Raw genomic sequence first — 59,895 nt, 5'->3', positions numbered from 1 at the left:
ATCCTACTTTGACTTTGGCCTCCTTGCCTGTAAAATGAGAACACTATTGTGAAGATCCATTGTGAGAATGTGTGAGAACCATGGTTTGTGCTGCTTGATAAATGCTGGTTTCTCTTATCCCATTGCTTCCTAAAACTCAGTGTCACCAAGCTAGGCTCTTCTAACCATCCAGAAGGAGCAGGCCTGGGCAGCTCCCTCTCCTTGTTCACCCCACTCCCCTACTCCCCGCTCCCACTCCTGCTACCACTGCCATGTTCCACCCCAGAAATTTGGGCCCCAAAACCTAGCCTGGAGGAAGCCCAACCAAACTGGTCAGCCTGGCCTGGCCTCTGCTAGAAACTTACAGGTCCTTATCTCCAGCGGACTAAATTTGGATCTTAAACTCACAGACAATCAGCCTGGGAATTCCTGACAAATTCCAGCAAGGGCCAGCTGTTCTCTTTGGCTTTTGCAGAGTAGGGAGATCATTTTTTCCAAGTAACAAGTTTAAATGAAAAGTCATACTTGCTCATTATAGAAAATTTGGGAAATTTGGGAAATTTTCTATAATGATCAAGTATGAGAAAAAGGCACCAATAAGGCCATCACTCAGACACAGCCCTCATGGACATTTCACCCCTTTCTTTCTGGTCTTTCCAATGCATGGGTAGGTTTTTGGGTTGTCGGTGTTTTTTTTTTTTTTTTCATCTATGAGATCACGGTGTATGTGCAATTTTATATCTTGATTTTTTTTTTAACCACACTTTAACATAAACCCGTTCCTGTGTTACAAACTAACAATTGTTGCTTGGTGCTGGGTGCCAGATGCTGTGCCTGGCACATCACTGGTATGATCTCAATAACATTTACACCCATCCTAAAATCCGGAACTATTATTGTTCTTGCTTTGAAGATGAGGAAGCTGAAGCACAAGGACGTTAAGCATCTTCCCCAATGTCTTGGTGAGGCCTTGGCAGTCTGGCTTCATGCTCATGCCATTAACCCCATATGTGTCGGTATCATGGTTTCCCGTTCCCTACACAGAGGCCTGTTGTTTTTGCCCACGCTGCATTCTTCTTCTTTTTTTTTTTTTTAGACAGAGTCTCGCCCTGTCACCCAGGCTAGAGTACAATGGTGCGATTTCGGCTCACTGCAACCTCCACCTCTCAGGTTCAAGTGACTCTCCTGCCTCAGCCTCCTGAGTAGCTGGGATTACAGGTGCACGCCACCATGCCCAGCTAATTTTTTGTATCTTGAGTAGATGGGGTTTCATCATGTTGGCCAGGATGGTCTTGAACTCTTGACCTCATGATCTGCCCACCTTGGGCATGCATTCTTTAGGACTCATTTTCTCTGGAGATTGCGATTCCCCACTTTCAGCCCACAGAGTTCAGACGGGGCAGCTATTGGGTGCAGGTGAGCACCCATCCTGGGTCTGACCAATCAGAGCCCCGTATCTCCCTGTCCTGCGACTAGTTCAGGAGTGGACACGTGATCTGAGCTGGTCCATGCAGGGACTGCTCAAAGGCAGGATGCTGGTGGCCCTGCAGGAGGCATCTTGAGAACCTGCCTGGGAATGGGGCCAGATCACAGGGCTGAGCGAGAGGGGAGAGGCTAGTCCTGATGCAGCATTTCAGACCCTGGTTCTACCTGCACGTAGAGTGAGTTCTGCTACTGGACTTTTCAGTTCCCTAGTTCTTTATCCCCCTAAAACCTATCCGAGTTGAGTTTCTGTCACTTGTAACCAAGTCTTGGTGAATACACCCTGGTTGTTGAACATGAGGGTTGCTCACAGATTTTTACCACTCTAGAAAATGCTGCAGTGAGTATCTTTACACATAGATCTCATCCTTGATTAGAATGATTTCCTTGTGATTTTCACAGAAGTGAGTTATTTGGCAAAGGCATCAAATATTGTCGGGGTTCTATAGCCATTTTGCAACTTATTTCCTCAAGACTGGCAATGATTTGGATCCTCACCTTCACTCCCCATCAGTGTATGTAAGTGGGATTTTAAAAATTGAGTTCTGAAGACTTTTTTTTTTTTTAACAAGCCAAAGTTGTATTTTCTTAAACAGGAAAATTATGTCAATATAAAACAGATAAAAACAGACAAAAATCAAAACACACAACACAGAAAAGCACAACACGCAAGACCAGTGCAAACCCTTCCCAACCCACTTCCCAGGTTTTAAAACCTTGATTACAGATCCCCAAGGATTAGACTGTATTGGAGAGGTCACAGTATTGAATCAGAAAAAGAAGACATGTTTTAAAAGGTCTGTACACAGGTAGTGGTGTGTGGGGTGGGGGATGTACACTTCATCACTCCAACATCAAAAAACATGATGCAAAAAGGATTTCAGCGATGACCACAGATTTCTAGAACCCCACCACGTATGCTAGCCCCCCTCCCCATCCACTTTTAAAAGTTGCTTTTAAAAAGGATAAAAAGTGCACAGACACTTTCGTAAGGCACAGACAGATTGTCACACAAGTCGTTTCATTAGGGACTCGGATAAGACAGCGAGACAGTTAAATACCGAGAAATGCCAGGAGGCCACGTGTTCCTGAGCCGGTGCCCCCTGCCAGGACTGGGGCAGGCGCAGGGCCGAGCAATGGGAGGTTATTGCCTCTCTGCCTCAACTGGACGGACTCACCGGGGTTCTCCTGGGCCTTGGCGACTGATTTCCACGGCCTGAAAGCAGCAATTAGCCAACTTCCTCACTGTGTCTCCCTGGCAGGACCTGAGGGTGATCACCAACCGGTGGGGCCTCTGGGGGTTCTACTTAACGCCGTTTTGGCAGCAGCTCACTGACTGCAATGTGCCCAGCATTTCCAATGAAGAGGAGGTTCTGTGAAGCGCACAGCAGGTTCTGGTCAACAAGGCAGCCTTTGGGCACCCACCTCAACGGACCCAAGGCAGCGGATGGCCAAGAGAGCCCAGTGGATTCTGCCCCAGATCTCTCATTTCCCTCTTAGTGTCACCTCTGCCGGCATCACAGCTGGGGCACAGTCCTCTCTGCTCTATCCTCACAGCACCTCACACATACTAGGTACTCAGCAAATGTTTCTGGAGTATCTTTGTGTGCGTTACGTGGTGCTGTCTTATCAAACCCCTGAACACTCATAATCTGATTTCTGGTTTACTCAGCAAACCTCTACTGAGTAACTACTACGTGCTGGCACAGGACCAGCACCGGGGGTCAGAGAAGAGTTCACCCTGTGTCCTGAACACAGCCCATGCTGATTAGTGGCATCGAGGGACTGGAAACGTGGTGCTGCCGTGAGGGGAGCAGCTCCATCCCCGGGGACTCCCCGTTCTGAGAACCTGCTAGGACAAGGAGCCCGATTTGCCTTGGAAACAGCCCAGTTTTTCACTAGGCTCCGAATGAACGGGCACAAGACCATGAACAATGGGGTGTTTTCAGGTCTCCCCTGTCCTCGCCCTGGAGCCCTGGCTGCTGTGGCCCAGAAGAGCACACCATGGGCAGTGAGCCTGGAACAGCCGAGGGCTGGGTCACGTGAGGGGGTGCTCAGGGGGCTGGGGCCCCGCTTGAGGGGGTGGTGATCACGGGGCCTAGGAAGGTGGTGGGACAAGGCCCCAGATCCCTCCCCAACTGTGGACACCCCTGCATAACAAGAGAGGGCCCTTGGTTTGGAGTCCAGATCTCTCAGAGGTCAGCTCTGCCAGGAGAAGGCGGGCAGTGAGCAGATGAGCCTGGAAGGGAGGCTGCTTCTCCTCCCAGGGTGTGGGCAGCGGAGGGGCCTGGCTGGGGCTGGAACCCTCCACATAGGCACAGGTGCCCGGACTCTCTCCAGGTGAGTTTCAAGGGAGAAAACTCACAGTCTCGAGCTTCCTGGGACTTGGAGCCAGGCAGTGGGAGTGTGGGATGTGGCAGCAGACACTCCCAGGTTTGAATCCCAGCCCTGCCACCTCCTGTTGTGTGATCATGAGGTCACTTCACTCACAGGACCTCAGTTTCCTTACCTGCCAAGTGGGATAATACAAGCTTTCACAGACTGTAAGTAGCACAGTTTTTTTTTTTCACACGTGAACATCTGATTGGAAGGAACTGTACAGTTGTAGCATCTTAGTTAAGATTGGCAGCGTTTTTCCCTGTGGTATGTAAAACAGTGTTTTATGACCGGCAGTGTCTTTGATGTGACTTATTATAGCAATAAGACCTGCCGCACAGGATTCACGCAGGAAGGTGCCTCTCTAGCCCAGTGCCAAGGCACGCTGTAGGTGCAAAATAAAATACAGTGGCTCCTTTTCCTCTTTCTCTTGTCCCCTTCTCAAGACAGAACATAGTGGGGATGTGTGCATCTCCTCTGTAGCACTGAGTAACACTCAGAGCATCAGGAAACGTCTGGTTTTTAGAAGATAAACACCTCCTTACCTCCTCTTGGAAACAGGGAGGCTATTTATAGCAGCTGCAGAGCAGGTTGAACGGGCCACTGGCTCGCTTCTTCCCAGGTCACAGGTGGCCAGGAGATGCCTGGTCCACCTCTGGGTCCAGGCCTCAGTCACTGGTTTCCCAGTGGAGGCTGGACGTGACTCCGGCTGGAACCCAAAGGGGCAGCCAGGAAGGGCAGGAGAGTGGAGCTGCTTTCCCCCAGGCCACTGAGACCCCACAGCTTGTGGCTGGGTCGCAGTGTAGACAGGAGACGGTTGTCTGCAGCACCACAGGCCTGGGGTGAGGAGTCCTCCCATGCAGGGCCTGTGCGTGGCCCCGCCCACACCCAGCACATGCAGGAAACCAAATTCAGCCAGGCACCCAGGGCTGCTGGATTCTCAAACTCTTATCTTGGCAAACACTGTGGTTCCAAAAGCTGCTCAAAAGATTCTGCTGCAAAATTAAAATGTGGGAATTTCCCCAGATTTTCTAGGGAAAAGTAAATAATTAGGGATTCTTGATGGGGCAAGAGAGTGGGGGCCTTACGTTGGAATCAGGTCAGACAACCGTGATTACTCCCAGCTAGAGGAGGAACAGGAGGCCCCAAACCGCCAGCATCGCATGGGCACCAGCTGGTCTATGGGGCTTGATCTGGTGAGGGCCTGGCCCAGCTTTGCTCTGGGCACCCAGACACCCAGCAAGTGTTTGTTATATGAATGCATCAACTCCCCTGCCTTCCTCTCCCTCCTTCCCTCCTTCAGCAGGACATGAACAGATTAGGAATTGTACTACAAATGATACTTGCTTTTTGTAAGGCGTCTCAGGCTTTTTAGAACGTTGTACTGGTCCTCCCAAGAACTCCTGGAGTTGTCAGGTTCTAGACTTCTAATTGGGAACTGAAAAATAGACAGGCCAAGGGACTTCCCTAATGGGACAGCACAGAAGAGGGCAGAGGTGGAGCCCAGAACTGGGGGCAAGAAGGGAGGGACAGGCCTGGGCCAGCCCATCAGCCCAGATGTGATCTGGGAGTCTGCAGAGATAGGCATGGCTGAGGGGGTGGGGCAGGGTCAGGGTCCCAGGAAATACCAGCAGGTAGGTCTGGGAAGGGAGAGAATCCCAATGCCAGCATTTTTAGTTACTGTCTCGATCATTAGTTAACATACTTATCAGTGAACACTTTAGTAACCAGTGGAGGAAGATACACTGAGAATCAGAACAAAGACCAAAAGTTATAACCAAAGTTATAAAGCCCTCGTTCCTCCTCCTGCCAGCAGGTCCCCTGGGAATGCCAGGCCCAGGGGACACCGCAGGAAGGTAGAGAGCTGTCTGCATCGTGGAGTGGGCTTTCCAGCTCCAGGTGGGTCACCTGCCTCTAGGATTCTTTCTCTCCCACAGAAAAACAGAACTTACTGCTGGTCTTCTCCTTGGAGACGGGGAAGGGCATTACAGAGACTTGCCTCCAGAGACGGAGACAAGGTATGATGTGTGTATTATTAGACAGGCTGGGGGTGAAGGGGTGAAAAGATGACACAACCCAGAGGGGTTGGCCTCGGTGCCCATCACACCCAGCTCTAAGACCCAGTAAGGAATGAAGAAGTGAATTGTTCTTCGCCCACCTTCCCCTCAAGGAGTTCATGCTTTGGAGCTGTAAACAATGAGTTATTTTTGCCTCCCCTTAGAAAATCTGAGCATCTCTTTTCTACACCACCCCAGGGAGTTCTGTTAGGGTCAGCTTCATACATTCAAAACCAGCTTATGTCCCATCCCCAGAAAGTGAACAACTTCTAGTCATGCCAATGTCGGGGCTCCGGATTGCACGTCTCCTCCCGGAGCCGGGACCCCTGGTAAAATCGCTGCACATTCATTCTCTCTCTCTCTCACACACACACTCTCTCTGTTCTCCCTCCCTCCCCTTCTCCCACACTCAACCCAACCCCAGCAAGAAGCATTGCACAGACAGAGGACGCTGTTTCCCAGTTGAAAGGTCACCAAGGGACAGGGTGATCTGCCAGGCAGTTCCTGAGCTTGCTCTTGGGACGGCCTTTTGGGGGCAAAGCACTTTGGAGCCAGAAGCAACCCCTGCCTGGGCTGAGACCCTGTGGGCCTCGCTCCACGACTGTCACACCTTGCCCACCACTGGAGAGATGGCCGCTGCCTGTGGACTCCCTGGCAGCCATGTGGTTGCCCAGCCCAGGGCGGCTTCAGAAAGGTGACCTTGCTCCGGCCAAGGCCCGTGGGCGGGCTAGGCTATGGCCTGTAGATCTTAATGACGTCCTTGATGGGCCGCCGGCAGATGGGGCAGCAGGCCCGGGCCTGCCGCTTGAGCCGCAGGCCGCAGCTGTGGCACAGGCACATGTGTCCACACGTGTAGATGACCGTGTCCACCTCGCCATCGAAGCACACCGTGCACTCGCCATTCTTGATGCCTGCCGGCTCCGGTGGGGAGAACACGGGGGACACCGGGGGGCTCAGCGGGGAGCTGGGGGCCGTCACTGCCGAAAGGGAGAAGAGGACATATGTTAACAATGTCTCTCTCAGGTGGGCTCTGTTGGGGCAACCCCGAGAATGCAGGGCTTCTTGGTGGGACCGGTGGGAGAACACTTTTGGGAGATACTAATTTGAGTTTACCTTGCAGGTTTTGCACCTTTCTCTACTCTTCTACTCCCAAACACCAAGATAAAATGCCACCATCGTCACCCTTTGGAATGCCCTATCTAGACACTTCTCCTCCCTCCAGCTGAGCATACAGCTGAGGGAAGGAGAGGATGCGGGGGAAAGGCGGCCACCCTGCTCAGCCCCTGGAAGGCCACTGGCACAGCCGGAAGAGCCAGGCCAGCCGCCAGCCCCTGCCCCTGCCAGGGTTTGCATTTCCTTACCCAGGGATGACTCAGATGCCGAGGAGGACTGGTTGACACTGAAGGTCATATCTGAATCACTATCGTCCTGGGAGCCGCTGAGGGACCCTGATGGAGTCGTGGTCGCAGGGCTGGACTGCAGGGTACCTGAGGCCCAAAGAGATTCCATCAGGGGCAGTGGGAGGTTGGACCTGCCCTGCTAGTCCATGGTTCTTCACTGCTTTGCACCTTAGCTTTCCCATCTAACGAGAGGACCAGAGGTATCTCCCAGGGTTCTGCTGAGGAGTGAAGACTGCATCCAAGTGTGGTGCCTCTGTTCTTTGTCTACCAGGCCTCTATTCTCTTCTCTTTCAGAAACAGCCCTGGGATGTTCTTTTGGGATACTAATGTGCCCTCCCTCATAGGATAAGGGCCAGGCCAACAGGAACTTCCACTCTCTGGTCTCAATAGTGGTGGTTCAGGAAAGGGCACATAACCCCCGTAAGGCCTGAGACCCAATTCTGCAACTTTTACTGGAACTACTAGGAAAGAAGGAACTCATTCCATTCATTGGGAGGGGAGCCTGGAGCTGGAAGAGCCAACCTGTGGCAAAGGCCTGCCTGAGAGTGATGCCAACACAGAGGCAAGCAGAGCTTTGAGTTGGAAAGAGAGGTGGGATCCTGCTGATATCCTTCCAGTACCTAGATCCAGCTATTCCTGAACTCACCCAATATACTCCCAGACATTTCCTTTTTTGCTTAGGGCACTTTGAGTGGGGTTTTGCACCTTGCAAGAAGATCCCTGACTACTAGTGCTCAACATGGATGAGTTTTCTTCCCCAAGCTTGCTGTTGGTTCAGACAATAACAGCTTGTTTCTTAGGATGAAGAGATGCCCCTTCCCTTGCCCTACCTGAGGATGAATGGACAGATAATGGGCACTTCGTCTCGGGCTGAAATGATGACTATGTCTGATGGTTCCTCAAAAACACAAAACAACACAACTTCCCCCTCCCCAAAAAACACTCTGACCAAATAACCACTCTGCCACCTGGCTCCTCCTCTGCCCTCATGAAGACAGCAACAGCTGCTGTTACTGTTACCACTGATTAAAACAGTGTCAGGCCCCACTCAAGGCATTATATGCACATGATTTCATCCTCATGACAACCCCATGAAGCAAGTATCACTCTCTTTCTACAGAAGGAAACAGGCTCAGGAGAATCTGTGACTCGTCCAGCATCTTCAAAGCTGACCAGCGATGTGACCCTGGGATAGTCATTTAATCTCTCTGTGCTCATTGTCTTATCTGTAGGTGGGGATAATGATACTGATTTCAATAGGGTCAAAGGGAGGATAAAATTCAATGAGGGAACATATGAGCTGTTGACTGCTTCTTATTGCTTGGACTTTACTTTTTGAGCCATGAAATTGGAGCCAGGCTCTCTGGGAAGCCTTCTCTGAACATCTCCTTCACTCCACCAAGCTGGGAGAGGAGCCCCCGGCTGTAGCAAATGTCACACCGTGCAACTCTCCTTTAGGGTGTCTGTGAGCTCCTAACCGGCATGGAGTGTGTCCTGTCCTCTGCTGGCCCTATCCTGGTGCCCAGGGCCTGGCCCACAGCTGGTGGCTGCTCCTGCCTATTTGTGGCATGAATGAAGGCAAAAATTATCTCAAAATAGGATGGTTCAAGCCTCCATTCCACTTTCTGTGGACGATACTATTCTTATTTCCTCTTTCATGTGTAGTCGAATTTATTTTTTCTCTACACTTACTGTGCATTACATGTTAAAAACACCCTAATGTAACAAATCATAACAACGGAACTAAAAATCGCACCGACCATTTACCGAGGGGATATAGCCTGCCAAGCTCGGAGATCAGCCGGTTACCTATCTAGGTCGGTGGTTTACAAAATGTGGTCCAGAGAGCCGCAACGTCAGCATCTCCGGGCACTTGTCGCAAATGCACGTTCTCGGGGCGCACCGTGGACCCACTGAATCCGGAACTCTGGGGTGGAGTCCGGCAATTTTGGGCGGGGTGGATCGTGCCGGGCGCTTAAAGGTGGGAACCGCGGGCTGGCCTCGGGCGGCGCAGCGCCTAGCGAGCGGGGCGGGGCCGGGGAAGAGCGCAGCAGGGTGAGACGGCATGGGACTGGGGAGAGGCGGGGCCTCGTGCACGCCGGGCCGGGGACTCACCGAGGAGACGCAGCTGGCCCGCGACGCCGCCGCGCACGGCGAAGAAGGCCCAGAGCGCCTGCGTGGTGTCAACGCACAGCAGGCGGCCGCGCGGACGCCCGTTGACGCCCAGGAGCACGTCGCCGCCGGGCCGCAGCGTGAAGCTGAGCGCGTCGCCGCCGCTCGGCACGGGCCCGGCGCGCGCCACCACCCAGTACTCTTTGCGGTCGAGCAGCGCGTCTGGGTCGGCGGGCAGGTCGTTGGGCCGTAGCACGCCCGGGTCGCACGACGTGATGCCGAAGGCCAACGCGCCGGGCGCCGCCAGCCCCGGACGGCCCACCTCCACGAAGAGGCTCTCGCCGGGCCGCAGCGGGCGCTCGGAGAAGACCAGCGTGCGGCCGCCGTCGGGCCGCGGCGCGCAGGCCACTTTGCGGTCGGCCGACAGGCTCACGTCGGGCCCGCGTGTTGCGTGGAAGCGCAGGTCGGCCTCCAGTAGCGCCGGCGACGACGCGGGCCGCGGGCGCTCACGGGGCCCGCACGGGATGGCGGCGGCCGCGGCGTCGGCTGGCGGTGGGCCCGGGGCGCGGCCCAGCGCCAGGTGGCCTAGCTTGGCCACCACCTGGTTGTTCTCGAGCTCGTTGTTGTCGAAGTTGGCCGCGTCGTGGCTGCTGGGCGGCAGGCAGGCGCTGAAGCGGGCCTGGCTGAGGCGCGCGGGCGTCAGCGTGTCAGCGAAGGCGCTCTCTGTGCGGACAAATGGAGGGACATGGAGGGGGAGAGGCCGCGCGTCAGGCTGGTCGCGAGCCCCTCCTCGCCCGCTGCCCCCCCTGCAGGCCTCCACGACCGACCCGGGCCTCGAGCAGCCCCCCCCCCCACCCCGGCTTCGAACTCTCCTTTTGTCCATCTGTGTTATTTAGTGAGTCACAGGAGCACAGAATTGCATTAAGCACCATTCTCGGTTTCCTTGACATGCTCTTACCTTTGGGACAGGCAGATAAGGCCCTTTTTCCCCTGCCTCCTCCTTTCTCTTCTTCCATCCCTCCTTCTCTCTCCACCCTTTCCCCTTCTCTCCCTCTTTCCGAGGTTTCCATACTTTGTTCATTAAAAGGACATCTAAAAATCGTTCATTGTCCGTCTCCCCAACTAGAACATAAGCTCCAAGAAAAAGAGCAAACCTGTACTCGTGGCCTTATGCAACAGGCACTTCTAAGCTTTCGCACGCTACCTCATTTAATTTACACAACCACTCTGTGAGGCATATACGGTTACTGCCTGCTATTGAGCTCACAAGGAAACTGAGGCACAGAGGGGTTGGGGAACATGACCAAGGGCACATGGCTACTAAGTGGCAAAGCCCCGACTTGAACCCATGAGTTGAACCCAGTCTGTCTGGCTCTAGTCTGGGCTCTTCAACACATGCTGCCTCTGAAAGAAGGGAGGACCTGGGTGTGTCCTCACTGCTGTGTTCACAGCACAGAGCACAGTGCCTGGCCCTGGATAGGTGTTTAAGCATTGACAGAAAAAAGTCTACGGGAGATTGAGTCAGTTGATAAAACAAAATGAAAGGAAAAAAATTTTTTTTTTTTTTTTTGAGATGGAGTTTCGCTCTTGTCACCCAGGCTGGAGTGCAATGGCGTGATCTCGGCTCACTGCAACCTCTGCCTCCTGGGTTCAAGTGATTCTCCTGCCTCAGCCTCCCGAGTAGCTGGGATTACAGGTGACTGCCACCACTCCCGGCTTAATTTTTGTATTTTTAGTGGAGATGGAGTTTCGCCATGTTGGCCAGGCTGGTCCTGAACTCCTGACTTCAAGTGATCTGCCCACCTTGGCCTCCCAAAGTGCTGGGATTATAGGCGTGAGTCAGCACGCCCGGCCGAAGGGAAAGTTCTTTAAAAGTTACAGTTATGAAAATATTTTAAAGTACTTTTTAGTGATTTGAAAAAATGTTCTTCATATGACATAGGTAAAAAAGCAAAAATAGTGTTTATCATTTGGGTAATACAGGTATTCGTACTTTAGTAGATTACCTGTTTATTTTCTGCCTCCCTAGCTGGAATATGAGTCTCTTGAGGGCAGGGTCTGTGTCAGTCTGGTCACCACCATGTTCTCAGGGCTTGGCAAATAGCCTTCACTATTAATAGTTTATTGGATGAATGAAGGAACGACTAAGGTCTAGAAGAGACTGCTATGCTAAATAACATCAGGAAAGAGTCATTAAAATATTGTGAAGGTGTTTTTTAGTGATACAAACATTTTTGTTTACCATAATAGGAAAATAAGTGTTTTAGACTTTTTAAACAGACCACTTTGAGCCAAGATTTTGTCAAATGTTACCATTCTATAGTGTCTTGAAAAATATTTCCTCTTTAGTTTTCCAAATATGAAATAAAATCATAAGAATGCACATGCTTTTTCAAACTATGCCCCAGGCCCCGGTGGGTCCAAATGCACCCCCTCAGACACCTTTCACTTAAACTGGATTTATAGCACTTGGGAAACCAGTAAATCTGGCAGTAGGACCTGAATTCTGGCCTGGCCACAACGGGCTAAAGCTTGCCCTTGTATTGAGGTGGTTTGGTCTCTCTTGATGCGCCTGAGGTGGCCCTCTTCAAGGTCTCAGCAAAAGGGGTCAGCTACTTGTTTGGCCTCTGGGCATCTGAGTGTGTATGCTTTGCCTTAGCGAGGGTGCTTCCCATAGCTCGAGGGAAGAAGTGGGGTTTCAATTTGTTTCTTTAAAAAAGTACATATGTGTGCATTTGTTTACATCTGTCTGTATCATTTTATTTATGTGCATAGGAAATCAAGTGATGGAGAGACAAAATATTAATAGTAATTATCTCGGGGTGAGATCATGAAGGACTTTTCTTTAGATTTTTCTGTATTATCTAGTTTTCCTTCAATAAACTTGTATGCTACTGATATGGTTTGGATTTGTGTCCGCCCAAATCTCATGTCAAATTGTAATCCCTAGTGTTGGAGGTGATTGGATCATAGGGGTGGACTTCCCCCTTGCTCTTCTCATGATAGCGAGTTCTCACGAGATCTGGTTGTTGAGAAGTGTAGCACCTCCCCCACTTCACACTCTTCCTCCCTCTCTGGCCGAGTAAGCTGTGCCTACTTCCCCTTCGCCTTCTGCCATGATTGTAAGTTTCCTAAGGCTTCCCCAGCCGTGCTTCCTGTACAGCCTGCGGAACCAAGAGCTAATTAAACCTCTTTCTTTTACAAATTATCCAGTCTCAGGTGGTTCTTTATAGCAGTGTAAGAACAGACTAATACAGCTACAAATTTTTATGGGAAAAAATATTCTAAAAAATTGAGTTTTCAATTAATATTTAATAATATGGGAAAATACCTATGATATAACATTAAATGAACAAAACATTCAAAACTGAACACATGGTTTGATTCTACTTTTGTGGAAAATGTGTGCATAGGATTCATAGGAAAAATATAGAAATACATTAAAATGTGAGTGGTTATCTCTGGGTAGAAATTTGCTTCTTATAGTTTTCTAGTTTTTTTCTCTAATGAACATAAATTGATTTTTATAATCAGAAAAAAGGCATATAAATAAAGGTAGAATAAAACAAGCACTTTTTTTGAAAAGGCATTTTAGACAAGTACGTGTTTCTGGAAGTGTCGGTGCAATGCACTTTTCCCAGGCTCCCTGCCCCACTCACAGTCGCCCGCCCCTAAAGGCGCTGGCCTTACTTGCCCTGCTCCTTCCCCCCCGCCAACTCTCCTCCTCCTGTCCCCCAGTGGCTCCACACTGGAGCCCATCAGTGCAGCATCTTTATTAAGAGCATGGCCTATGGAGACAGGCGGACTTAGGTTCAAGTCCTGGCTTTGGCTCTTCCTGGCTATGTGACCTCAGGTATGCCATTTCACCTCCCAGAGCCTCAGCTCCCTCAGCATAACCTAGAGTGATAGAGTGATAGTGGTAAACACCCCCGTGTTATGGAAATTACTGTCATGAAGAGTAATACAGAGCATGGCACTAAGTGCTCAAAACATTAATTATGATCATAAAAATGTATAGAGCACTCATTGTGGGCCTAGCGCTGCTGTGTGCTGGGTGAACAGAGGTGAACACACAGGCGTGGCTCCTGTGCTTATGGAATTCCCCTTCAAGTGGGAGATAAAGGCTCTACGAAGCCATCTTACAGAAAACTGTGCCAAGTGCCACCAAGAGCCTCTGTCCTATGTGGGGAAGTGTCAATGGGGAAACTCTGAGGCTCCAAGAGGTCACACAGCTGGGGAGTGACAGAGCTGGGATTCTCTGAGGGTGTATAAAGGGGGACAAAGGCCAGAAAAGGCCTCCCTGACTGATCAACAGGCTGCGACCTGGAGATAAGAGATGGGTGGCCGGGCAGGTTCTCCAGGCACAGAGAACAGCACATGTGAAGGCGCTGAGGTGCTGGAAGCTTGGCGTGTCCACAAGGCTGGGTTATAATGAATGTGACATTGTGCTGGGTACCTGGCACACGGCAGCCCCTCAGAAAAGGTTGCATGGCCTCACTTATTCTCTGTGGAAGGAGCTTTGTTCCTCTTGGGCATGGGCCCTGATTGAGACAGGCCCAAGACAGCGCAGCGCCAGCCTAGGCCAGACACTTCAGAATCCATTGCTCAAAGGGGCATTTCTTCTAAGGAGAACCAGTCGGCTATAGGCAGAAATCCAGCAACATCAAGAGGCACCGAGGGAGCGTGTCGAGACTGCCCAGCTTCTACCGGTGGCTGAAACAAGTACACACATAACCACGTTCTCAAGCGCCTACTAGATGCAGCTCCATACCCTGATGGTCCCCTTTGGTCCTCACCACTATCTTATGTGGCTCTGTAAAATGGGCACATTTCACAGTGGGAGAACACTGAGGCGCTGAGAGGTGGAGTGAGTTACTGAAGGTCACATAGCCTGGGGGTGACAGACAGGATTCCAGCCCAGGCTTTGACTCCAGAGCAAGGCCCCTGGCTAGCAATACTGCCTCCCAATGCTGCTGTTCTCGTTCAGCTCTGAGAGCAGCCCAGCACCTGGACTTGGCCTTGGGCCAAAGTTGGAGTTTCAGTCTCCATGGGCCTAATGTCCCCGCCTCCCTGCCATGAATAGCCACTGAGTACCAACACACAGCAGCAGTCCCCAGTCAGGTACGAGGAGGCTGGGACAGGCCCCTGACCTCCCACTCTCCCAAGCCACTTCCAGGGCCTAGCTCTTCCCTTTTTCCCCTCCCCTTTCTCTCTTAGGTCCAATATATCTGGGCTGGAAGTAAAGCAGAATGTATGTCTCAAATGAAACCATCTTGGTGTAGACACGAAAATGAAGGCAGGGACAGCTGGGGACAGAGAAACACATCCATCAATCACCACTCTGTCTCTGTGGGACTGACTCGGGCCATGTACTAGAGGCAGAAATGACAGGACTTGCTGACAGAATGGATCCAAGGCAAGGAAAAGAGGAATTGAGAATGACACCGGGTTACTGGCCAACCAAGTGGGTGGTGCCACTTACTGCCAATGGCCAACCAAGGGGGTGGTGTCACTTACTGCCAATGGCCAACCAAGGGGGTGGTGTCACTTACTGCCAATGGCCAACCAAGGGGGTGGTGTCACTTACTGCCAATGGCCAACCAAGGGGGTGGTGCTACTTACTGCCAATGGGGCTGGCTGAGGAGCAGGAGGTGGGGGATTCAAGAGTTGTGTCCGAACATGTTCAGTGTGGGATGCCCCTCAGATGTAGGAGGAGAGGCTGGATAGGTGGTGGGAGGCCTGGGGTTCAAGGGAGGTGTCAGGGCTGGGAAGATGGGTTTGGGAGTCAACAGCCTAGATGTGAAGCCCAATGATGTGCTCAGATGACTTGGAGAAAGAGGGCAGACAGACACAGGCTTGTTTTATGACAATCTGTTGAATGCTACAGTTGTTCTTAGATGCCTTCCTATATGCATATTGTATTACACAATTTAAGAAAGTAAAAAGGAAAGAGTGGGCCCAGGATAGAACCCTGGGGCTTTCAACATAGGGAGGACAGGCAGGGCGAGGGGTGGCCAGGAAAGCAGGAGGAACGGCGGGAGCTCGGGAAGGCCCAGGAGCCACAAGCAGCAACATTCACACAGCGGGGAGAGGTCACCTGAGCTGAAAGCGAGGGGCCCGGTAGTGGGCCCAGGATGTAGGCTCAGGGTCTGACAGGCTGAAGGTCAGTGATGGGCAGGGACTCACGCCTCAGGGCACAGCTTAAGAGGGAAAAGGAGAGGGTGGCATAACCAGCACTTAAGAAAGACCTGCCCTGAGGGAGGGAGGGCAGAGACACAGGACTGTGGCTGGGGAGGGGCTGATGGAGGGTATTTTAGAAAGATGGACGCCACCAGGGCTCTTCTGTGTGCTCATGGGGATGATTCAGTGGAGGCGGAGGAAGGAGACAAATGACAGGAACCACGTCTATGAGCAGGCAGGAGGGGACAGGAGCAGAGCTCCTTATCCACAGCCACGGGGGGAAGCCCGACGGGGTGGGCACCAAGGGAGAGGGCTTGGGGTTCTAGGAAAGAAGATGGCAAACGTTGGCCTTGGTGTGCTGGGGCATGACCTGGGTCTGTGGACCACTGACCTGGTGCTTTTCCAGATGCCCTTCTGCCAACCAGAGAAGGCTGGACTGCAGACACAGGCCTCGGTTGGACCCTGGCCAATTCTGGCTGTGACCTCAGTTTCCCCACTTGCAAAGTGGGGACCCTCATCCCATCTTAGTGGCCTGTGGGGAAGATTAAAGAGGGCAGAACAGTGGGATCACGATGCACCCAGCTCCGTGCCTGCATAGAACAGGCCTTCAGAAGCCCTTGGTGGGACAGGCTGGCGGCCATGCAGCGGCGGTCTCGCTTCAGACTGAGAAAGGACAACCCTTCAGGACACCCTGCCATGCAAATGATTTACGCTGGGGTGAGGAGGTGGGTGCTGGCCTGGTCTGTTTGGAAAAAACAACATTAACTGCAAAGCTAATGACTCCGCATGGCTCCCATTGGGGCTCTGCCTGAAGCCAGCAGCACAGCAGCGTTCCTCCCGGCCCAAGGCGTGCTTACAGGCCCCTCACCGAGACAGCCCCTGGGTCCACACCTCCCTCCCCCACCGTGGCCACTGACTGGCTGGGAGACCTTGGGCGAGTCCCTGCCTTTCTCTGGGCCTCAGTTTCCCCTCCTGCAGCCTGGAATGGTGCGCTCAGACCTCCGAACCCTGCATTTAACTCCATAAGTTCAGGTCTTTATCACACACTTTGTTTATAACAATAATGAACAAACTCTGACTTTAGGACCACCAACAGTTATGCAACCTTGGCCAAGCTCTCTATCCACGTGGAGTTTGCAAATGAGTTTCCTGCCTCACAGGATTCTTGTAAGGAACAGAAGACATGACCCACGTCAAGCTCTCAGCATTGTGCCTGGCAGAGTAAGTGCCTAGTAACTATCTTTAACAAGGGATCTCAGTGCTTCCAAGCTGGGCAAATGACACCTTTCCAAGGCCCATGCAGGACTGTTGTTTCTGGCTGCCTGGCATCCACTCCCCTTCTCCTGGTAACAGCACCCAGCTTTTCTTTGGAGGCAACTGCCCCACCCCCACCTCCCATTGCCTCAGGGGTCGGGAGGGGGGCCTTAACCTGGCCAATCACTTCATCCTATCCCCCTGGCCATGGAGATGGGTTCAAGGATAGGCGTGTGACCCAGGCCAGATCCATGAGGCTACATCTAGAGACGACAGGCAGACTTCTAGGAAAGCAGCTCTTCTGTTGGATTTGTTAAGTTCGTGGGATGCAAGACTGGAAATGCTGGTGGCCTTTCCTCCACCCCAAAGGGACAGTCCAGCTGAGGACGAGGCCACCAAAGAAGATGGCAAAATGAGAAATGAAGACAGACAAGTATTCCAGGTGCAGTTCTTTGGGTCCCTGCACTGAGCCAGGCTTAAAGGCAACCATTCCCAGGAATTTTCAGCCACATGAGACATTAATGCTTCCTCTTTTTTTTTTTTTTTTTCCTTAAGTGAGACTGAACTGAGTTTCTGTCCCTTGCAACCAAAGATTTCTGACAATATGGTCTGCTATGCCATGACCCCTGACTGGCATTGCTTTTTCAATCTGACCAGCTTCCCACGACTGGGCAAAGGAAGGATGGCAGGGCTGACACTGACCACCCTGGAGCTGCCTAGGAAGAAAGGCAGGGCTGCCTCAAAAAAGCACAGGGCCTGGCCTGAACTCGAGGACCTCCAGAAAGGGCTTCCATAGAAAAGAGACATAAGTTGAGTATCCCCGATCTGAAAATCTGAAATGTGAAATGCTACAAACTCTGAAGTTTTGGGGCACAAAACATGAAAAAACACTAATCTAGAATCATCAACAGTGATTTTCGGATATCAGATTAGTGATGCTGAAATGTTAACTATAATACAAATATTCCAAAATCCAAAAACATCTAAAATCTGAAATGCTTCTGGTCATAAGCATTCCCAACAAGGGATATTCCACCTGTGATAAATGCTTCCTGGAGCCAAAGGGAGAAGGGAGGGAAGGGAGCGCATGGCCTGGCAGAAGCTTCCTCTCCTGGCTCCAGGAACTGCAAAATTCAGCGAAAAGTAATTTTCCTGCACTCAGTCCCTTCTCTTTGGCCCTGAGGAGCATCTCGAGAAATCTAAGCCTCTCAGGATGGACCCACTCCAGGACCCGCAAGCCCCTCCTGATCTGTACCCCAGAGACCATTAAACAAGCATAGAGCAGCCCTGAGACAATGCACCCTACAGTACTGTCTGTTTGTGTGGCTTGTGGGATTGGTCGTAATCCAGGTGTCCATCAATGGGCAGGGGCCACGAGGGAGAAAGGAACCAGATAGGCATACAACAGTACAGATAGATCCTAAAGAAGGGTGAGTGGAAAAAGAAAAACAGAACAAGGTCCTTAGCACAATACCATTCACATAAGCCAATAAAACAAATCTACCTATTTTTAAAAGATACCTTCGGCCGGGCACGGTGGCTCATGCCTGTAATCCCAGCACTTTTGGAGGCCGAGGCGGGCGGATCACCTGAGGTCAGGAGTTCGAGACCAACCTGACCAACAGGTACCCAGTAGAAACTCCATCTTTACTAAAAATACAAAAATTAGCCGGGCGTGGTGGCGCATGCCTGTAATCCCAGCTACTTGGGAGGCTGAGGCAGAAGAATAGCTTAAACCTGGGAGGCAGAGGTTGCAGTGAGCCAACATTGCACCACAGCTATCCAGCCTGGGAAACAGAACGAGACTCCAAAAGATACATTCATGGGATTATGAATCAGAGTGGTGCCTATCTGGTCAGGAGAAGGCATGAAAAGAAGTGGGGATTGGGGATGAAGCGAAAAAGTCAAAGCAAGAGACAGGGTCTACATGGCCCAATGATTGTATCCCCTGGACGGAGGAGTCCGAAGAACTTGACACCCAAGATTCCCAAGCAGGGAGGGAGGAAGGAAGGTGCAATGTACACCTATGCAAAGGGGATCGTTAGCACAACCCTGGCAGCATCTAGGGGCCCTTAAGAAATCCTAACACCTGGGTGCCACCCCCAGAGGTTCTGATTTAATTGGTCTGGGTGCAGCCTGGGAAGTGGGACTGTCAAAGCTCCCCAGGTGAGCACAATGCGAACTAAATACTGCCGCAGCAGTCTTCCAGTCCAGGCTCTGCCACTGACCGTCTTGGTGGTTCTAGGCTAGTCACTTTCCTTCTCGGACTCTGGATTCTTTACCTAGAAAGGGCACCCCACGGTCTGGCCCCATAGATGCAGCACTCGCTGCTGCAGCTGGACTCTGTGCAGGAGGATACTGGGCTGGGCTCAAAGTTCCACCAGGCAAAAAAAATATGTGAGGCCTACGAGCCCTTTTTTATTTCTGAGACTTTGGCTCGAGGGCAAATAAAACACACCCCAGCCCCACAAGATGGGGTGGATGCTTCTTAGACAAGGATTGCCAGATGAAATGCAGGATGCTCAGTTACATGTTTTTATTTTATTTAATTTTTTTTTTTGAGATGGAGTTTTGCTCTGGCACCCAGGCTGGAGTGCAATGGTGCCATCTCGGCTCACTGCAACCTCTGCCTCCTGGGTTCAAGCGATTCTTCTGCTTCAGCCTCCCAAGTAGCTGGGATTACAGGTGCCTGCCACCATGGCTGGCTAATTTTTTGTATTTTTAGTAGAGACAGGGTTTCACCATGTTGGCCAGGCTGGTCTCGAACTCCTGACCTCAGGTGATCTGCCTGCCTCGGCCTCCCAAAGTGCTGGGATTACAGATGTGAGCCACTGCGCCTAGCCACATTTGAATTTCTGATAAATACACTTTTTTTTTTTTTTTTGCGTAAGTATGTCCCAAACATTGCATGGGATACGCTTGTACTAAAATTTTTTCCTAATTAGCCAGGCATGAGCCTGTGGTCCTGGCTACTCGGGAGGCTGAGGCAGGCGGATTCCTTAGGCCCAGGAGGTCGAGGCTGCAGTGAGCTGTGTTCATGCCGCTGCACTCCAGCCTGAGCAACAAGAGTGAAACCCTGTGTCAAAAAAAACTTTTTTCCTTGTTTATCTGAAATTCAAATGTAACTGCGTGTCCTATATTTTTATTTGCTTGATTTGACAACCCTACCCAGATGCCACTTTCGTTTGTTGGTTTTCAGGTTTTATCCGGTGGGACCTGATTGTGGTGAGGGAGGAATGAAGAGGTCTCAGGGGTTTTCAATTCTAGAATTTACAACTGAGAAGCTCTAAAGGAACCATGTCAGCCCCTTGTTCCTTGTTATGGAAAGGAGTTCAGAGTGCTCAGGATAGCACAGAAACTGGCTGTCTCTTTATGTATCCATTGGGTACCTTGGACACCACGTTCAGGAAGCCAAATTCTCCCAGGTATTGGGAGATTTCAGGTGGGATTTTTGATGTTCTCATGGTGCCTCATCCTGTCCTGGAAACAGCAGGGTATTTGTCTCCTGTACTTAAACCATACAAAATCATGACTGCTTAGCTTATTTTTATTACAACATTTTTCCTGATTATAAATCACTGTTATTTTGGAAAAAAAAAAAGTCACTCATAATCCCTTTACCCAGATGTATCCAATGACAACTTGCTTTTCCTCTGGGAAGAAAATAAACATTCATTGAGCCTCAATCATGTGTCAGAAACTTCCCCTCTGTTATCTCATATAACCTTCAGAAAGGACAATAACCTTATTGCTCTTTCTGACTGTAAAAGCAATACAAGCTGTTTACATATATGTATTTTTTAAAGGTGACTCAGAGATATAAGGAAGTAAAATTCACCCATTATTTCATCACCCATGGATGAAATTCCTTCTAATACCATTTTCTTCTTTTATATATGTTTGTGTTTCCTGCAGATCATATGAGGCAGATAAAAAAAAAAAGGACAGAATAATTTTGTGATCATTGTCCTGTGGCACCTGTGCCAGGTAGTTTCCATCAATGAGCACAGCTCAGGGATGACTTGTAGATAAGGGAAGCTGAGGCTCATGTCTGCCATGTCACAGTGACGTTCCAGCAGACTCTATCTCTCCCTTCCTAGAATGTTGTAAGGAGTTCAATAAGGGTTTGCTGAATAAGGAAATAGAGTGGGGCGGAGAGTTCACCTCACAGATTTATGCAGTCTCATTAAGTCATCAAAGGCTGCTTCCAATTTGTATTTTTAAAAATCCGAATCCACTTGAGCTGATTATGGAGTGGCTGTGATTTCTTGGCTGTTACTCAAAGACATGGGCTGCAAATGAGCAGGTGAGTGAGGTGGGATTGCTTCCCTGCTGGATAGGAAAAAAGAGCTCCAAAAAAGATGATGGGCAATCTAGGAGGTTTCAGAAACCTGCATCTCCTGGAGGTGAAATACCAAAGCCTTTCATGGAAAAGAGCATGAGGGGACATAGTTAAAATGCCCAAGTAGGCTCCAGCTTGGAGGGTGGGTAGCTCTTCAAAATCTGGTCTAAGCCTGGAATTTGGACACGTGCTCCGGCTCACTTGCAAATAGGCAGAGCTTCTTATTTCTTAGCTGTTATTTCTTGAGTGCCTTCTCTGTGTCAGGAACTGTGCTGCATCCCTTTCAGACATCATCTCATGTAACCTTATCAACAATCCCATGAGGTGGGTGCTATCTTGTGCCCATTTTGCAGATGAAAAAAAATCTGAGGCACAGAAAGTTTCAGTTACCTGGCCAAGGCCACACAGCTGGCAAGTGGAGAGTCAGTTCTAGAACAGAGGTCTATGTGATCCAACATCCTGCTCTTGACCACTCAGATGTTCCACTGTCTTCCTACTTCTGTGGGTTGGGGCATAGCTTGGATGCATGAATCTTTCCCCCTTGCCCAATGGTGGGGTAATGAAGGGGATGAGGCAGAGGATCAAGAATCCCAGGCCAGGGTTTTCCCACAAGATGCAGGGCTGAAAAGCCAGAAACAGCCCAAACATGCAGGTATACAAACTCTGGTAATCCAGTTCATGGGCTACTACTTAGCATACGTAGCAATAAAAAGGAACAAACTACCGATACAGGAACAATGTGGATGAATCTGAAAAATACGATGCTGAGATAAAGAAGCCAGATACCAATGGATAAATACTGTGCGATTCCATTCACATGAAGTTCAAAAACAGGCAAAACTAACCTATGGTGAAAAATCAGAACAGTGGCTACCTCTGGAGAAGAGAAGGCTTGACTCAGAAGGATCACCTCTGGGGTTACGGACAGGTGCATCAGTCTGTCAACACCTGCAAACCTTTAGATCCATGCATTTCAACAATGCACATAAGCTACACCAAGAGCTGTGTCCAGATTCCCTGACAAACCTGCTCTCCCTTTACTCCCCTAGAGGTCGAGGCTGGGCTGGTTCCGGTGCAACCTGTAGGTTCAAGAGCTAAGGTCTCAAACAGAAAGCAGATGAGTGGTTGCCGGGGCTGGAGCGAGGGGAGAATAGGGAGTGGCTTCTTAATGGGTAGGGTTTCCCTTTGGGGTGATGACATGTTTTAGAACTGGATAGAGGTGATGGCTGACAACTATATGCCACTCAGCTGTACACTTTAAAATGGTTGCTGTTTTATTATGTGAATTTTACCTTAATTTTTTAAAAAAGGTCTTGAGATACAGGTAGCAAACCTCTACTCCCATGAATTCTCACCATCAGGATTTGGGCATTAGCCGCTGCCTCCTCCGTGAGAATTGGGCTCACACCTGTCAGCCTCCCCAGCACCTCGAGCCCCTTAATGTGGGCCAGGGTTCGCCACACCTAACTCCTCTCTGCACATGCCATGGAGGTACTCCATGGGTGCTTGTGATTAGAGCCTAAGTTTGACGCTGAATGAGTGAATGAACGACCAAATGAGCAAATGGAAGTGTGTGAATGAATGGGTGAAGGAGTGAGCAAATGAATACATGTGCGAATGAGTAAATGAATGAGTGAATGAATGAATGAGCAAATAAACTAGGAAGTGAAGGAATGAGTGAGTGAATGAACCTGGGCCAGAGCATGGGTTCAAGCCATGTGGGTTCCAATCCTGGCTTTGCAGCACAAATAATTTAACCTCTCTATGCCTCAGTTTTCGCATCTGTAAAACCGGAGGGTAGGTTGTTGTGAGAAATAAATTAGTTAAACGGCGTAAAGCGCTTAGTGCCACGCCTGGCAAAAGGAGCTCTCCATAAGTGACTGTGGCTACTAATGAAACACACACCCACGCGCAAAGGCACCGCTGCCAGGTTCCCAGGGGGCGCCGCGCCCGCGACCTACCCAGAAGCTGCACCTCGTCGGTGATGCCGTAGACATCAATGAGCGCCCAGAGCGGGCCGCCCACGGCCACGCCGCAGTGGAAGAGCACCGGCTCGCCGTCGTTCACGCTGTAGAACACGCGGCCGTGGCGGTCCGCCCAGTAGGCCAGCACCGTGTCGCGCAGCGCCAGGTTCTCGGGCAGTGCCTTGGCCCAGTAGCCCGGCCGCGTGACCAGGTCCGGGCAGGCGTACTTGGGGATGTCCTGGGCGCTCATGAGCGACGGATCGTGCGCAGTGAAGCCGAAGCGCAGCGCGCCGCTCCAGCCAGGGCGCACGGCCACCAGGCGCAGCCGCACCTGCTCGTACAGCCGGATGGGCCGCTGCGTGAACGTGACGCCATTGCAGAAGCTGTTGCGCCGTGTGGCCCGGCGCGACTGGCCGTCCAGCCGCACGTTCTTGCCTTTGGCCTGCGCGTGGAAGCGCGGCGCCTCGCCCAGGACCGGGCGTCGCTCGGGGCCGGGGCCGCAGCACGGCCGGGTGGCCAGGAGGCGCGCCGGTGGGCTCGGGTCTGCGGAAAGACACAGGCAGCACGGTTAGGCCTCCTCCGAACTCCTGCGGGCCCCGATTGGTCTTTACTTAACAATCATTTTCATTTGAAATTCCATTTTAACAGGACTGGTTATTGATAAACTTAAGAACGTTCCAGGCTAGATCAAAGGGAGACCGGCCCTAACCGGCCCTAATCTCTTTGCCACAGCAGTCAGCATACCCATGCCACAGATAAGCGAACCAAGGTTTAGTGTGTGTGGTGAAGCACTAGAGCTGTTTCCCTGTCAGAGGCGCCAACACCAAGAGCTTACCACGACAGCCAGCCAGGGGCCAAATAACTTCTCCATCCCCATCAAATCCCTCCACATCTACAAGGACCTCGCGGGGCCACCTCTGGGCCACAGAGTCCCTCCAAAAGCAACAGAGCCCTGGATTCTTGGGGTGAGTAGTGGAGATATTTGGCTGCTTTTCTCTGTGCAAATCATCCAAATACCTCCCCTACTTTTATTCAAAAGCTAAGGCAGGTCAGGCAATAGAAACGGCCAAGGCAGCCTGAATCCCAGCTCTGGCACTTCCTAGGTGGGAGGTATGGGGCAGATTTGTCACTTCTCTAGCTTGTCTTTTTGCCTGACATGACTCCACTCACACAGCTGCTGAAAGAGAATGTGGATGAAATCCCTGGAGTACTACCTGGCACAGCGTGTGTGTGTAACAAGTCATTAATAATATGATATTATTACTGATGATATATATTACTGAGGTTCCAAAGCACATCCAAGCCAGGATTCAGGGATTCCCCTCCCCTCAGCCACAGAAAATGAAGGCATTGCTTATGAGCAACGTTGGCTTTTCCGGAACAGACACCTTTGGGGTTCATTTCTAAAGACATTCTGCTCTGAAGGACCTGGGGAATCCCGGCGTGGTCTTTCAAAGGATCTGGTCACAAAGCCAGGTGGCTCAATATCAAGTGGGAGTCTTCCTCTCCCCCTACCTTTCCTCCTCCCATCCTAGGGGCGGTTCCTGGGGGGCTCTGGGATCCTGGGAGGTGGCAGGGCGGGAGATTACTACATGAATCTCTGCTGCTCTTCGCACAGCAGCTGAGTACAATTTTCATGGCAAATTCTCACAAACCACAGGCGGCCCAAGGCACACAATGAGAAGAATGGCGACCCCAGGAATGAAAGACCACTCCTCCCACGCCCAGCCACGGGGTGCACTGTGCTCTGGGCAGACCACAGAGTGGAGGTGGGGGGGTTCGATGAATCCTGAGCCTGATGGGAGCTAGGGCAGGGGAAAATGAAGAGGGAGAGGCAATGATGAGGCAAACAAGACATGGCTCCCCTTCCCAGGCCCTGGGAGAAGGAAGGCCCAGTCACGGGGGGAGGAAACCATGCCTGGAAGCTGGGAGGCTCCTCTCTAAACAGAAGCCGCTGGCCCACAGAAGACAAAATATAAGGAATAAAAAAGCCAAGTTTCCACATTAGAAAGGAACATAAGGGGCTTCAGTCATTCTTTCACTTAACACATTTGAAGGGAGTGTCTAGTATGTGCCAGGCACCATGCCAGGCACTGGGAATACAGCAATCACCAAGACAGACAAGGCTGTTGCTCTGATGGAGCTGACGTTCCAGTGGGCAAAGTCAGACAATGAAAAACGTACTCTTCCTGGAGGGAAGCATTACAGAGTAAAATTCAGCCAACAAGGCAGGGCAGAGAGAGAGGTGTTTTCTTAGGACTTTGAGGAAGGGCCTCCCTGATGAGTGGCTTTGGAGCAGAGACCTGAAGGAGGTAAGCATATGAGCTGGGAGGGTGGTTGGGGGAAGACCATTCCAGGTAGGAGGTACAGCAAGTGCAAAGGCCCTGAGGTGTCACTGAGAAATGACAAGGAAGCCAGTTAGCCAGAATGGTGGGAGCAAGGAGGGAAGTGGGTAGAAATGAGATCAGAGCTGGGGTGGGGGGTGGGGAGATCCTACTGTTTGATTTTTCTTTAACCATTTTACTCTGAATGCAATGAGACCTTATTGAAGGTTTAGAGCAGAGACATGGTAGGAGTGCTCAGGCCACTGTGTGCCGAGTGGACGGCTGGGAGGCGGTGGCAAGGATGCTGGGGCCGGCAAAGCTACTGGATTATTCCACGGCAGAGATCATGATGGCTCCTATTGGGGGTAGGTACCAGTAAAGCTGGTGGGAAGGGGTCAGATTCTGGATATGTCTTGAAGGGAGTAGAGATTTGAAGGTTTTCATTCATTTTTATGTAGGAAAATAGAAAACATTCAGTCTACTTGCTTTGGACATTTCAACTATATTCAATAGATAAAACAAATTGAAAAAGGCCTTTTGGATCTTTTTTTTTTTTTTTTTTGAAATGGAGTCTTTCTCTGTTGCCCAGGCTGGAGTGCAATGGCATGATCTCAGCTCACTGCAACCTCCACCTCTTGGGTTTAAGTACTTCTTCTGCCTCAGCCTCCCGAGTAGCTGGGATTGCAGGTGTGCACCACCATGCTTGGCTAATTTTTTTTTTTTTTTTTTTTTTTTTTTTTTTAGTAGAGACAGGGTTTCACCATGTTGGCCAGGCTGGTCTTGAACTCCTGACCTCAAGTGATCTGCCCACCTTGGCCTCCCAAAGTGCTGGGATTACAGGAATGAGCCACCATGCCCAGCTGGCCTTTTGGTTCTACAACAGACACTTGAATGGGAAGCAGAGTGGTGGTAAGGACAGGGTAGGGAGATACCAGTAGTAGATCCTGGAGGGCAGGGGCTTGTCCATGCCGTCTTTGGTTTCCCTGGGCTCAGCACACACCAGGCTTGATAAACACCAGTTGCTGCCTGTGTTACAGTTAGAGCTTGAGCAGACCTCAGGGATCATCTCCTCCAACAAGCCCATTTTACAGATGGGAAAATGGGCCAACAGAGGGAGAGGGGTCTGCCCAAGCTCAAGGTCAGTCAGGGTCAGGGCAGAAAACCCTTTCTTGGGCTCTTCTGGCCAGGCCTCCCCTGATGCAGGGAGGCAGAATATGGAGGTCATTTTCATGGAAGAAGGGTAAGGCCCACGAGGGGTGGCTGAGCACCACCTCCCTCAGCGTTGGGCCATGGTGAAGGCCTCTGCCTTTCTACACCTCCCACCTACAGTTAGTCATGGGGGCACCTGCTGTTTCTGCCTGCCCAGTATCCATCCCTCTTTTTCTGGCTACTATGCTCCAGTTTTCCTTGGGAGATCTCGCTTTCCGCCAGCTAGTGGATCGACCTCACTCCAACTCTGGAGACTAGGGTGGCCAATCAGATGACTGCAGACTTTTTGGCTAGGGGTGTCCTCTTCTGCTGTAAGCCAGGTTGAGCTGGGTTTCTGATACTAGCAACCAACAATGTCCTGACTGATAGAATCACCGCACATTCAGACACTTACTCTAGGCTGGTCATGTGCCATGCATTTCATCATTTAATCCTCGTAGTGTCTCTGTGAGGTAAGGACTACTGTTAGCCAACCCCAGCATGCATGAAGAAATGGAGTTTCAGAGAGGTTCAGTCACTTGCCCAAAGTCACACAGCTGGTTTAGTTAAGGGCAGAGATGAAACCAGGGATTGAAGCCAGGTGTGTGTGATCCCAGCTCTGTTTTTGTTGTTGTTGTTGTTGTTGTTGTTTGTTTTTTACCATAGTCTCTCTGCCTTTTAAAAACCAACACAAGATGGATAGAAGGGCTGGGCCATAGACCCCTAAGGTAGGAGAGGGAGGCAAGAGGCTGCCTGTTGACCTCCTTCACCCCTGGGCAGACTTGCCAGGCACTGGACTGGCACAGGCAGCAGACAAAATGTTCATTCCACTGCTCATTCATTTCTTCATCCAGTTATTCTTTCTGCAGATCACACACATCCTGCCTTCGTGGAGATCTGAGTCTCTCCAGGTCAAGCAGACACACAGCTGAATGCCCAATGACAACGGGCGTGATAAAGACCATCTCAGGCGATGGCACCGGGGGGACTAGGGGCCTGGAGGAGGCCCTGGACTCAGTTAGGGGCTGGGAATAGTGGGATGCCCACTGAGCCAGGTCTCGAGGGAGGAGAGGGAGCAGAGGGGAACGGTAGGGGCAGAGGCAGGGGGAGGCTGGAATTTGGGGGGAGGGTAAAGTGATACGGTAGGTGTGGCAGGGGGTGTGCCAGGTTGGGCAGTCACTGCCTTGCAGAGGTGAGGGCGAGGGTGCTGCAGACGCTGCAGGAACCAGGTGGGAAGGCCCTGAATGCCAGCCCAAGAGGCTCAGAACGCACTGCATGGACAAGAGGGAGCCGCTACAGGGCTTTTGGCAAAGCAGGGCCACGGCGACACCCGCACTGCCTCTCAGGGAGGGGCCTCCAGGGCAGCAAGGAGGGTGGACGCAGAGTCAGGCTGTGGGCCATCTCTAGAACCACGAGGTTAAGAGGAATGGACAAATCCCAAATGAGCAGGGGAAGCAGCACCCGGGTGCAGACCATCGGCAGAGATAGCTCAGGGACGGCAGAAGCCTGTGCTGTCCACACTCACGGTGGCCTTGTGCACGACACTCAGCTCCTGGTGCAGCTTCCCCCAGTGCCCAGCAGGCCAAGGCCCCCTCCAGCTGGCAAATCCTCCAGGAAACATTAAATATGACCACATATCAAAAGCCCTTCTGAGCACCAGCGTCCATGGCCACCCTTATTTGATTATTTTTATCTCCCCTCCCCATCACTGTTGTTTTCCGACCTCATCTCTCAGTCACAGAGTTTCTTTACAGAAGGGCTTGGGAATCCCAAGAGATGTTCTTTAAGAGCGGCCTGCAATTTAAATGAATACTGGGGTGGAGAGAAGTACTGCCTTGTTTCTATAGGGGAAGCTTCCTGCAAAACCAACTATATGTTAGGATAAAATGCAGCCAAGTAATCAGCGAAATTTACATATTTGTTTAATCTTGATTATATGATCTGACTTCCTTCAGGGAATAAGAGATAAACAGTCTTTATTTTTTTCCTCCTCAAGACCAGAGCTCTGACGTGAGATAAAGAAAACTAGAGTTAAAAAGTTTCTAAGAGGATGTGTTATTTACACAAATGGAAGATGCTTAAAATAAAAGAAAAACAAGAAGCAATCTCAAATAGTACACCAGCATCTGCTTTGAGCTGGGTTCAGGGAAAGTGGTTCCTATAAGAAACAGAAAAATGTGGAGGGTGGACTCCAAGGGCCCTGTGGATCATCCTAGTTTGGAGATGTCAGTGGCAAACCTGAACTTTATCATTGAAATTGCTGCAACAAAACACAAAAGCCACATCATAGAAAGTTCAGAAAAGAGGAGAAAAATCTACCCGTCCCCCCGACCCGCTGCCTCTCCCAACTTTTGCACCCTGTCTCTGCATTTTTCATTGTCCCAGTCCTGATCCCACATGTGAACTGTGGGCTGTGCCCTCACGATGTACCATGGCTGTGCTGGATTTTTTTTGACACAGGATACCAGCTAATTCTTAAAACAAAGCTTCACCTACAGGATTGGTGTCTCCATTTTTCCAGGAGAAAACAAGGCTCTAGGCAGCAAAGACACTTCCCTGAAGCTGCAAGGGGGCAGCGTTGAGATATGACCCCAGCCTGTCTGACCTCAAGCCCGTGCTTTTTCCCCGTCCTAACTTTCTTCCATAAGTACCACTGAAGTACTCAGTAATATAAGTAGTTTCCTAACTTTCTTACCATCAGAGTGCACAGCCAATTTTGTATCCTGCTTTTTGTTTTCTAACTCAACATTACATCGAAAGCATTTCCCCACATCGCTCCCAAGCCTTCTCTGCTTGTTTCATGGCTGCGGAATATTCCATCGAGGGCCAAATGTCCCCCACCCTTCGCCTCCTGGCAGTCACTACAGCCATTCCCCCAAAATGGCCAAGTCTGCGGGCGCAGAGATCCTTAGCTTCTGGCACCAGGACCAGACTCAAACAGATACCCTGTCACTGGTAAATAATAATAATAATAATAATAATAATAATAATAATAATAATAAACAAATAAAACCTCTTCTGCCAGTAAGAGGCCCCCAAACCACGCCAGCGACTAAATCCCCTGGGCCATCCTCCCATGAAAGACCGAGGCCCTGCTGGCCTTGGGTGGGTGCTGGCCCTGGCCAGTGAGCCGCGCCCCCTACTTCTGACCAAGAATTGAGGCCAGGGACTCTAAGAAGAAGTGGGGGAGGTGCGGTTTCTGTGAGGTGGGGACTCAGTGGAGACCTTTGCAGTTGCCCTTCTCGTTCACAGAAGGGAGAAGGGACAGCCCTGGCCCAAATCCCATGGCTTTTTTTTTTTTTTTTTTTTTTTGAGATAGAGTCTTGCTCTGTCCCCCAGGCTGGAGTGCAGTGGTGTGATCTTGGCTCACTGCAACATCCGCCTCCCGGGTTCGAGCGATTCTCCTGCCTCAGCCTCCTGAGTAGCTGGGACTAGAGGTGCCCGCCACCACACCTGGCTAATTTTTGTATTTTTAGTAGAGACAGCGTTTCACCATATTGGCCAGGCTGGTTTCAAACTCCTGACCTTGTGATCCACCGACCTCAGCCTCCCAAAGTGCTGGGATTACAGGCGTGAGCCACCGCACCTGGTCAATCCCAAGACTTTTTAAGTTTTTTCTTGAGGCAGGGTCTTGCTCTGTCTCCCAGGCTGAGTACAGTGGCATGATCACAGCTCACTGCAGCCTCAAACTCCCAGGCTCAAGTGATTCTCCCACCTCAGCCTCCCAAGTAGCTAGGACGACAGGTGTGTGCCACCTCACCCGGCTATTATTATTATTATTATTATTATTTTATTTTTTATTTTTTGTAGAGTCAGTGTTGCTGGGGCTGGTCTCGAACTCCTGGGCTCAAGCAATCCACCCACCTCAGCTTCCCAAAGTACTGGGATTACAGGCATGAGCCACCATGCCCAGCCTAACCCCCATGGTTAATCACAGGCTACTCCAGCCCCAAGACTAGAGGGCAGTGTCTTTCCAGCAGTTAGTCAAGGAAACAGTGCCCGGACTCGAAATGCATGGCAGAGATTTGGAGGGTGGGTGATGAGTGTCTGCGGGTGGTTAGGGAGGAGGGAACTCTGGCTGTCAGGGTCACCACTGCCCAGCCTTGGCAAGTCTTTCTGGAAGGCCAGTCAACATAAGAACTGCTTCCTGGGTGGCTCTGAGATTTACTTCATGGGCTCTGGATGAAAGCCTGTGATTTGCTACTGATTTGTCTGAGAGCCTTGAGCAAGTCACTGTACCTCCCAGAGCTGCAGTTTTGTCATGTCTAAATGGCACGTGACCTTAGACCCCTGTCTCAGGCTGCTGGCAGGGGCAATGAGAGCATAGAAAAATCCCAGCAGAAGTCCTGGCACATAATAGATGTTAAATAAACAGCGATTCCCTTCCCTTCCCCATGGGAAATAACAAGTCCAACCACTGGGTAAGCCCCTCACCTCCATCTCTTTCATGCTTTTTATTTCTGCATCACAGTTTGAGAGGTGGTTAAAAAGAGCGCAGGCTTGGAGTCAGACCTGGGTTTAAATTCTGGTTTTGCTTATTTATTAGCTGTGTGATCTTGCGGTCCATGTGATCTTGAGGTCCGTACTTAACTTCTCTGTTCCCCCGCCCCAGCCCCCAACAACCTAGAAAAGTAGGAAAAATCACCTCTACCCTGCAAGGTTGTTGTGAGGATGACACAAAGCAAACTCATCAGACACACAGTGTGTGGCATGTAGTAGGTGCTCATTAAACACTTGATCTCCTCCCTTAACCACCTTATTTAGTTCCTTTGACTAGGAAAGGTTTATTCCTGGGTCAGAGATACCTACCTGTGGCAGCTGGGAAAATACATTCTGAAACATTTTTCTCCCTTGTAGGGCTCATAACCTTGGCCAGCAGAGGCCTCTTGAAAACCCTGGGGTTGCTTCCCCTTGGTGTCCAAGGACAGAAGCCTATTTTTAAACTATGCCAGCAGACGTCCTAAATGCGCCTTGTGCCATCCCCTGAATGGTCCCCACTCATCTCCCCAGCCTAGCCCTTCCTTTGATCTAAAAAGAGCCCAAGGAAATGGCAGTTACCGTCAGGAGGATGGCAGGAAGCAACAGCTCCCGATACTCTGGCCCCGAGACGCCGGCTTCCAGCCTGCTGGCGTTCTGCAGATGGCATGCTGGCTGAGGTTTTCAGCAGATTCCTCTCCACCAGGAAAGGGAATTGCCAAATGGGAGAATCATCTATTCTGCCTCTTCCTTTGAACGTGAGGATTACACTGGAGTTTCACTGGGCCTCTGCTATGCAGTGGGTACATGTCTTGGTTCATTGGGTTTAATCTTCAGGAAAACTCTGCAGAGTGGGTTTTACCACCTTGATTTCCCAGATGAGGAAACTGGGGGTCTGAGAGGACCAGGCTCATGCCCTTTCTTCCACCCCACCCCTTCTTCAAGGCAGCTGCCATAACTTTTGGGTTGGCGGGGCGTGGGGAATGGTTCATGGACCTTGTTAGAAGCAATAAAATCTATAGAGGCTTCCCCCCCAGAAACATACCCAGACTCCATGCACAATCTGATAATTCAACTTCAGGGTTTCCCCCAAGAAACATACCCAGACTCCATGCACAATCTGATATTCAACTTCAGGGTTTCCCCCCAGAAACATACCCAGACTCCATGCACAATCTGATATTCAACTTCAGGGGCTTCCTGGACCTGGACCTTTATAACATGCATCCTTGGACTGTAGACCTTGAGTGAGAAATCTCTGGTTCAAATGACATTTGCCCCAGTCCAAAATGTAAACCAGTACTGTTGGCAGTAGGAAGCAACATGGCGCTCATGTGTGTTGGGGTGAGGGGGGCAGGCTGTGCTCTAGAGAGAGGAAAAGGTAAGGCTGGTATTTAGCAAGGCTTCCTGCCATATCCAGAAGGGCCAAGGTATCAGTCACCTTTGCCAACAAAGTTCCACTTTCCATTGGTGGGTTTAAAAGTGGGCTGGAAAAAAACATAACCAGGCTGGGCACGGTGGCTCACGCCTGTAATCTCAGCAGTTTGTAAGGCTGAGGTGGACAGATCACCTGAGATCAGGAGTTCGAGACCAACATGGTAAAACCCTGCCTCTGCTAAAAATACAAACATTAGTCGGGTGTAGTGGCGGGCATCTGTAATCCCAGCTACTCGGGAGGCTGAGGCAGGAGAATCACTTGAACCCAGGAGGCAGAGGTTGCAGTGAGCTGAGATCGCGCCACTGCACTCCAGCCTGGGCGACAGAGGGAGACTCCATCTCAAAAAAAATAAAGAGAAAAGAAAAAACATAACCAACCCTTCCTCACCTCTGCCAAATGGGGCAGTGACAGGCACTCAGGAGACAGACACCAGCTTACTGGACTTTGTTCCCTTTTTCAGAGGCCTGGTTGGCCAGCATCCCCAAGGGAAAAGGGCCAGCCCGCGCTGGAAACTGCCACTCTGCTCCCTTTGCTTTGCAAACAAAACCCCGTCAACAGCTGCAAGGACATCCCAGAGAGGCCAGAGGTCGCAATGCTGCTTGTGGGGAGAAAAGCCCACTCCATCCAGGCCTAAGTGGCAGACCTCTCAGCTTGAGTGGGCTCTGATGCGAGAGTTCCCAGGGGGTGAGGTCATCCCGACGCCCCCTCAAAGCATGCTCAGCCGGGGCTGGGATTCCCAAGCTGACTCCGACCCTCTGCCGGGCCCCCTGACTGTGATCTCTTCTTGATAAAGGGACCCAGGAAACTCCAACTTCAGAGGCGCCGGCTCCCAGGGCTAGGGCCCCACTGCAGTGAGAGGTGGGGGGAATGTGCCCTCATTCCTTCTCGAGTACATCACTTCCTCCTTCATCTGACATTTACAGAGCATCTGCTCTGGGCCAGGGCCCGCGCTGGCTGCCGGGTACATGCACTGACAAGTCACACACTGTCCCCGCCCCCTCGAGCTGAGACCAGCTGCAAGGATAGACATAAGCAGACCCCATGACTGCACAGGGTGGTGGCCAGGGAGGGCTGGGGCAGTGGCGACAGCTTCTCAGGGGAGCTGCTTTGCAGACTGAGGAAGCAGGGCTGGGAGGATGACAAAGGATGGGGAAGTGTGTTTCAGGCAGAGGGAACAGCACCAGCAAAAGCCTGGAGATGAGAATCAGCTGAGAGCACTGGGGAACTGTGAGGAGTACAGGCCAGAAGGGAGAGGGGAGGGTGGAGTGGGAGTCAGGGGCAGTATCGCAAAGGGTCTTAAAGGCCATGCAGAGGAGGTTAAAGTCCTCCAGAAGGTTCTGGGGGCTGCTGAAGGGTTTGGATCAGGGAAGAAAAACCCCTGTGGATCCACCTCTCTGAAAAATGAGATTGAAACCCTGGGCCTTCCTTTCTTCCATGCCAGTCAAAGTGACCCAGCATGGCAGGAGTAAGAAAACAGTCCAGGTTTTGAATGTCTCTTCCAACGGCTGACATGGTCCTGCCCCTCAGCGCCTGCTTCTCCTCCTGGCAGCCCCTGGCAGCTGCCCAGTGATAAGCTGGCTGAGGTTGCCAGGCCTACCGTTTCTCCTTCTCTTTGCCTTGAGGACAGCCGCTCCCCCAGCCTGGGTGGTGCCCAGAAGCCTGGCTGCTCCCAACTTCAGCCCCAGGAGAGCACCTGCGGCGCCTGAAGGTCAGCATTTTTGGCGCAATAGACCCACTGGCCCAAGTTCCCCTGGAGCAACGCTGTTCTTGCTCCTGGACTGAGGAAATGTTCCTCACACCCCAACAGCTGGGCAAAATGTTTGCTGGTCCCAAGGTCTCTCACTTACATCCTGACCTGCAAGAAAAAAGCTAGACTACGTATAAGTAGCTTAATCCACCTTCTGGCACAGAGGGTGAGCAATACCCTGGCTTGGTCTCAGGAAGGAAGCTTTGGCGGGGGGGCGGGCAGGGGTGGTGGTGGATGTCATCAATCAGCTTGTTTTGAGCTCCTCAAAGGCCACAGTTTGGCGGAACTTGGGACGAACAATAAGCAAAGCATCTACAAAAGGAAGAAAGTGACTGATTACAGCAGGGGGATAGAGCCCCAGGGCTGAGTGTCCCTGAGGCCTGAAAAAGAATTGGGGGTAGGGCCTGATGGGAGAGGCAGACCTTCTAGGGGACAATGGCCCCCCACCCATAGGCCCTTGCAGGAACCTCCTGACGGTGCTGGAGGAGGTGATGGCTACCAGACCCCCTCCCAGGGAGGAGGGCGGCTCTGAGAGGTTGGGTGAGCTGCCCATGACCAGGAATTGTGGCATGGGTGTGTGAACTCATACCAGCCTGGCTCCCAAGGCTATGACGAAGATGCAATGGCTCCTGACGGCAAAGTGCAGAAGTCATCCCTGCAGGGAAGGAGGACAGCACAGTGCCTGACACAAGGTAGGTCAGCTAATGTCATCTTCCCAGCCACACTCAGCTCTGAGGCCCCCCAGGAAGTGACTCTGATGCGTGTCTTGTCCTTCTCTGGAAGATGCAGCCTTCTCTTCTCTCTCCCCCTCACCCACCACGCAGGGCTTCCCCCAAATGCCTGAAGGGCTCATGAGAGCAGGTAAGTGTGGACTGAGGATGCCTGCAGGAAGCCCACATGGACTTCTGCTCCCTTCCCCAAGAGGTAAAGGGCTACGTGCTTGGAAGGCATGCTCTGGAGCCTGTAGGGTCCAGCCCTACAGGGCTTAGTGGGTGTTCTCCCTGTGTGCGGAGACGAGAGATTGTAATAAATAAGACACAAGACAAAGAGATAAAGAGAAAACAGCTGGGCCTGGGGGACCACTACCACCAAGACGCGGAGACCGGTAAGTGGCCCCGAACGGCTGGGTGCGCTGATATTTATTGCATACAAGACAAGGGGACAGGGTAAGGAGGGTGAATCTTCTAAGTGATTGACAAGGTGAAGCAAGTCATGTGATCACTGGACAGGGGGCCCTTCCCTCTTAGGTAGCTGAAGCAGACAGAGAAGGCAGCATATGTCACCGTTTTCTTCTATGCACTTATAAGAAAGATCAAAGACTTTAAGACTTTCACTATTCCTTCTACCACTATCTACTACGAACTTCAAAGAGGAACCAGGAGTATGGGAGGAACATGAAAGTGGACGAGGAGCGTGCCCATTGAAGCACAGCACCACAGGGAGGGGGTTAGGCCTCCGGATGACTGCGGGCAGGCCCAGATAATATCCAGCCTCCCACAAGAAGCTGGTGGAGCAGAGTGTGCCCTGACTCCTCCAAGGAAAGGAGACTCCCTTTCGCGGTCGGCTAAGTAACAGGTGCCTTCCCAGACACTGGCGTTACCACTTGACCAAGGAGCCCTCAAGCAACCCTTACGCGGGCGTGACAGAAGACTCACCTCTTGCCTTCTAGGTCACTTCTCCCAATGTCCCTTCAGCATCTGACCCTATACCCACCGGTTATTCCTAGGTTATATTAGTAATGCAACAAAGAGTAATATTAAAAGCTAATGATTAATAATGTTTATAATAATGATTGATAATTGTCCATGATCATCTCTATATCTAATTTGTATTATGATGACTATTCTTATTCTAACCATTTTCTTTATTATACTGAAACAGTTTGTGCCTTCAGTCTCTTGCCTCGGCACCTGGGTAATCCTCCACCCACAGGAGCCCTGATTAGAATCTCCATCCCGTGTGTCCTAAGTTCTGGCGATCTGACAGTCCTTGGTTCACTGGTCCTCTCTATAGCCCTATAGCCCATTTCACAGATAGGGACATTAGGCCCAGAGAGGGTAAGGGGCTGGCACAAGTTCATGAGGCAGATAAACAGCACGGTGAGGATTCGACTCAGGTCTGAATCCAAAGCCCATGCATGCTGTTGGTTATCATGCAGAATTGCTTCCCTAGCCAACCAGTCATCTATCATGGGGATGTGAGGGGCTGACTCAAATAGTCTATAGCAGGACTATTTGGTCCTACTGCACAGATCAATTTTGGGAGCACAGATCCCTTGCCTCCAAGGAAAAAAGGTAATGGCCACTTAACAGAGTTCCCAGCTTGTGCTGGATTTGGACTTCACCTAGAATCTCCTATTTATTCATCATCGCAGCCCCATGAGGGACGGAGGGACTGTCATTATCCCCATCCTAAAGATGAGGACATGGTGGTTGTTAGGAGTTTTAAATTTATTTTCAAAGAATTAATATGTCAGTATGTTCAATTCTTTGCCTTCTACTTTTAAACTTAACTTCCGGGGAAGCGGCGGCAGGCGCCATGTCCGGCCGCGAAGGTGGCAAGAAGAAGCCACTGAAACAGCCCAAGAAGCAGGCCAAGGAGATGGATGAGGAAGATAAGGCTTTCAAGCAGAAACAAAAAGAGGAGCAGAAGAAACTCGAGGAGCTAAAAGCGAAGGCTGTGGGGAAGGGGCTCTTGGCCACAGGTGGAATTAAGAAATCTGGCAAAAAGTAAGCTGTTCCTTGTGCCTGAGGAGATGGTGACCCTTTATTTCATCTGTATTTAAACCTCTCTATTCCCTGCCATAACATCTTTTGCCACGTATAGCTGGAATTAAGTGTTGTCTTGGAGCTGTTGTACATTTAAGAATAAACTTTTGTAAAAATAAATAAATAAATAAATAAAAAATAAACTTTAACTTCCTAGTAAAGCAATCTTTTTCGATTATCTCCTCCACCCTAACTCATTCTGATCACCCGCTCCACTCTAATTCATTCAGATTACCTGCTTCACCCTAACTCATTCTGATCACCTGCTCCACCCTAACTCATTACTATTACCTGCTACCTGCTCTGCCCTGACTCCCGCCAAAGCACTCACCCCGTCATTCTCTTTAAATTAGCCAGTCAGAATTAGTTTAACCTGCACGGTCTTATCCTAGCCAACAGGTGAATGACACAGCAGCAGGGGCCACATGCGTCAGGGATAAGAACCCCTTCCCCTCGTCCAAGTGTGCACTCATCATTGCTCCATCTGTAAGGATGTACCCTTCTATGAAGTAACTTGCCTTGCTGAGAATTAAAAAGAAAATGTTATATTTGAGTGCTATTCCTTTCGCGGCACCGAAACTTTATATATAACAATTTGGGGGCTCGCCCGTGATTATATTCCCCTCCCGGGGCGGTCTCTGGTTCTTGTGAGGAGGTGCACCCCGCCCTATTGTGGCAGGCTCAAGGGTGAGAAACAAGACCCACCCAGTGTGAGGAATAACCTGAGCTCTCAGCAATGCGGAGGGAAAAAAAAAAAACAAAACACTGGCCAGCAACCTAGCTTAAAGGATCCTCACATACTGTGGCAACAACTATGCACAGACCAAGGAAGAAGCAGCCGTGGAAGCCGGTAAAGTACTTCCTTGGTGATCAAATTCTGGAGGGCTAAATGTGTGTGTGCATGAATGACCACCCTGCTTGCGGTGTTGTGTGTGGATGGTGACAAGTCCTACTGCTGGACGGAGTGAGTAGGTCCTCTCCATGGTTCTGTAGCTACCTCATATGGCTTAGGGTGGATCCTGCCATAGGATTTATACCAGCACACCAACACTAAGAGGGGCCTAATTCTCCCTTAGGGAGCAGCCAGAGAGGACAGCACAAGTGGGAAGTCTGCAAAGGACCTTCAGAGGGGGAAAGGAGGGAAACAGGTCAACCTCCCAGGATGAGGAAGGCAAGACACCCCCTCGTTTGAGGGGTTGAGCCTTCCAGGGCAGGCAAGGCAAGACACCCCCTGGTTTGAGGGGTTGAGCCTTCTGCTGATTTCAAGGGTTGAACCTCACACAACCACCCCCCCCCCCCCCAACTTTCTTCTTGGGGGAAGAAAGAGCAGCTCCACTCCCTCCGGTCCCTTCCCTAGGTGAAGAGGAAGGAGAGAGGAGAACAGCAGCCTAAGTGGCTGGCAGAGGCAAGGAAAGACCAGCAGAGAGAGAGGAGAGAAAAAGAGAGAGGGGAAAGAGAGAGGAAGAGACAGACAAAGAGGGAGTCAAAGAGAGACAAAGTCAAAGAGAAAGGGAGAGATATACAAGTAGTTAAGAAAAAACCAGTGTACCCTATTCCTTTAAAAGCCAAGGTAAATTTAGAACCTATAATTGATAATTAAAGGTCTTCTCCGTGACCCTATAACACTCCAATACCACTTTGTTGTCAGTGTAAACAAGGGTGTAGCCCAAAAGCACCGAGGCCACTGACAACCCCTAGCCTTCCTATGAAAAATCCCTAACCCAGTACCCTGCGGATGGCCCAAATACATTCAATCTGTAGTGGCAACGGCTTTGCTAACAGAAAAAAGTAGAAAAATAACTTTTAGAGGAAACCTCATTGTGAGCACACCTCACCAGTTCAGAACTATCCTAAGTAAAAAAAAAAAAAAAAAAAAAAAAAAAAATAGTTTAACTCAAAAATCTTAAAGTATGGGGCTATTCTGTTAGATGATTTAACATTAACCACTGATAATTCCCTTAACCCAGCAGGTTTCCTAACAGGGGATCTAAGTCTTAATTAATTACCACGCAAAGGTCTCACCAGACCTAGGAGGAGCTCCCTTCAGGACTGGACGATAGATGGTTCCTCCCAGGTGATTGAGGGAAAAAGACACAATAGGTGTTCAGTAATTGATAAGGAAACTCTTGTAAAAGCAGAGTTAGGAAAATTGCCTAATAATTGGTCTGCTCAAAGTGCGAGCTGTTTCCACTCAGCCAAGCCTTAAAGTACTTACAGAACTGGGAAGGAACCATCTATACCAATTCTAAGTTAATTTGGACTGAACAAGGTTTTATTAACAGCAAAGGATAATTGAAATCCCAAACTTATAAGGTTTTCAATAAAAGTAAAATTTGCTAAAAGTTAACAGTGTAACATGTATTATCCTAACTTCTAATCTTATGGCCTTAGGCAGTCTAGTCCACAGACATGAAGGAAGTTCACTTTGGAAAAGAATGGTTATCATCTTTAGGGGAAAAAAAAAGTTGGGGGAGAATTTATGTAAAAAGAATGTTATATGGTAAATTATTGTCCTAAAATAACTGGTTGTTTAAAGAAAGAGATGTTTGCAGTAAGTCAGAAAGTTGAGGCTTGTTGAAGAATTGTCTTAAAGTCGTGAAAGAAAAAAAAATGTGTTATAAAGAGGAATTTATGCAAGAAATGTTGTATAATTTAAAAGTAATTAGGCCTCCTGAATGTAAAACTGTTGAAAAAAGTTTATGTGCAAGGTGTATAAGAAAAGTAAAATATACTTTTAGTAAAAGAATTATAAAGAGGCATAAGAATGTGGATTTTTACCTACATTAAAAGGTTAAAATTTTTTTTTGTTTTGAAGGTTTAAGCAAGTTTTAAAACGTTAAATTGTAAAGGAAATTCTGTGTGTAAACATATTGGCTAAAGTTAAAAGGGTATCATCCAGTTTTTCTGTGAACTGGACATTAAAATAACACGACGGGTTTTTCTTAAAGCACTAACCTGCTCTTTAACAAAAATTATAAAAGGTTAAAAAGAGTCTATAAAAATTTTACCTTATGGTCAGACATTAAAAATTAAATATCTACAAAGTTTTATTAAAACTAAGTTTAACATTGACACACTAATATAAAGGTGAAATTTAGCTTATCTGGTATAAAAATCATACAGGAAGCATTATCAAATATAAAATGGTGTTTGGATTTCTTCAGTCTAAAAACTAAAAAAAACAGGTGCTAAAGGAAGTTTCTCAGTAAGAAGGCACCAAGCACTATAAAGTCCACTGCTGATGTCCCCACATTTAAAACAAAGGTCAATTTCTTAGAAATTATATACTTGGTTTATCTCCCACTTACCTTTCCCTCAAAACTAAGTGTTTTAGCACATGTACCACTCCTAGAATTCCCAGTAAACCAGCACCAACCTGGCGATCATGTTCTCATCAAAGGATGGAAAGAAGGAAAACTCAAGCCAGCCTGGGAAGGACCCTACCTTGTGCTGCTAACCACCAAGACTGCTGTTTGTACAGTGAAAAAGGGATGGACTCATCACATCCGAGTCAAGAAAGCGCCACCCCCTCCAGAGTCGTGGGCCATAGTCCCAGGGGAAAACCCTACCAAACTAAAGCTAAACTCTTCATTCTATTACTCTTTCTTCTTCCTCGCTCTATTGCTGACCATCTAGTTATTAACAAAACCAAGTCAATTTCACCTCAAACTATTGCATTTAATGCTTGCCTTGTTATACCCTGTGGGGACTTGCCAAGTCAAAGACAGCTCTCTACTTCAGAAAAGTACCTCTATCCCTCCTGACTTTCTTCAGACTGGGCATTAGTAAATTGCGACCATTTAATCTGGGAAGATTTCGATAAAGACCCCAGTGTCAACTAGGAGTCTTGCCCCCTGATGTAGAGCTTTTATGCCGTAGTTGGTCCAACGTTCTGTGGACCACTAAACAGCAAGGATGGACTGTCCCAACCGGTTTCCGTAATTTCCTAAAAACCATACATTCATTTTGCTAGAGGATCATAGAAGTTAAAGAGTTAAAACAAACATTGGCAATTAGACAGAATACCAAGATGCAAATGCCTGGTTGGAATGGATCAAATATTCCGTCTGCACGTTAAACAAAAGCAATTGTTATGCTTGTGTACATGGCAGGCCAGAGGCCCGAATTGTCACCTTTCCACTAAGGTGGTCTTCCAGTCGACCAGGTGTGGGCTGCATGGTAGCTCTTTTCCAGGATTCTACAGCCTGAAGTAATAAGTGGTGCCAAGCTCTCTCTCTGCTATATCCCCAAGTCCAGCACCCTGCGGGTCAGCCCCCAAGGGCCATCCAGCTTCCATCTCCCAACACTAAGTTCACTTCGTGTCTCTCATGACAGGGAAGAAACTTAGCCTTCCTTGGAGACCTGAAGGGATGCAGTGAGCTTAAGAACTTTCAAGAGCTTACCAATAAGTCAGCCCTTGTTCATCCCAGAGCGGATGTATGGTGGTATTGTGGTGGACCTTTACTGGACACTCTGCCGAATAACTGGAGTGGCACTTGTGTTTTAGTCCAGTTGGCTATCCCTTTCACCCTGGCATTTCATCAACCAGTGGGAGGAAAAACAAGACATCATAAAGCAAGAGAAGCCCCTATGGGTCTTGACTCTCACGTCTATTTAGATGCAATTGGAGTCCCATGGGGAATACCAGATCAATTTAAAGCCCGAAATCAAATAGCTGCAGGATTTGAGTCAATATTTTGGTGGGTGACAGTTAATAAAAATGTAGATTGGATAAACTACATCTATTACAACCAACAGCGATTTATTAACTACACTAGAGATGCTGTTACAGAAATAGCTGAACAAATGGGGCTACTGGCCAGATGGCTTAGGAAAATAGGATAGCCTTAGACATACTAGCAGAAAGAAGAAGAGTTTGCGTCATGATTAAAACTCAATGTTGCACCTTCATCCCAAACAACACCGCCCCTGATGGAAGTATAACAAAGGCATTGCAAGGTCTGACTGCTCTATCCAATGAGTTAGCCAGCAACTCGGGTAAATGACCCCTTTACAGGATGGCTAAAAAAGTAATTCAGTAAATGGAAAGGAATAATACCCTCAATTCTTATTTCCCTCGCAGCCATGATAGGTGCACTTATTCTTGTCAGGTGCTATGTCATACCATGTATCCGTAAGTTGATGCAAAGGCTCATAAAAACAGCACTTACTAAAACCTCACTTAACTATCCTCCACCTTATCCAGAGAAGCTACTGCTTTTGGAAAATCAAGCAGAACAACTAAGCCAAGACATGTCAAAAAAAAGTTTGAAAAGAAAGCTGTAAGGAAATACAAGGGGAGGGGTTGTTAGATATGGGTTCTAAATTTCTTTTCAAATAATTAATATGTCAGTATGTTCAATGCTTTGCCTTCTACTTTTAAACTTCCTCGTAGAGCAACCCTTTTCGATTTTCTACTCCACCCTGACTCATTCCGATCACAGGCTCCACCCGAACTCATTCTGATCACCTGCTCCACTCTAACTCGTTCAGATTATCTGCTCCATCATTCTGATCACCTGCTCCACCCTAACTCATTCCGATTACCTGCTACCTGCTCTGCCCTGACTCCCGCCAAAGCACTCACCCCATCATTCTCTTTAAATTAGCCAATCAGAATTAGTTTATCCTGTGCGGTCTAATCCTAGCCAATAGGGGAACAACACAGCAGCAGGGGTCACGTGCGTCAGGGATACGAACCCCTTCCCCTCCCTTGTCCAAGTGTGCGCTCACCATTGCTCCATCTGTAAGGGCATACCCTTCTATAGAAGTAACTTGCCTTGCTGAGCATTAAGAAAATGCATATTTGAGTGCTATTCCTTTTGCGGCACCAAAACTTTATGTATAACACAGCTCAGGGAGGAACAGACTTGCCCAGGATCATACAGCTTAGAGACAGTGGAACTGAGATTCAAACTTGGGACTGCCTCCAAACCCACCCTCTTTCCACCACCTTTCTTGAGATTCCAGCAAAAGACCCCATTTGTAATCACCTGGTGACCTTGTGCCAGGCTCTGGTCCTCAGTGTCCCCATCTGCCACGTGGGAGCTGGGATGGGGATTCTGAGCACCCTCTGGTCCTGGGAACAGAGCCCCTGAGTGACCTATCTGCAGGGCTGAAGTTCCTGCAGAGACATGGAAATTCCACTCTGCCATCTCCTGCCCTTGAATGGACCAAACTTTAAGGGAAGGGAAGCTTTTCTGAGACATGGAGATCTGCTTGTTTGGACTGGAAAGTTACCAGGCAGACCTGGCAATGGAGACACGGAGTACAGCGCAGACCCATCTCATAAATCCATCCTTGCAGCAAAAGGAAAGACAATACGTGCCTGAGGGATGCAATTGTGATATAAACAATGTGTAATGTTGAGGATGTAAACAAAATACACTGTTTAATAGCTGTGGGCATTCTGCCAAGTGCCAATACTGCCCAAGACACCTCGACCCCACCCATTTCCCCAAATGGCTTAGTCATTAAAGAACTTTCCCCCCTTGCCTAGAAGTGAGGCTAGCGGCCAGCTCTGGGTGGCCCTGAGTCCTGGTAATAAGAAGATGAAAGGAGAAGAAGGGATGAGTTTGCTGGGTCTGCGGTCCTGGGATGGCTGTCCCAAACTCTGCTCAGAAACACCTGCCGCTATCTGAAAGTTCTGAGGCTGGGTGGACACAGGGAGGTATGAGAACTGGGCTGAGGCAGGTGACGTCACTGTCCTGTGCCTTATATGTCCTGATCTATAAAGTGGGGCTAAACCCTCTGCCATGCAGAACTGAAAGGGGGACTGTCTAAGTGAAAGATGTGAAAGGTGCCAGGCAGGAGTGGTGGCTCACACCTGTAATCCCAGCACTTTGGGAGGCCGAGGTGGGCAGATTACCTGAGGTCAGGAGTTCAAGGCCAGCCTGACCAACATGGTGAAACCCCATCTCTACTAAAAATACAAAATTTAGCCAGGTGTGGCGGTGGGTGCCTATAGTCTCAGCTACTTGGGAGGCTGAGGCAGGAGAGTTGCTTGAACCCGGGAGGCAAAGGTTGCAGTGAGCCAAGATTGCACCACTGCACTCCAGCCTGGGCAACAGAGCAAGACTCTGTCTCAAAAAAAAAAAAAAAGGAAGTGAAGGGCTTTGCAGGAGTTCGGCAGATGGGCGCTGGAAGGCATTCCCTGGAAGACCCCAGGGTCAAAAGGCGTCTTCGTGGATAATTCATCTGAGATGCACTGGATACTCCAGGGCCTCTGCAAGAACCACGTCAAGTCCCGGTTTGACTAATTACCTGTGTACTCCAGTGACAGGCATGCTCTCCCCGCTGTCCAGTTCCAGACAGTTCCCACAGTTAGTTCCTCCTTTGGTTGAACTGGAATCTGCTCTCCTTTGATGTCTACACACTGGTCATGTCTGCATTGGGTCCACCATGCACTTCCCCTTCAGGTCTGCAGGCAGCTCTCAGGCCACCACGGCCCCCCCAGACTATGCTGCTGGAGAGTCTTTGCTTCCCTGGGGATGGCATGGCCTTTGATTTGCTGCCCAGAAAGCCCTCAGGGCATCAGCTCTCCCCTGACCTGCCTGGGCAGGGAGTTGGAGATCTGCACACCAGACCTTGGGGACTATCTGCTGGGAATCCCCATGGTGAACCCACAGGCTGCCTGGAGAGGGCCCCCACCCTGCCATGCCTAGAGGTGCGATGTGAGACAAAGAAAAGTAAAAGAACTAGGTGAGCAATTAAAAATGAACCTGCCAAGATTTCTAAATGCTTACAGAGTTCTGCCAAATATGATGAAGGCTTCCAGTGCAAATGGGAAATGTCCTCCATGGGAACACTCCACCCTGACCCAACACTCCCTTCCACACTGACGTTCCTTCCCTCTAGCTGGAATCATGTTGGACTGCTTGAGCTGTGTTCCCTGGGAAAGTTACCTTCCCTCTCTGTGCCTACGCCCAAGAGTTGTGGCACTAATAATAGGAGCCATCTCCCAGGGCTTGTCCTGATAGACATGGACGTACCTGCTGAGAACACTGTCTGGCACAGACGGGCTACGTGATACAAGTTAGTGGTTATTCTTTTGTGTCTGTCTCCCTTGAGAGCACCCAATCCTAAGATCAGTGTGGAGGAGGGGCTCATCTCCCAGTGAATACATAATCCTAGCAGGTGCTATGTGTGAACACTTAGTACCTGCTGGACACTTGGCATGCCTGAGAGGTAACATCATTCTCCCCTTTCTGTAGAAGAGGAAACCGAGGCTTAGAGAGGTTACGTCACTTGTCTGGCTAAAAAGGGGCGAGGCCCAGACTCAGACCCGAGAAGGAAGGACTCCAGCCTGTGCGGTTAATCTGCTGCTGCTGGGGGCACAGCATGGGGACAGGACACTTCTCACCTGCAGGACAGACGCAGGCCCTGGATGACAAAGGGCTCTCACCCTCACCTGGGCCCTTGCTCACTGACTGGTGGGGGCTGCCTGGAAGTCCGGGATGGGGGAAGGGCCTGTGAGGACCCTGGGCCCAGGGAAGGTATTGGGAGCACTGTGATGCTTGCCATTGGGGGCTGGGGATGTCAGCATGGGCCAGTTTTTACCAGGCAGACAAGTCAGGAGCCTGAGTCCTAGTTGGGCAGGAAGAAGGAGCACAGAACTCAAGCTCACCCCTTCTCCTCTCAGGCAAGATTCCCAGAGGCCACATCCAGCTTTTGAGTTCCAGAGTCTACAGGCCTGGGGTGAGGTGGGCGGGGGCAGGGGGCTTCTCTAGGCACAGCTTCATTTTGGCGGCTGTGGACAGAAGTAATTCATCTTCAGAGGGCAAAGGGAGTGCACCCGCAAGAAGGGTGGGGCTCAGGTGCTCAGGACGAGGACAAGGGGCAGCAGCAAGTCAGCAAGAGGAGCCGCAAGAGGCCCCAGGGTGCAGCGCCCCGTGGGATGGAGGGGAAGGGGTGTGGAGCCCAGCGTGCCTGGGATCCAGTTCACTCTGCCACTTCCTGGCCACCTGGGCCGGGCAGGTCTCACTACCCCTCTGAGCCTCAGTTTCCCCTTCTGTGACATGAGAAGACTGCCTCGCAAGGCTCTCATGACGGTTTCAATGGGATGGAATAAAGGACCTAGTGCAGGGCAGGTGTGCAGAAGCTCGGACCACCCTGCAACGCTGCCCAGGTGAGCGTGTGCTACCTGCCGGGCTGCGACCTGGCGCCCTCCCTCTTCCCTCTCTGCTCTAAGCTCTAACCACACAACTGGCCTCTGGGCTTCTATTTTAAGCCCTCAGAGAGCACCATAAGTACAGAAAGCCCTTTGGTCCAAAAGAGAGGCAGAGCTGACTCTTCTCCATGGGGGAGATTAAACAGCCTGTTCTGAGCGGCCCTTGAGGTCCAGCCCAGGGAAAATGCTACGCCCCTGCTGGCAAATACAGCACATTATCCCGGTTGGGAGTGTGGCAGCTGAGAAATCCAAGCCTTCTGACTGCAGCCTGGCCTACAAGAAGCCTCCTCTTACCCCCAGCCCCCGCCTCCAGACTTTCCCACTGCTGTGACCTCACATCCCACCCCCATTTGCACTGGGGTCCTCAGAACTCCATAGCTCCCCACACCTGTGCTGCTCCCCCTCCCTCAGGCCTTTGCACATGGTGCCCTGAACAGCCTTTCTCACTCCCTTCTCCTAGCTGATGTCTCTTCTTTCCGGGCTCAGCTAGACAGAGCACACCTCCTCCAGGAAGCCTCCCCTGCATCTTCTGGGCTCTCACAACTCCCTGAGCTTCCCCGCCGACCATGTACTGTAACTGCTGTGTCTTTGTTGGTCTCTCCTGCTAGAACTTGAGTCCCTAAACCCAGGCTGTGTTCCCCTGCAGGAGAACTGTAAATGCAACCCACCAGGCATATCCTTCTTAGCAGAAATCAGGTGTTCAGGAAAGAGCCCAAGGAACCCTTGGGAATTGCTGACAGTAGACAGGAAAGGGGTGCCTCCCCATCTTCAGCCCCTTGGTTTGAGGCTTGTGGTCACCTGGGGCAGGGTTTTCAAGGCAAGGAGTGAAGGGCACCTGTCAGCCAGCCCTGTGCCGGGACTCTAGGAGCAGGCCCGAGGCCTCTCTTCCCAGAACCACGATGGCTACCATCCTGGGCATTTGTTGAACACTCACTTTCTCTATTCCATGTAATTCCCACCCCCACCAACCATGAAGGAGCTACCCCTAGTCTCCCTGTGAGGAAACTGAGGCACAGAGAGGTCATGCCATTGGGAACTGGCCGAGCTGAAATTTGAACCCAGGCAGCTTGACTCTAAGATCTGAGTCTAACACCATAACACCAACCTTGCACTGCTGTAGGCCAGGGGCCTTCCAACTCTCAACGGCTCCCGCTGTGACCCAGGGAAAGAAATGCATTTTACATGGCAACACACAAAACACACATCTCACACACACCCGCATGCGCAACTGAAACAAAAGTTTATGAAGCAAAAATACTCTTACTATATAAATGCACCAGATTTTTAAAATTCTATGTTATTAAAGATTTTTTTTACAGCTGGTCACAACCCACGGTGGAGAGACCACATGGTCTGGTGGCCAGGCCTTGCGTGGAGTGTTGGGTGCTGACTTTCCCTCTCTGAGTCACAGGGTAGCAGTAACTTGTGCTCTTCAGTGATGTGACCAACTGGGTGTCCCGTTCTGTTAGAGCATGTTGGCCCCTTCCACTAGGGCCAGCTCCTGAGGGTAGCAAGCGATTCTGATTCTACAGAATCACTGATAGAGGTGGTTCTTAATGACCTGGTGGAAGGGAGGAAGATGGGACAAGACAAGCAAGGTAAAGCCCAAGTGAACGTGAAGTTGTGCCTGGGGAAGGGGGAGGAGAGGTAGAAAGAGAAAAGGCAATATCACTCCATGGGCCATCCATGCAGTATTGCCATGGCTGGAAGGAGGGTGACAAGGGTCGCTGTCCTCCCAAGAGCTGAGAAAGTCCAGATCCAGGGAAAACAGTGGCTGCCAGGCCCCGGGAGCATGGCTCAGATGGGAAGTCAGGGAGCAGCAGATGTGTCCCGGCTAGGCTCAGCATCCACATGGCCCCTTATCTGGGCCAAAAAGAGAAAGGGGCTCTGCAAGGGAGGATGTCAGACTGTCTGGGGTAAGCGAGTGCTTCTTTGTCTGGATGCAGCACTTACAGACTGTCCACGTAGGTTAGGGGAGGCTGCTTCTCCCCTTACTCTGTGTCCTTGACCTCTCTGAGCCTCCACTTGCTGCCCTGTAAAATGGGGATAAATATAGTCCCTCTAAAGGGTTGTTATGAGGATTTCAAATAGATACTGTGGGTAAAGCCCTTGACCAAGGGCTTGATATAGAGCGGGATCAACACACTTTCCTCACTCCAAAGCTCCGGGATGCCCGGTTATTGAGCTAATACGAAAAAGCTGTTGGTTCGGTCAAGCGTGGGCCAACTTAATGATGAAACCCAACCTGTTGTTTGAATTTAGTGTATTCTCCAACCAGAGCTGCGGGTGAGCCCAAGAGGCGAGAAGGAAGGGATTGGAATGTGCTGTTAGGAGAAGGGGATGAGTCCCTCCCTCCACCTCCCCTCACTCTCATCCTGGAACGCTGCCCTCCCCTATCCCCACCTGCTTACACTTTTTTTCTCCCTTCAAATACCCAGATGAAGGCTAACGGACTCGAGAGAGAAGGACTACATGGTATTAGGAGTCAGACAGGTCTCAGTCTTTTAAGCCCAGCTTTGCCACTGCCTAACTGTATGCAAAGTGTCCTAATCTCTTTAAAATGGTGGAGAATGGCACCTTACTTTGCAGGGTTGAGTTGCAACTGGAAAGAGAATGTAGAGCACACAGTAGGAGCTTAGTAGATATGAGGTCCTGTGCTGCACGTTCTGTTTAAAGGGCATTTCTCTGAATATGCTGATGCACTTTGCAAGAGCTGCCAAGAGGCTTCTGCAATCGATCATAAACAACCTTCCCTTTCTTTGGCATTTCCTTATTGTATAGTGTAGCATGCCACGTGCATGGTGGGGAACCCAATAAATGTTATCTAAATCACGGGCTGGGAGGCCACAGCATGTCAGAATAAGAATGCAGGACTTTGGAGCTAAGTTAACCTAAATTTCAATCCCAGTTCTGCCAACTAGGTGAACTGTGTGAGCTGGGACAAGCCACTTTACCTCTCTGAGCCTTGGCTTCTCAACTGTAATATGGAGATGATAATGCCTACATTGCAGGGATGTTAGAAGAATTAAATTCATCCATTCATCCCATCCAACACGTACTTACTGAACATTTACTCTGAACTAGCCACTGCTCCAGGTGCTAAACGTATAGCAGTGAATAAAACAGACAAAATCTCCCTGGGGGAGACAGACAAGAAACTGCTAACTACACATACAGCGTGTCACATAGTGACACATGCTAAGGAGAAACTTAAAGCTGGGTCAAAGGAGTGAGTGGGGTTGGGGCAACAGCAGGCCCCTCATTCAAGCAGAGACCCCAAGGAAGCCTGGTGGGAGCCATGGGGAGGAGGGCAGAAGAATGTGCCGGGGAGAGGGATCAGGAAGTGCAGAAGCCTTGAGGAGAAGCATGCTTGGCGTGTAAATGAAGCCACATATGCAGGAAGCCTGGCATGGAATCCAGGTGCTCAGCAAATGCCAGCTCTCTATTTCAAGTCCCGCAGAAAGAACCCCACGCATGTGTCCTTTTCCTGAGAACGAAAGCACAAGGATTCTACAGGGCAAGACTGTGCCAAGTGTTCCTTCAGCCTAAGATTCGGGCAACATTCGAGCTCCACCACCAGCTTTTGAGCCCTTGCCAGGCACCAGTCTCTGGGATGGGCAACCAGGGATACAAGATGATCAAGACAAGGGCTCTGTCCTCAGGGAACCGCAAAGAGTCACAGAGACAGGCAGTGACAATGCAGTCATTGCAACGATTAGCAGGAAAGGACTTCAGGTATCCAGATAGCAGAGCAAAGGATGAGACTGTGGGTGGTCAGGGAAGGCTTCCTGGAGGAGGTAACGACAACTGGATTTTGAAAGGCAGACTAGACAAGAAAGGACAATCCATGCGTGGGGACCGTCACATGCCAAGCACAGAGGTATAAAAAACAGCACAGGGTGTGCAAGAAACTCATACTGGTAGGTCGGAAAACAATTAATGGCCCTTCATATTCTTGGCACCTGCCACCCGATGTGACTCAGGAATTCCGGTTCTGACCCCTTCCTCAAACTCAGTGCAAGCTTCAAGTCCCAGAGGAGAGTCTGAATTCCCCATACTTAGACACTGCAGTGGGTAACCAACCTTAACTGCCGGCTCCCAGCCTAGGGTGGCCCAGCCCACAGAGAGAGAGTTGAGAGGGATGGAGAATACATAAATCTCCAGCTATATTTAGCCTGCCTGGCGTGTGTCTGTCCCTTTACGCACCCCAAGGCTGACCCACAGGTGGCAGAATGGCTTTTTACTAGAATAGTATAAACATTTTTAAATTAAGAAACCAAGCAAAGGGGCCTGTGCTGAGGTGCCTCATCCCAGTGTCTTTGTGGCGAGAATATCTGCTGCCCTATTTGCCAGCATCCCCAGATATCTCCTGACCCGCGGGTGGGTTCTCCCCCAACCTGGCAATAGCCCTGCCCACAGGAGGTAGAGGCCACCCTCCAGTAAGCAGACCTGGGGTCTAATCCCACCTCTGCCACTGACTAGCTGGTGACTCTGCTGATGATTACAGCTCTCTGGGAATTTGAACGTTTGAGTGCAGTTGCTCAGAGGCTTGTAAAGTGGGAGTTGGCTCTTCTTCCATAAGCTGACCCTGGGAATCCTGGGCTCAGCACTGTCCACTTCAACCCGCTCCAGGGGAAATTATTCTTTAAGAGCATGTAATGCCTAGAAGGGAGAGCTATATGGGAGTGTTACAGCAGAGATGGGGTGATATGTCCCTCTTCCAGAACCTCACACTAAATTAACCTCACAGCTGACTTGCTTCCCCATTGAGCCAAGCCTTTGTGCTTTAAACACACACACACTCCTCTCACCTTTTGCCCAAAGGATGCTACAAAGGCCCAGCCTTAAGACAAAATACTTCTAAATACTTGGGCGTGTGAGGGGAGGGAGGGCAGAGAGACACAGGTCCCACTCCAGATTCTCCCACTACTAGCTGTGTGACCTTGGGTGAGTCATTTCACCTCTTCTGACACTCAATTTTTTTATTTGTAAAACTGGGATACACATCTTTATCGCGAAGCTTCTTTGCATACCGAGCTGGGGTATGCAAAGTGCTGGGCACTGAACCTCCACGGGCGCGCGTGGGCGCGGGACCGCTGATCTGTTCCCACAGTTACCATGTATTTTCCAGTAAGGCCTCCTCCTACCCCGTTACCCTGCTCCGGATCCCCTCACTCCGGTCCCAGAAATTCTGGGGCGATTTTAACTAGGGGGCGATGCGATCTGCAGCAGCGACTCCGAGGGGGCGAAGGAGTCCCCAGTGGAGCGGACACCAGAGGGGGGCGCAACCGGGGTGCGCGTGGGAACGTGGCCAAAGCAAGGCAGCATGTGCCGCGGGGGCGCTGGGAGGCTGGAAACTGGGGTGCCCCTGAGAGCACCCCTCACTCTCGGCAGCTGCAGTCTTGGCACCACGGGTGGCTTCTGACCGTCGGAAGCCCTGGCGAGCCCGGCTCCAGTCACCCCCACCCAGGTCGCCTTGAGTTTGCTCATCAGCGCCCTCGGGCTGGAACAAAGGCGAGGGGGCGCGCGGCATCGCCCCAGCGGCCCTTTTTGCGCATCTGGCCAAAGCCGGGAGAATGAGGACTGGGGTCCCCAAGGTAACCAGGACGCGGTACCCGCCCTCCCGGGGCGCAAAGCCCAGCCGCGGGGCGCGCGCCGAGCTGAGGTCCGGGAGGTACCGGAGACTCCAGCCCGCTGCGAGCCGAGGGCTCCAAGGGGCGTGGGGTAGCTCTCCAGAGTCACCCAGCGGGTCCCCCAGAGGAGAGAAGCCCGGCGCCCGCCTCCCGGGCAGGGCTCCCCGGCGTACCTGGCAGGGTCCGGTGCACCGTGTTGCCCATCGCTGCGTCGGGCGCGGCGTTGGCGGCGGCGCGCTCTGGGCGCGCGGAGGCTAATTACGCGGCGGGCCAGGGACCAGGACCGGGGTCGACGCTCCGGGGCATCGCCGCTGCACGGGCGAGCCGGCGGGCGGCAGCTGGGGCGGGAGCCGGGAGGGAGGCGGCGGCGGCGCCTGCGGGAGGAGGAGGCGGAGCCACCGGCCCGCGCCCGCCGGCTCCGCCCCCGCCTCCCACCGCCTCCAACAGTGCAGGGGCGGGGCCGCGGCCGCCGCATCTTTTGAAAGTTTGCACCAGGCGGCGGGAGAAGCACAGCCAAGCCTCCCGCCCTCGCCGCTCCCGCGCCCGGGCCGGGAAGGCGCGCAGGGCAGCTGGGTGCCCTCGGGTGCCAGGATCGGCAATCTGCTGGCCTGTCACCCATTTGTTCTAACACTTTGAGAAGGCCCACTGTGTGCCAGGCCCTCTTCCAGGCGCGGGGCCCCAGCCGGCCAAGTCCTAGCCCCGGCAGACCTCTTTGGAGAGTGCTTCGGCCGCGGGGGAACTTACACAGAGGCAGACGGGCGCCTGGGACCATGTAAAGGGCTTGGAGACAGTACACCCAGGGTTCCCGGGTTTGGGTGGAGTCTTTTCTATCCCCTAGGCCAGGTGCCGAGGAATAGAAGAAACCCAGTGTCCAAAGATTGGGAAGAGGGAACCCATATTCATTAATTTATTCGCTCATTCATTAAAATATTTATTGAGCACAGTCTATGCACCAGGCACTGTGCTGGGCCGGGTAGATACAGACAAGATCCCCACTGCCCTGGAGATGGCATGCTGAAGATAGAAATAACAAGCAATTACGATCACATTATATAATAATCAAAGCCAGGAAGAAAATAAAACAGATCCCAGTAGAGTGAAGAGATGACATTGTTTGGGGGCATAGGGAGAATCTGGGGTGGGGGCACATAAGCTCCATCTGATGGACTAGAAGGCATCGGCCATGAGAAGAGATAGGTAGAGTGTTCCTGGCAGAGGCAGTAACAGGCATTCCTCATTCAGGCACCTGGACCACACTCAGTGGGAAGTGCAGCTGTGCCCTTCTGGAGCTCCATTTCACAGGCTGGAACACTGAGGCCCAGGAAGTGCAATGATTTCCCCAAGAAGACCCGATTCCAAATGAGCTGTTTTTTTCAATTCTATTTTCCATGCTCTTGTATCCCTTGAGACCTTATGAAATATGTATTATGACTTCCATTTCACAGATAGGGAAATTGAGGCTTTGAGAGTGGAAGAGAGGTGCCCAAGATCTTCCAATGGTACAGGGCAAAGCTAGCCTGAAGCTACGCGAATAAAAGCGGGGTATTCAGGAGACAGCCTTCTGCATCTCCGGTGCCTTCTGCTTACAGTACATGACCCATCCCAGAGGGTTCTAGGGTCTTTAAGGCCAGCTCCAAGCTTCCACTTCCGGGAAACCTTGATTCCCCACTCCCCCCTGACGTCATATGTCTGAACATAAGATTGCCTTGCATTTGAGTTACTAATTTCTCATATTACAGGTGCTCGCCCAGTGACTTAATTTTTAACCCCAAAGTTCTGTTTGAGAAAGGTCCGTTAGTGCGACCCTTTTTTTTTTTTTTTTTTTTTTGAGACAGAGTCTCACTCTGTCACTCAGGCTGGAGTGGAATGGCACAATCTTGGCTCACTGCAACCTCTGCCTACCGAGTTCAAGCAATTCTCCTGCCTCAGCCTCTTGAGTAGCTGGGATTACAGGCACCCACTACCACGCCCGGCTAATTTTTGTATTTTTAGTAGAGATGGGATTTCATCATGTTGGCCAGGCTGGTCTCAAACTTCTGACCTTAAGCAGTTCCCCCACCTCAGCCTCCCAAAGTGCTGGGATTACAGGCCTAAGCCACCTCACCTGGCTGATCCTCCTTTAATCTATGTGACATTGGGTTGCACATGGAGGTCAGCAATATTATAAAGGGAATTGAGGGAATTTTCCTCAGATAAGGCAATGCAAACAAATATGACTTTGTGACGGCAAGGGTGAGAGGTTGTTGTGAACAGGCCTTTTAAAGGCCACTTTCAGAGTACCTCAGTAAGTGGCCATGTTGTGCAGATCACAAATACTCACCTGCAGCAAATGAATCCCTGCTGTCAAAATGTGATGTGGATTGGATCTGCGGTGGAGACACAGTGCCCAGCAGTTGCCTGACATGTGGATTTGAAAGGGCTGTGTGTTAGCCTCTGGATCTCTGAGAGTAGGACCTGCTTAGTAAAAAGCTGCCCCCAACACACACGATGGTGACACTAGTGTCAAAGCCACACAGAAAAGAATTAGAATCAAATTGTTTCCTGAAATTTGAAACTGACGAAAGCAATCTTTCCATATTAGTATTCTATATGAGAATAATTGCAAATACGTTTATATAACTAAATTAATAAATGAAATATTTCAAGTAGATGTCTATTTCATCTTCACCCCATTAAGTTTATATTATTCAACAATAAAGTGCATCTTCTCATAGGGAGAATGGGGATTGCCTGTAATCTTTACTTGGATTGCCTTATATTTGGGCACATACAGCAGTTGCTCACCCGTCTGAGATCCCTCTGCACTTTGTGCTGTCCCTCAATTACACCCTCAAGACAGGTGTTGTAGCTGTTACCTTTCTGGCCTCTCCACTGCCAGACAGGATGCTCCCGTAGGCAGGAAGCAGGCTGTAATCATCTATGAAACCCCAGTGCCCAGAACAGGGCTGGCAGACACAGGTGCTCATTACACATTTGCATAAATTGACTGCAGAGATGCATTGCCCTGAGCTGAGAGAAAAACAGAAAAGAAGGAGAGAGGGAAGAAAGAAGGAATGGAGAAAGGGAGAAAGGGAATAAGAGAGGGAGAGAAGAAGGGAGAGGAGAGAAAGAGCTGTGAGAGAATGAGTTTTTGCCATTAGTAGCCCTAGACCCTGATGTGATGAATAGTAATATGTGCAGGGAAAAATAAGCAAATGAGCAAAATAGGGATGCATTAACAGAAATATAGTCTTTAGGACAAAGGAGGGGCTAGCTGCTCCAGTGCATGTTGGTTAGACCATTCCAGAAGTCGCTTTGGCTCTGGGCACCACACTAGAGAAGGAAGACAAAGTTAGTCCACAAAGGTGGAAGGGTGGCTTTGGGAGAGAGGGAGATCCCTGTCCCAGGAGGTGTGCAAATAGAAACCATATATTTCCTGCCAGGCAGTTGAGGAGGGGCTTCCTGAGTCACATGTCTTCTAAAGTATACCTTCCAGTACAATCATCCACTGAGCCCCTACAACCCACATGAAGCCATGGGGGTGACTTATGGTTTGAGGTTTATGAGTCTGATTGGTCCTGCCTCTACTGACCCTGAGAGGACTGCAGAGGTGCTCCCCTGTCTTTGCAGCTTGTGTACCAAGCTGATCTCCTGGGATGTGGGCCTCCCATTTTTGTTGCCTCTCCCAATCTCACCTCTTCCCACTAGCTCCCAAGCAGGGCTGGCCGGGACACTGTGGAAATGCTGTCTGCATGTGTTAGGGGCCTGGGATCCAGGCACTATGTCTAACAGCAACAAGGGAAGGGAAGGGACTGTTGGACTCTGAGCACCTGCCGCACAGGAGACTTTATAACCACAGGGATGGAATGTGAATCTCTTCCTTCTCCAAATATTATAGTCATACCACATCCAAGGAGATAGGTTCTAGCATCCCCGTTTTCCAAACGAGGACACCAAGCCTCAGACAGGTAAAGTCACATGCCTAAGTCTCTGCAGCTGCTAAGAGGAGTTGGGATGTGAACCTACGTGTGCCCATATCCAAGCCTCATCTTCTAAGCAGTGTCCCTTAAAGTTAGAGAGGACAGCTCTGCCCAGGCGCCAAGGCGGCAGGACACCAGGGCTGCAGAGGAATGGGTGGGGTCTCAGAACCAGAACCCGCAGACACTAACGGCTGCCATAGAGCCTGTGGGGCAGAGCATGGGGTGGGGACATCTTCGGGCCCGGGTAGCAGCCTCCAGTCACAGCAGCTCCTGGATTTGACTTTCACACACATACACATCTCTACCAATCACATCCAGAATTGCACAGACTGTGCCACCCTCCTTTAGCACCAGTACCCATACATGGGTTGAAGGGGCCTCTGGGTGGGGCTGTCTCTCTTGATTATGCAGCGTCAGCAGAACCTCCCAGGGCAGTTGGTAGTGGGAGTGCCCTGGCCGGGCTCCCTGGCATTGCTCCCTGGGGGCATGCCCTGGCAGGCCCTGCCCCATGCAATAACAGGCAATCAGGTGCATGTTGTAAAAAGGGTGCACACTGACTGAGCTGCTGTGCCAGGCTAGGGGGTATGCCCACTGCAGATACCTGCGTGAAATGATCCCTTCCTTCAGGGTGTTTGCCCAGCCTCCTCCTCACAACTCAAGAGCCGAGTATCTGCAGTCACACTGCAAAGCTCGGTTTTAAAATGGCTGCAGGAAGGCTGTGCTTTTCTACAAACCCTGACTATGAAACCTTCAATTTCCAACAGGTCTTTACCTGAAAAAGCATCATTTTTCAGTTGCTGGTTACAAAGTGCCAGCCGCATAGTGGGCCCCACGCTACACCCTCTGAGTGATCCTTGTCCCAGCATGGCGGCATGGTCATTAACACAAGTCAATTCCCATTTTGCAGGAGAGGAAGCTGAAGCTCAGAGATGGAAAAGAGCTGCCCAGGTCACACAGCTAGAAGGAGGCAGAACTCAGAGGGTTCTTAGTCCTCTCTGCAGAGGAAACAAGCTCCGGTGATGAGGCCACTTGCTTGATGTAGCACAGCAGTGAGCAGAGGAGCCAGGAGCCGGCATCCCTCGGGCTTCAAAACCAGTGCTCCAATAGCAAAGTCATTGAACCAAACTAAGTGTCCATCAACAGTTGATTTGACAAAGAAAATGTGGTACATATACACTGTGGAATACCATGCAGCCATAAAAAAGGATGAAATCATGTCTTTTGCAGCAACAGGGATGGGGCTGGAGGCCATTATCCTAAGTGAAATAACTCAGAAACGGAAAATCAAACACTGGCCAGACACAGTGGCTCATGCCTGTAATCCCAGCACTTTGAGAGGCTGAGACAGGCAAATCACTGGAGGTCAGGAGTTCAAAACCGGCCTGGCTAACATGGTGAAACCCCATCTCTACTAAAAATACAAAAATTAGCCAGGTGTGGTAGCATGCGCCTGTAATCCCAGCACTTGGGGAGGCCGAAGTGGGCAGATCATTTGAGGTCAGAAGTTCAAGACCAACCTGGCCAACATGGTGAATCCCCATCTCTACTAAAAATACAAAAATTGCCAGGCATGGTGGCGGTCACCTGTAATCCCAGCTACTCAGGAGGCTGAGGCAGGAGAATCGCTTGAGCACAGGGGGCGGAGGTTGCCGTAAGCAGAGATCGTGCCACTGCATTCCAGCCTGGGGACAGAATGAGGCTCCACAAACAAACAAACACAAATCAGAAAATCAAACACTACATGTTCTCACTTTATAAGTGAGGGTTGAACAACAGGTACACATGGACATAAAGATGGAAGCGATAGACACTGGGGACTCCCAAAGCCAGGATGGTGAGAGGGCAGTAAGGGCTGAAAATTACCTATTGGGCACAACGTTCACAATTTGGGTGATGGTACACTAGAAGCCCAAACCTCCCCATTACACAATATAACCATGTAACAAGCCTGCACATGTACCCCCTGAATCTTAAATTTAAAAAGAAAAAGTAAAAACAAACCAAAAATCCCTGTTGCTCCCACTGCACTGTCCCCAATAAGCAAGTCACTTTTTTTTTTTTTTTTTGAGACAGAGTCTCGCTCTGTCACCCAGGCTGGAATGCAGTGGCACAATCTTGGCTCACTGCAAGCTCTGCCTCCTGGGTTCACGCCATTCTCCTGCCTCAGCCTCCCGAGTAGCTGGGACTACAGGTGCCTGCCACCACGCCCGGCTAATGTTTTTTTTGCATTTTTAGTAGAGACTGAGTTTCACTGTGCTAGCCAGGATGGTCTTGATCTCCTGACCTCATGATCCGCCTGCCTCAGCCTCCCAAAGTGCTGGGATCACAGTCATGAGCCACAGCCCCGGCTGAGCAAGTCACTTTTATGTGGTAGAGTCTGGCAGCACGTACCTGGCGGCCAAGGCAAAAAAGGAAAGAAGGCTCACCCCCTGGTTTTCCTTGTCTTGTGCATGCAGACACAGGCTTGGTCCTGGGGCCAGCTCCAAAGGAAGCTCGTCTGTGGTACACAGGAAGGCTGAGTAGACAGAACTTCTTCTTGAGTTTGGCCAAAGACACATCAACAGCATTTAGATGGATAGTCCCATACTAGACATCTAAAAAGGCCAAGGACTGACATTTTCCTGAAATCCAAGGGAGGCAGCACTACTGGGAGCTGGGGTCATGGGTGCTCCACACTCAACTTTCTCACAACACAGGGACAGAGCTTAGATGCTCTGAAATGCATGTCATGGGCATGGGACAGAAGCCTGCAGCAGGGGTTGAATTGAACTGAAATCAATCTATCATCCCAATAACTGGCATTCACTGCATGATTACAATAATTGCTATACATCATAGCTAACATTTATTAAGTGCCAGGTATGTTCTAAGCCTCACAATAGATGTATTAACCTCACAATTACCCTATGAGATAGTACTGTTAACGTGCCCATTTTACAGATGGGGAAACTGAAGCCCAGAGAGTGTACATAGCTTGGCCACAGTCACACAGACAGAAAACAGTTTGGCTAAACATCTTAGACTCTGATTTCTTTCATCCTCATAACAACCCTATTAGCAGGAAAGGAAGTTAAGGGTTAAGGAGCTGCTTCTCAGACTCTTGTATTTGTCTCCTCATTTAATCCTCACCTCCTCCTGCAAGGTAGGGGCTGTTATCATCTCCATTCTACAGTGCATGCTGGGAGGCTCAGAGAGGTGAAGCAACTTGTCTAAGGCCACACAGCCAAGAGCGACAGGATCAGGACTAGAACCCCGCCCACTCTGACCCCAGAGTCTGTGCTTTCCTCCTCTTGGCCCTTCAGATGGCTGAGAGTTTGCAGAGGGCCTAGCTCATCCTACCTGCAGTAACTTGAGGGCAGGGCTGTGCTAATTCATCTGAGTCCAGTGCCCAGCCCTGGTCTGGCCCTGGGATAAACAACTGTCCCCTCCTGACTTCCTGGAGCAGCAGAGAACCCACCCAGGGGGACGTGGACTTTCGAAGAAAAACTGGAATAATGGATTGTGTGGCACTTAAGAACCCAGGCTGAAATCCTGGCTTGGCAACTTACTAACTGAGCGACCTTAAGGGTTATATGTCCTCTCTGTGCCTCAGCTTCTACACTTGTAAAATGGTGCTGCTGACAGTCTATGTCATAGGGCATTTGGAGAAATAGATGCACTGATCAAGAGGGGCTGGCACACAGTGAACAGTGAGTAGATGTGGGCTTGGGAAGGCCTTATCCTTTTCAGGATCTCCCCCACCGGACCACCCCCGCATGCCCATAAGCTGATTGCAGCCCTTCTCTGCTAAAAATCCCTTCCCATGCAGACAGGGTTTAGATGGGGCCCAGCAGCCTGGGTTTGAGTCCTAGTTCTGCCACTCTCTGGCTGGGTGACTCTGGGCAAATCATTTCAGCCCTCTGCGGCCACTCCACCTCCTCTGCCAAATAGAGAGATATCTGTGAGCAGGGCAGAGCCCAGGCCCCCTGGCTGGGCACAGCAGGTCTACTATATTTTGGCCCATGCCACCTTCTGAAGGCTGAGCACTTGCATCCTCCTTCCCTGCTG

At 50.5% G+C, this 59,895-nt stretch overlaps 3 protein-coding genes across 4 annotated transcripts; 1 reads left to right on the top strand and 2 right to left on the bottom strand.

Moving 5' to 3' along the window:
- Positions 1-2,027: 2,027 nt before the first annotated feature.
- NEURL1B (neuralized E3 ubiquitin protein ligase 1B) lies at positions 2,028-52,263 on the bottom strand. Of its 2 annotated transcripts, XM_031011373.3 has the most exons (5): positions 52,063-52,263; positions 23,144-23,689; positions 9,410-10,129; positions 7,256-7,381; positions 2,028-6,871 (listed from the first exon to the last, which is right to left on the bottom strand). In XM_031011373.3, exons 1-5 carry the CDS (start codon positions 52,091-52,093, stop codon positions 6,627-6,629), a joined length of 1,668 nt encoding a protein of 555 aa, XP_030867233.2. In that variant the 5' UTR covers positions 52,094-52,263; the 3' UTR covers positions 2,028-6,626. The 2 variants fall into 2 exon arrangements, with proteins under 2 accessions (XP_030867233.2, XP_030867234.2); XM_031011374.3 differs by lacking the exon at positions 23,144-23,689.
- LOC134758423 (uncharacterized) lies at positions 26,605-34,872 on the bottom strand. The gene is made up of 2 exons (XM_063705725.1): positions 34,767-34,872; positions 26,605-28,012 (listed from the first exon to the last, which is right to left on the bottom strand). The coding sequence occupies exons 1-2, from the start codon at positions 34,870-34,872 to the stop codon at positions 27,513-27,515; spliced, it is 606 nt and encodes a 201-aa protein (XP_063561795.1). The 3' UTR covers positions 26,605-27,512.
- On the top strand, positions 36,838-37,226 carry LOC101144947 (translation machinery-associated protein 7-like). The gene has a single exon (XM_055387372.2). It carries the CDS (start codon positions 36,858-36,860, stop codon positions 37,050-37,052), a length of 195 nt encoding a protein of 64 aa, XP_055243347.2. The 5' UTR covers positions 36,838-36,857; the 3' UTR covers positions 37,053-37,226.
- Positions 52,264-59,895: the final 7,632 nt, after the last annotated feature.

This window comes from Gorilla gorilla, chromosome 4 (assembly GCF_029281585.2).
Source record: "Gorilla gorilla gorilla isolate KB3781 chromosome 4, NHGRI_mGorGor1-v2.1_pri, whole genome shotgun sequence".
Classification (NCBI taxonomy): domain Eukaryota; kingdom Metazoa; phylum Chordata; class Mammalia; order Primates; family Hominidae; genus Gorilla; species Gorilla gorilla.
The sequence above is the reverse complement of the archived record's forward strand: the minus strand, read 5'-3'. Positions and strand labels throughout refer to the sequence as shown.

Coding starts and splice junctions, on each gene's coding strand:
- LOC134758423 (XM_063705725.1), bottom strand. CDS start 34,872: ATGGGCAGCTCACCCAACCTCTCAGAGCCGCCCTCCTCCCTGGGAGGG. Junction 28,013..34,766: donor GTTCCTGCAAGGGCCTATGG/GTGGGGGGCCAT, acceptor GCTGCCCTGGAG/GCCCCTCCCTGAGAGGCAGT.
- LOC101144947 (XM_055387372.2), top strand. CDS start 36,858: ATGTCCGGCCGCGAAGGTGGCAAGAAGAAGCCACTGAAACAGCCCAAG.
- NEURL1B (XM_031011373.3), bottom strand. CDS start 52,093: ATGGGCAACACGGTGCACCGGACCCTGCCAG. Junction 23,690..52,062: donor GGTGCACCGGACCCTGCCAG/GTACGCCGGGGA, acceptor GTCTTTCCGCAG/ACCCGAGCCCACCGGCGCGC. Junction 7,382..9,409: donor GGGCCAGCTGCGTCTCCTCG/GTGAGTCCCCGG, acceptor TTTGGGCCTCAG/GTACCCTGCAGTCCAGCCCT.